Below are 66681 nucleotides of genomic sequence, written 5' to 3'. Positions count from 1 at the left end.
AAACGAAGGACACAACGATAACAACAAACGCTCGCGGAGCCAGGGATACACACACAGGAAAACTAAAAGAAACAGAATTCAGGAGAGGCAATCAAGTCAGTCCTACAGGGACTATAAAACTCAAATCCCTCGGAGGCTATAAAACTCATAATTGGTCCCACTGGGACAGTAAAACTCTGTTTACTTTCACGAGGGGGAATGTCATCCGACCAGATTGGCATGAATTAAATTATTCATCTTTTTATATATATAGTGAGTCAGAGACCAGATGGGTGGCCTTAACTGATATGAAATATCAGATGGGTGAGCGATACCGTTCAGTTGGTGTTCAACTCAGATTTATGTTTAATTACTTTTCTCAATTAAAATAATAAGATATCAATAGCCAATCCTTTGGGATTCTATAAAAGCTCATACTTTACGGTGTGACAGCACTATGAAGACCCTGTTTTGGCTAAAATTAAAAAAAAATCTGCGCCGCAAGCAAAATTTTGAAAACACAGGACAAATTAAGGCGTTTTTAGGCACTTTTTGGAAAATTTTGACCAAGAAATTTTGACCAGAATTTTTTTTGACGCGCGCTCCCCCCCCCCCTTCCCTCAAGTATATATTGGTACCAAAGGCGCTCTTAGAAAAGTTGTAGGAAAAAAATGGATAGCTTAAAATACTACACAAAGGTGGGACTATCAGGGACAATCTCAAGCAAAACTACCCCTGCCTAAAACCTACCTTGACTAACTTGCGATTAATGTTTTTTTTCTTCTAAATCTGCATATGTAAGCTATATAGCAACCAAACTATGAGAGCTAAACTGAAAAATTCACTTTTGTTCGAATAAAGGGACGGAATATTAGTGGGTTTTTTTCAGACCAATGAGTAGTAGTTATGTGGAATCATTCCCGGACTGAAATTATAGCTCTCACTTTGATACGAAATTATTTAGGATTTGTAAAAAATCAATAATTAAGTTCACCTTTGAACAAGATTGCATGAATTTTTCATTAGCTGTTTTTTTTGTTAATTTCATTGCTTGTTATATGTTGATACAGCTAGTTGTTGTTTAATGATACAATATTGTTATATTTGAATGCTTTCGCTTTCAGGCAATTTGAGCTTTTTGTGAACTGGTTTATTTTCTAATAAAAGTGACTTAAATTGGCAAGGCTACTATTTGCTTCTAGCTCAAATCGCATTTTTTTGAGTTAACCTCAAAAAGGCTGCGTGACTTCGGGTTCATAAACCGCTAAGACTTGCATAATTGATTGAAACGGATTGCTACAAAATGTTACGGCAGATTAAATTAACAAATATACACACAAAGTTTTTCCGATGCACGATTGCCAATTTTTTTTGCTAAATTCTATCAATTTAATTTTTTCAATTAGACAAGCATGATTGTTCAAAATCAAATACAAATGAGCATTTGCAATTAAAATCTACAGCGTACCCAGGATCGGATTAAGGAATTTCTCGATGGGGCGGTTTTTTTTAAATGTCACAAATTTTTAAGACATTTTTTAGTTCGAACGAATAAATCTTCCAAGCTGGCTCAAAAACCAATAAAGACCCAACTTAAAAAAATTCTCTGCAGGCAAATTTAAAAAAAATCAGCCAAGACGGCTATTTAATTTTAAACCTGAAAAACAGGCCAAAACAGGTCAACTCGGTCGAAAAAAGCAGACAAAAACGGCCGTTGCCTTTTTTGGCCACGTTCCTCCTTTAAAGTTTGTATTTATTAGAAACGAAGGAGCCTTTAAAAAACTTTAGGGTCGGTCAGCCCAAATAAATGTCGGAAAATAGTATCAAAGGGGGACCCTTTGGGCGATGAGGGCTAAATACATCCTGGAGAGTACCTGTTGTCTTGTTGTGTTTTTGATACGATAGGGTGATACGATTGTGATTATCATGAACTTGTTAAAACTTGTTCATGAGGTATCAATGAAGATCAAGAACTACAAAATCAAACAGTTTTAAGTAAATTGAGATCTCAGCAGTCAATATGATAGTAAGAAAGAAAGACGAAAACATTTATTTCTCCAAGTATTGCAACAACTTCGGCGAAAAAACAATGACAAGCAAACAGTTTAATACTGGTGATGATAGCCGAAAGGCTTAACTAATGCTCACCCTCAAACATAAAGATAGTGAACTAAATGATCAAATTTTGAAAATTTCAAAAAAAAAACATTTCTTCATTGAAAATCTTTGTATTGAACATAATTAATTCTATAGGTAAGTCACAGCTACTGATATTGTTACAGAGAACACATTTACAGAAATTAAAAGGAAAGCTTAATGTTAAGCCATCGAAAAAAAACTAAAAAAATTGACAAAAAAGAAAAAAACGCAATTTCAAAAAAAATCCAGAAAATTTGAGAAAATCATAACTTTGGCGTGAATTGATGAACTTATTTTGCAAGCTGCGCAGCAGCCAATTACGATTTAAACAAAAATGAAAATATATATAAATATAGTTTAAAGCAATTAGAGGGAGCTCATAAAAACTTATGCAGAATCGATATATAATCTCCCGAAATTGCGTTTTTCTGGTAAACTTTAGCGTTTAGACAGCTAAATTTTAACATAAAAAATATCATTACTTAGGTCGCTTGGTTCAAAGAAGTAATGATAAAAATTCAAGAATCAACTGAAAACAAAATTTGACAAGACTGCTCGTATCAGGGCGAAGCCTTGAATGTTCCGACTGCCTCTTAAGGTCTATGGAGCAGTAATAACATGAAAAAATCAAATGTGATAAATAATTTTTTTTAAATTTGAGATTTTTTTGTGAAATTTATCCCCCTCCCACACGCCATGTAAAGCAAAAAGTGATAGAAGTCGCTCCTAGTAACATATCAAATATGGCAAATAAGCTTCCTTTAACCAACTTGGAACGCTTTCTAAGATGGATTAAATCTCCGCTTGCGCGTTAATAGCGCGAAATATATCGCCCGTTAATTGTCCCACATTGGCCAAAATGGCAATCTTTAAACCCCCATAATTAAATGATCACAGATAAATTATCTTTTCAAATTCAAGCTCAGGACAACAATATATTTTGAATAATATAAGAAAAAATCCGTCAAAAAAGGCTAGTTAAAAAGTCGAAATTTGTCTGAAGAAAAAAACCCACCACGAGCACAAATATTCCGTTACTTTCGTTACGAAAGTCGGAACGAAAACTGCGTTATCTAAAGATCTAGAGAATTTGAGATGATCAAATTTTAAACAGAAAATTTCCCCCTAATTGCACCGCTATTTCAACAAAAAAAGTTACAACATTTCAGAAACAACGTGAGAGAGCACCCTACTTCCCAAAATTAAAGTATTTTCAAGTTTGTGAACAAAACGACAGATTTGATTTGAGCTCAGTTGTCCAAGATTCTTGAGCAGATGTTGTTTTGGCATAAAAAAGTAAAGAACTTAGCACCTATTTTCTGCACTAAGGCGGAAATAATTATTTTGCCATGAAATCGGTGTTTTGAAATAAGGAAGATATGACCTAAATGTATTGTAAGTAATTTCACCTCCGATAAAAGGCTTGTTCAAAAATTTATTAGCATGAATATTGTTGAGGCACCGTATGAAAAATTGAAGAAGTTCATACACAAATAGCTCGTGGAAAAATAAATTCCATGTTGATTTATCTCTTTCAAAATTTTATCAAGCTTTCGTTTAAAATGTTTCAATTTCATGGGCTTCTGAAACAAGAAGATCAAATTTCAGCTAGTACAGTGCTGATTTAAATTATCCGGACAAAACGAACAAAACTTGAATTTTCAAACGCGTTTTTCTCAAATTGGGTTAAGATTAGACAAGAAGTGAACAGTACAAAAGTTGCTTAGAATTTCATCAGAATTAATATGGTGCAGTTTTTCTCCGAAGTTCTCAACCAAAATTTTACCTCAAAAATGGGTAATTTTGGCTTTTTTCAGTTAATCAAGAATTACGCTGAAACTATTTTTTTAATTGATAAGAATATTATATCAATAGAAGCCTCTTACGCAGTTCAACAAAGTTTAGGAAGGGATAAATCTCCAAAAACCAGTATAAGAGAAAAAAATTTCACTTGATAATCAATAAATGTGATTTTTACTATATAAAACCCAGAATCTTTGCTTAAAAACAAATTTTACACAATTTGCGCAAATTTTTGAAGAATTAACCCTCCTTAAACTTTGTTGAACTGCGTAAGAGGCTTCTATTGATATAATATTCTTATCAATTAAAAAAATAGTTTCAGCGTAATTCTTGATTAATTGAAAAAAGCCAAAATGACCCATTTTTGGGGTAAATTTTGGTTGAGAATTTCGGAGAAAAAACTGCACCATATTAATGCTGATGAAATTCTAAGCAACTCTTGTTCTGTTCACTTCTTGTCTAATCTTAACCCAATTTGAGAAAAACGCGTTTGAAAATTCAAGTTTTGTTCGTTTTGTCCGGATAATTTAAATCAGCACTGTAGAATTTAGATCAATATTTCATCAATAAAAAAGAAAATTATTAAATCTCAGCGCTGTCCTTGAAATTTATTAGACTGGTTTTATCAGTATTTAACATTGGGTTATTGTAAATCAGACAATTATTTTTTTTTTTCAAAGTCTGACTGAAAGTCAGCCAGACATGAGTTATAAGCAATTACAACGATGCAGTGGTTGGATCTGGGCTTTTCTGGGGGAAGGGGGGGGGGGGGGGTTAGAGGGGTTGGAGGTTGTGTTGCCGGCTTTATTTAATAATTGTGATCAAACCGATTTCGTAATTTATATTTGAACTTTTCAATTTTGAAAAATAAACTTTGTACCAGGAAGAAACTTTGATTGTTGCAATTGCGTTTAACGTCCTAACATTCAAATTTGGCAAAAAAATAGACTAAAAATTTGGTAAAATTTAAGCATTGGCAGTTTGGTCAATTTGGACGGTGGAAAAGGCTTTTTTTCCTGAGGTGTGGTCTTGAAAAAAAATTGAAATTGATCTTCTAGATCAATAATCTTTTCAAAAAGGCTTCAACAAAAAGATACGATTTATCTAATGAATCATTCCCCTCCTCAAATTGAAAAACTTTGCAGGTCGCTCCGCCAAGTTTTTATCTAAGTCTTGCGGCCAACAATTTTGTCTTAAATTGGGTCGCCAAATTTTCATTTTTTGTCGCAAATTTTTACCATATGTCACGCCGATGGCGCGATTTCAAATTATATTTTAGCGGTGCGACCTATGAACAATTTTTGGCGCAAGAAAAGAAAACGTTTTCAGTCGTAGCGGTTTTTTTGTATTGTTTTTTCAGTTGCGCCGGTTTGGAATAGGCAATTCTCGGCCGCTCTGGAAGCGCCATTATCTTCGGTCGCGCCGGTTACGACAGTTTTTTGGTCGCGCCGGTTGTAGCGTTTGTTTTTCTGTCGCGACAGTTTTAATTTGCCAAAGTTCAGTCGAGCAGGTCTGGAATTACTATTTTTAACCCAAGGCTGTCTGAAATTGTCAAATTTGCGTTGCTCTGGTCTTATCGTAATCCGCGGACCTCGACCCAGGAAAGTAATTTCAAAGGGTGTTCCTTTTGGTGGTCAATGGTTCGACCCCCTACAAGCGATAAGAGTTCCCCTCCTATAATAGACTCGGTCCTAGATAGCAATCTTGACAGGCAGACGGTTCAAAGAAACAGAAGTTGCTTTATGAGGTAACTTTTTATCGAATCTGTTTTAACTTCACTTTTTGACCTGTCAATGTGCATCCTTTGTCCCCATTTGACGACACGCGTTAGAGTTTGCTTTTATATTCCATGAAATGGACTGATTAAACTTAGAATAATTACGCTCTTACTCTCTTGAATAATGCATTTATTCTGATGGCACAAGTATAAATTTAAATCGGTTTCTGAAACAAAGAGAGAAAAATAATTTCTGAAACCATCTTGAACCGGGACAGAATTAAAATTTAAATAAAATTTCGGCTCCAAACAATATGAAGACCAATATTTGCAGCCAGGAAATTGGAAAACAAATACACTTTGTTGATAGAACTTTTTTTGAAAACTCCGTCAGTTTACAGAAAACTCCAACCAAACAAAAAATGTTCCAAACTTCGATTGACTTACCGTCCGAGGCAATAAACGAAATGTTCCGAAAATCTACAAGAAAAGTTAGAAGTTTTAGAAAACAAGATTTCTCGTGTCGTTTAATTTAAATGTAGTCAGATATCTTTCTTGATATCTACTGCTTTATACTACAATTAATACCAACTGATTTGAAAAAAAATTCAATTTGGGCTTAGTTTGGACAAAATTGCCACGCTTTAATTTTTATTCAAACAATTTATTCCGGCCTTCATTGACTTAAAAATTTCTTTCAGAGCAGTAAAATGTTTGACTACTGCTATAATTATTGTGGGCATTTGAACTAACACCCCTTTCAAAAAATACTAATTCTGAATCAAATATTAAAAGCTATGAGCGTCATTTATCTCAGAACCCAGATGTCAACTCAAGTTATAGCATGGTTATTAAAATGCAAAAAGTTTTTTAAACGTCACTAACTCAAACGAACTGGCCTATCAAAAATGCACGCAATATAAAGAAGGACCTCAAAAAACTGCTCCTTCTAGAGTAACCACAGTCCTGTATACCATTGTGAAATTGTGCTCAGCTAACTTTTTATCCATCTGAAAAGTATCTGAATTTGAGATGCAAATGCCTTACATTTAGAAAAATGTACATTGAGTTGAACTTAAAAATCCTTTTCAGCAGCTTTTATGGGGAATCGTGAATCATCTTTTGTGTTCATGGAATTGCCAGGATTGATTCAATTTTTGTTCCCTGGTGTTTTCTAATGTAAATTAAGATTTATTAGCCGTCAAGATTATGAATTGCTGTCGTTTTCTTGATTGATAAGAGAAATAAATTGCCTGTACTTGTGTCGGTAAAGCGTTGGTTCATCAATCAAACACTAACTGTCCCTTTTTGAAACCTATCACCTACAAAACAAGACTGCTCGTATCAGGGCAAAGCAGCGAATGTTCCGACTGTCTTTCAAGGTCTATGAAGCAGTGTTCGCTTTTAAAAAATGATGATTTTTTGCAAAAATTAAAAATTTGGAGTTTTTTTTCAAAACCACCCCCTCCCCCACACGCCATATAAAGTATAAAGTTTTGCGGATTAAGTTAACATCCTCCTTCAAATACAACCACCCCCCCCCCCCCCCCGATCCCCCGAGATAGACCAAATTAAGATTTTCCATCCCAGCATTTAATTCGCATTAACTTTGGTCAGCGCTGCATGTAAAATGCTCGATTCTGATTGGTTGGAAGTTCCCAACTTAGAACCAAATTAAGTGAAATATAACTTTTCTATATAAGTCATGAAACTAAAGCAGTGTCCTGATAAAATGGTGGTAAAAAATTAGCGTATTAAAACTATCATGTATTAATCCAGCAGTTTCCAAACAAACATATGCTAGTGCAATACACTTACATCGCAGTTCAAATCTTCTGAAACCCGCGGTGCAATTTTTTTGTTTTTTTAAAAAACAATTTTGACCCGAATATAAAAATACGATCATCAAATCATATGTAATTACTGTCATCGAAGTATCGAGATAAAGCTAGAATATTCGCCTGACCCTTAAGATCAAGAAAATAGTTTTCCCAGAACTGTTTTTAAATAATTAAGTTTCAGAAAAAGCACCACAAAATTGCCGCTTACGCATTATCCACAGGAAACATACCGCACAGAAATAGTTGAAAATTGGTCTAACTGACATTTTTCAAACCCTCATTAGTAACAAAATTTGATCTTATAATTTTTGAAAAAGTGTTTTTTCTACCTTAAAACGTCAAAACTTTTCAGAATCCAAAATTTATCTAAATAGAAAGAGATTCAGGACAATAGATGTTGTACTGTGTGTGAAACACTAATTCCACTAATTGCTTTGCTTTTTATTCAAAAGCAAAACTAAAAATAGTAAAGTTGTTCCAATTCGAAACTTGGCTGATTGATCTCAAAGTTTTTTGGGGGGTTTTTCTGTTGCTGAACAGTGTATCTATCTTTTGCCTGTTTTTTGATATTTAAAATTAGAAAAAAGGGTCGCTCAAAAAAATCTCACACATCAAAGTTTTAATAACGGCAATCTATCGGCATATCTACGCTGAAGCTTACAAGAAGTCACATCAGCTTAAAAACAAAACATAACCAAATAACAGTTGCAAAAACTTTTTGAATTACGAAGAAAAAAACTATGGCCTTAACTATCGTGAATTTCAAGATGAATTTAGTTAGACATTTTTTGATGTTCAACTTGGTCAATTTACGAAAACTGTATTAATAGCAGAAATTTTTTTCCAATAGAAGTCGTTCATGTTTTTCCGTAGTTATTAGAGCATTTTTAGTCCGGAAACAAAAACGCAATAAAATCACCAAGATTTTTATTAGAGTCTTCACTCAGCTCATTACTCTTAGTATAGTCCTTTAAGACAAAAAGTGAATTTTTCCTTGAGCTCACTCGTGTTTTTACAAAATTTCAAAAATTACAAAAGTCCAATAATAACTTGCGTCAGATTATCACGAGCACAGAGAAATTATGTTCGGAGAGAAGATGCAAAGATTTCAATTCAAGTTAGATAGTAGTGTTTTAAATTTCAATTTTCCGGTGGTTCAAAATAATTCAATTTTTATTGATTATTTAAAAACAGAAACTGACCTAGAATTACCTCGAAAAGGTACTTTCAAAAGTTTTATCGACAGGCAGTTTTTTGAAGAAAAGTCGTTAGACAGAATTTTTTTTTGGCAAATAACAATTTCTGTTTCTATTTTTAAAAATAAAAATGGAAGATGCATCGATGCGAACCCTTTATTTCAATTTCTAACTCTTTTTTCAGCAGTTTATAAATTCGTCGTTAATAATTTTAAATTATGCGCAAAATGTATCACTGATTGCAAAAATGTCGTGTTCAGGCACACTTTTACTTTTGTGATTTCGTCTAACTGGGTTATGAATTGTTTGAACTTGGTTAAATTCAAAGTACATCGGATAAACAGGACTTGCCTTGTTTTCATCCTTGCTGTTATTTTTGCCGGATGATTTAGAGGGATTAGAGCTTTTGTGTCTGGACTGTTTCACAGTGTGGAAAATGTTCGCGTAGCAGAAGATGGAAATTAGCAGAGGACTCAGGAACCCCATCAAGTACATGAACATCAGTTGGGTCCGGGTAGTTAGATCCTGGGTGACGTAATCGAACGTGCAGCTAGTCTTGAAGCCTAAAGAAGTTCACAAGCATAGCTTCAAAAAAAAAGACGCCAATTTACAATAAAAAATAAATTGAATCTTTTATAGCAAGCCCATTTATGACTTATAAATTTGCGTCCGCAAGAGTTTTTGAGGTGAAGTTTTTTTTTAAATGTTGACGAATTTTTTCTAGATCCACCATATTGGACTTTGCGAGCTCTCCTAAAACGATGAAGAGATCTGTGAGAATTTCTGATGACAATTGAAGCAAACTGAGTACCTGAAAATATGAGCCACTAGATTTTCCCAAACTTTAAAAACCATTTCTCATAGCCAGTATATCGCGCACTTTGCTGGCCTTTAAGATCAAGGTTTTGCATGCTTTAGCAAACTTCCTTAACGATTAATCGGCCGAAGAACAACGATTGGGTAAGTTATTTCATGAGTTTGTAGCGAACAGAATGAAATTAATCAAAATATTATATCAAGGCATTACTAAGGGCAATATTTTCGACTCAGTCCCCCTAGTATGTTTATGTTTCGACTGTCTCGGCCCAAATTTGGTACGTTTCCACTACCATCTCTACAAAAATATAAAGAATTGATGGCCATTTTAAACTAAACCTTCAAAAAGTTTAATCCATTTTAAGACTAAATTTGCAAGTTTTCAGATATTATTATCAATGAGAGCTCGACACCGGTATAAAATTGTTTAATCTGCTATTCAGCTTTGTTCATGCTACTAAACCAATCATTTGTTTTTGACAGAGAACCGCTGAGCAAGATATAACAGCATAATAGATGTTTATTTACACTTCGTTTGACATTTACCTTAAAATTTCTTAAAATTTAAATTTCTTAAAATGAGTTTCTTAAAACTTGCCTGTTTAGTCTCCCAAGGTTGAATTTTGCAAAAATTGATTTCGAAAAGCAATTTTTCAACTATAATGCAGTTTATTCGACCAAACTTGCTTTTTCTTTTCCTTGTTTACCGTTAGTTATATTTGATTATTAGAAACCATTCTGTTTTTTCTCGAATCGGAGTTTAAAAATATCTTCCACAGTTGTGTTTTTATGAATAGGCAACAAACAAAAACCTTTGGTTACCTTTGGGATACTTTGTTGCCTGTTTTCTCTGTTTTTTTTTCCGAAGTTGCTTAGTTTGAGCTAGCTCGAATCTTAGGACCTTTGGGAGGGTTTGGGAGGTCACGGAAAAAAAGTTTTCCGTGTGATCGTTTTTTTTTTCGAGGATTTCTTACTCATTAACCATGAAAAAAAAATCCAAAAATGTTGATTTTTTATATTCTCGATTTATAAAAACAAATCATTTTGTAATGAATTTGCTTTTAGCCTGGTTAGTTGAGTGTATCCCGACTCACATTATCACATTAACAGGAAAAAATTTAGAAAATGAGTTTCCTGAAAACAATTTTTAGACGGCTGGAGCAGCACTTTACCCCACGAATCGAAGGGATGTCAAATTGACTCGGAACTTAACTTTTCAAAGTGAAGCACATCGCTTAGGTGCCTTAATCCAAAATCAGCTGACACGTCAGATCTTAATTATATGTTTATGTGCCCAGTGGATTGTTAGAATAATCTAACCGTTTATTTCAGCAAGGAAAGTTTTACACATTTAAAAAAAAATTGTCTTGAAAAAATTTGGATTGCAAAAACTGCAACACCTAGTGAAAAGATTAAACTTGAAATTTCTGTATGGCTCTCAACGTTACTGTGTTTCAGCCTTCATAATTGACGACGCCTCGTCTTACGATTCTGTCGAGTTCATTTTGCCAGATCCCAAATCACTACAGGGAGCAGAATGTCGCAATTTAAAGTAAGAACGTTTTCAGTTTTATTGCAATAACAAGTGTCGAGGTAATCGACCTAGATTTTTTTTATATCGCCAAAAGACAGGTTGATTCTTTTTATTATCTTACGTCAACTTCAAATAATTGAGAAAATCTGATTGGGTAGTTTACTCTAGGATGTCGAGAGTTTTTACTGTAGAAACAAAAACCGACAAGTAATTTTGCATTTTTGATTTTATGTCAAAGTTTGGATGAGACCCGATGTAGATATCTTCTTGTCCACGTCGGGATTAAGGATAGTTTCTGTAGAAAATTAGCTGTAAAAGAATCCCCATATTTATTCTGTTTTTTTTTTTTTAAACTCCAATTATTGGTCGTGAAAAAATACAGTTTTCCCAGGTTCAATCAAAGATATGGCTCAATTAGAGGTTCATTAACTTCAAAAGTACGATAGCAAAAACCGACCATGAATCTCACATGTAATTTGAAATCTTGAAAGTAACTTAGCGGTCAAAGTTAGTCAAGGTTACGTCAAGTTTTAGGCTCGAAAAAAACGCCTGTGAATGTTGATCCAGCCATTTTAGTATAAAAGCACTACATAAGCAATGAATATGGCGGGGTTCGGATCCATCCCGATGCGTCGATTTTAATTTCTAGTTCAGCACCGCAACCGCACGGCCATTACAATTTTATATTAGTAACATTTTTTAAAATGTTCAAGTGATACTATAATTTTCTATGCTTTAATTGCATTCGTTTAATCTCCACCCAAGGAGAAAATTATCGGATCGAGCTTAACAATCTTTGCCGTGATCGAACGAAACGACACAAGCAGGGGTTCGTAACCTATTGTGCTAACCGGCTCAACTAACCACACGAGACTATCAGTCCTGAGCTCATGCTCAGGTGGAGAGCCCCACTTATGCTTGATGTTGAATGAAGGAACTTACTCCCTCAGCCAACGTGACCATATAGCATTCGCGAGCGATTGAGTATAGGGTACGGTTGTACCCTTTCTGATGGCCAAAAAACTCGTCAGCGAACAGAGACGGAAAACTTGCGCAGTACTGCCAAAAAAAAAGTGATTGGTAGTGTCTGAGCTCATCTGAAGTATTAGGCGGCAAACTCGCGGAAGTATCCAGCTAACCAAAAAAAATTGATCTAGAACTTTGTCGGCCAGCTTACGGCAACTTGTTATCGCATTGAACACTCACCAACAGCAGCGAAGTTGTTTCACCAATTTTCACCAGGATCTGGACAAAAAAAGATCTGGACCAAAAAAAGCACCTGGACCAAAAAAAGATCGTATACCCCAGTGCGTGAAGAACAGCTCGTTGCCCATCATACAAAAGTTGTATTCAAGGAGTGAACGATTTCACCAGGCTATGAACTGGACTGCGCCTCTGAAATGGAGTTGATTGAACAGAAGATTCCTTGCAATGTCGAGGTGCTCCCAATAAAATCAGTTTTGGATCCGATCGTCGTGCGATGATTTTTTGGATCAACTTTGGATGAGACCCGATAAAAATCTGTCGCATAATTCTAAATCCTGAATAGTATTCTTTAAACTGTCAGAGCTGCGGAAAGCTAGATTTTATCAGATAAAATATTCTACCTTTTCTCTGTAATTAATTCTGGTTACATATCCTGCTTTAAAAGGACAATCATTAATGAGGTCATGGCATCAAATTTTCTGCTGAGTAATTTTACAGAATGGTGGTAAATAATACCAGCTTTCAAACAACTTATTCGGAAATATTGCGCATTTTAAACTACTTGAAAAAACCAACAGCATAAAAATGACCATGAGTCTCTCAAAAAATCTGTAATTGTTAACCACTTAGGATAGCCGATATGCTACCAACTACTCATTTAGCGGTCAAAGTTGGTCAAGGCAGCTATAATTCTTAAACCTAAAAAGGACAAAAAATTGTCTGGGGGGAGTCGATTTATCCATGTCCTAATATTTTTGATTGAAAAGAAAAGTAGCAATGCCCTCATAAAAAGCCCAAACCATCGTGAAAATAAAAATCATTCTTAGAGGGTTATTTTGCGTCCCGCTATTTCTTAAACTGAAATTGCAATGTAATCCAGAAACTAAAAAATTGGTGTTCACAGAAACTTATTGTACAGTTATGCTTTTTAATTTAAGAAATCTTAGATTTAAAATGTAGTGAATCATTTGTGTATAAGTCACTAATTTTTTGAGTCAGTTTCAAATTGTGGTTTTGCTTGAGAATTTTAGGGCTTTATTACAAGCAAGGAAACTGTTTTTTTCTCTGAAAATAATTTTTTTTCCATTGTTCTTTTCAGTTTTCGTTTTCAATATCAATTTCAACTTTCACTTTGAAAGTGTGGCTCTCAACTTTCTCGCAAAACTGGTTTTTACGATCGTGCAAATTTACTTTTAGTTTGGCCGAGATGAACAAGACAATGGAAGCCTCTCCAGGTTTCTGCGAAAAATTATGAGACAAAATTGTTTTTTTTTCGGAGTTCGTAGCAAATTATTCAACAAGTTATTATTTCAACTATCTTTCTTTATACTTTTGTTTTCCCTGAATGTTTTCCCTGATTCCACAGTTTTGTCTGGATTCTACGCAAAACACAACATACACACACATACGCAACACACACACACACATATACGCCCAACAAATGTGCATCTGATAAGGGTACAGTTTGGCATCGTAACGGACATTCAAATCTGCTTTCAACCAGAATAAGTCTAACACTTTGCAGCAGGATTGAAAAAAAAACAAAGTCTGCAAGTCATCGAACTCTCCCATGCTGCATTGTTGAAAATAAAAGATCCGAGATCAGCTGATTTTCTTCACTCCTAGCACTCATCATTTGTTACCTTTTTTTAGCATCTACTTCTGCATCAGGCGATTTGTGACTTCGAGTGTCAACAGTTCTCGTGTTGCTTCGTGGAATGACACAATAGAGTTTGCGATGCTAAGTCGCTATAATTACAGAAGCATCAATTGGTACTCATTCGATACATCTGAGAACGATGGTAACGTCTCAGTCTCTCAGAATCTCAGTCATCATCATTCCGAAAGAAAAATCTCACTTTTTAGAAGCCTATCTATCAGAAACTATTAGTCTCAATTTTTCATTTTCTGAACGATCAGGAAACAATTTTGCTTTCAAACTAAAAAATCAAACTAAAACATGATTAATGAAGTCCAAATCAATTCATTATTAAGGTAATTTACTTTGGGTGAAAAATTGAGATAATGAGTTTTTTTTCAGAATTAATCAAAAAGTAAACTTGACTAGTCTCGTTATGAAACGCAAAAAAAATTTTCCACGATGCGATAATGCCATGCAATTTTCGCAATGTCTCCTTGTTGTCTCTTGAAATACAAAACATTTTAAAGTTTAAAACAATTTTTTAATTCAACGTGGATTTGAAATTTTTAAAACGGCCTATTTGGAATAAAAATTACAGGCTTTTTTGATTTCTATGGACATGTTAGCGACGAAATAATCAAGCTATGAATGAATTGAGACACGCAATGCTATTGCAAATGAAGCGTTGAAAAGAATAAAATATAACATTTTAGTGTTATAAAAAATTCAGTTTCCACACGATATAACGATTAAAAAAGCAGTCGGAAAGTTCAGGGCAATCTCTTTTTATCCTCTACAGGTTTTGTGTTTTTGAGTTTTCGATGTTATTTTCGTTTTAAATAAAACTTCATTCCTAATTAGATTTCAAGTGTAGAAGAAATTATGAAACTTCAGAAAATATACATTAAAAAGATTCGAACGATGTATTAAGATAACGTTGAGGTTTTTCAAAAAATTGATATCGAATGGCGGTTGTCTAGTTTTTTTGGGTTCTTATAAAAATAAGTCCATATAAGTTCTGTTTAGCAAACGAAAACCAGAGACAATTGATTTTGCATTTACATTGGGTTGATATTTAGCGTCTGGAACCAAAAACAAATTACTGCAAATTTTCAGTTTGTTTATTTTCAGCATGCTGCAATTTTCAGATCCGAACCTATGAAATGTTTGGTCAGGACCATGGAATATCTCCTCAAGAATACATGAACAAAATGACAGACTTTTCTAGCGATGGAAAACTCTTAAGACACCTCAAGGTAAGTCTGCATGTTTTTTAACGCCGAATATGGTTGGTTGTCGAAAGTTAGGCACTAATATCTTATCAAATTGCCTTATACAAATCGCGACTTGTTGCCTGATTTTGACTGAAATTACGGTGTTACTCTCTATACTTTTGTCTAAAATTATAATCAAAAACTTTTGAAGAAAAAAGAATGAAGAAATGTGAATGCTGATTGTGACACAGTCAATGATGCAAAATATTCCAGTTTATGATCAATTGCTATGCACTTAAATCCGACCTGCTAGATCGAAATATGATTTCCCGAGTTGACAAAAAATGTTTATCTTACATTTCCATACTATTGGAAAAATATTATCATTTACTTCTGTAGATTCAAAAACTTGTACGAAAAAGGCATAAGAAGTTTTCTTTCCGCCTTATGGAATCGTAAGAGAAACACTTTTTCCATACTATCGTAATCTATGACAAGCATGTTTTTCATTATACGTTTCGTGTTTTACCCTGAAAACAAAATACTTAGTTTTCTCCAAAATGAGCACCAATAGGTTAAACAGCATTGAGGTTTAAAATAATTTAGTTTTTGATAGATGCCAAGTAAGTTAAGCAATTGAGTTTTACTTAAAATTACAGCAAGAATTCAAACATGTTTCAAAATGCAGGTGGTTTCATTGTACAAAATATCTCTGGATTCCACGTAGAATTACCTCTAACGTAAATTTTGTCGGCATATTGATTTTTTTGCGGATGCCGCATCGAGCGAGTATAGATAGTTGTTCCGGATTCCGCAAATGTGAGCGGAATCCGCAAATGTAAGTGGATTCCGCAAACTTATGCGGATTCCGCTTACAATTTGCTGAATCCGCTTAAAATTTGCGGAGTACGCTTACAGTTTGCAGATTCCACTTACAGTTGCGGCTTCCGCGACAGCTTAAGTTTACTAAACACATATATTATTATTTCCTCTTGGATTCCACAATCTGGTTCCGGATTCCACACATTTTGTTGCGCATTCCGCAAAGCTGCCTGTTTTTGGAGCGATTTTGAGCGTAACGTAAATTTTGTTGACACAATAGTTTACCGCGGATTCTGCAACAAGCAAGTACAGCTAGTTTTTCCGGATTCCAAAATTTGAGATTAATCGTGTTCATCCTTGCAGTGTTTGAGATAGTAAAAGCGTTCGTTCTCTCAGTATTTGAAATCGGAATGTTGTTCATTCTTTCAGACTTTGAAATTTAGCTGGTGAGTTCAAAAAATTGTATATATTAGAGAGTGAACTAGTGGACAGTCTTGCTGATGTTCCACGAAAAAAAATCTTTGATAAAGTAATTTCAATTACTTTTAAGACTTCCGCTTACAATTTGTGGATTTGGTTTGCAAAATGCGGATTCCACAACAGCTCCGTTTTACTTGACTTTTTTTGAAAAATTTGCTTGTAGGTTTCAAAATTTGTTCCGTATTCCGCAAAGACTGTTGTGGATTCAGCATTTTTGCTTTTTGGAATCCAAAACAGCAAAAGAAATCAAAGAGAAGTACCTATCTAGCTAATTTTGCGAGAAAACTTGATTTTGTGACGAAATATATTGTAGAAGCCGCTTAAAATTCACAAAATTTACAGTTGGACCATAAATTGAACGTAAAAAAGCACCTTTTTCAAGACTTCCTGTGTTTTCTAATCATGTGTATTATGTGCAACCGTATTTCGAACGAATTATTAAAAAATTGTAGTTGAGCAAATGGTGGTAAACCTAACAGAAGAGTGATCCACAAGCAGAGTGGTTCCAAGTTCTTAACAAACTATGAACAAATCTGTAACAGATTTCTAGCTACAGAGTTATTTATATGAATTTACAAACAAATCTGAATTATATGGGAGCTTACTATAAACTCTGGGCGTTCTGGCTTAATTTCGTTCTTTCATTTGATTCAGACATGTATTTTAAACATTCAAAATGTTTTGTAACTAGATAATATTTGGAAACAATTTATTGTTCTTCCGAGTTTCACAACGGAAGTAACGGAAACTTTGTGCTCGTGGTGGTTTTTTCTTCTGACAAATTTCAATTTTTTAATTTGCTATTTTCGACAAAATTTTGAAAATTCATTCAAAAAGAGTTTAAATTTGAAAAAAATATATTTTACCTGTGATCATTTTTCGTGAAGTTGTGGGATTTTAAAGATTGTCATTTTGGCCAATTTGGGACAAATAACATGAAGTATATTTCGCACAAATAACGCGTAAGCGGAGATTTAATCCGTCTTAGAAATCGTTCCAAACTGATCAAGCGAAGCTTATTTGCCAGATTTGAAACGCTACTGACAGCGAAATCTACCAATTTGTACTTGATATGGCGCATGGGGGGATTTTCACAAAAAAATTCAAACCCGAATTTTTTCCCATTTTTTTATTACATTTAATTTTTTCATACTATAACTGGTCCATAAGACCTCAAGAAACTGTCTGAACACTCAGGGCTTCGCCCTGATACGAGCAGTCTTGTTATGATTATTATTATTATAACTACAATGATTCTTGCATCTCTGACTGCATCCAAATCAATTGCATCATAAGCAATTTCAACAAAAGCTGTTCCTCGCAGCTCATTTTTTTCAAAAATTAATTTTTTCATTCAGTCAAACACATCTCTAGATACTTAGTTGACTCAAAAAATTATGGCACGCAAGAAATAAGCACAATTTTGAGCGAAATCATAAAAATAGAGAAAGATTTTGCATGATGGATCGTTGGTGGCAAGTTATTTACATATGATTGCAATCGGAGACTGCTAAAAATTTTGCGCTCATAGTAAGAGACCAATGAGTAATTGTGGAGGTTGAAAAATTTTAGTTTTGGTAAAAATTTTTGAACAACTTTTCTAAATATTAGAGTTGAATTTATTTGGAAGCTCAAGAAAATCAGAAATTTAGTACCGCTGAATATTACAATTTCTTTGGAATGCTGGGAAAGTTTTAATTAACATCTGCAAAGCTAGACGATTTTAGAAATGTTATACTGGATGAGGAAAAGCAAAATCTATCAAGAAAAAAACTCGGAATGAAAATTTTTTTTGTTTGTATATTTTTTCCTAATTTCAATTCAACGCAAAATTGTTTATAAAAAATGGGCGAACTCTGCTTTTTTATAACCATATCCAAATTAAAAGAATCAATTATCCTATCAATACTCTTTATCCATTGAAATTAAACATAACTGGTACTGAATAATTTTTTATTACAACGCATAAACTTCAAATACATCCGACTTAAAAACTATACCAAAAGAAAACCAGGAACACTAAATGATTCAAACACTGTTTTAGTAGATTCAATTTGTATCACGATAGTATTTCCGATTTGCAAAGCAAATGATAGAGTTAATTTTTCTGCTCAGGGTGGTTTCTGCCAGTTGTGCTCCGGGCAATTTTTACGCTCGGGGTGGTTTCTGTCGAAAAAACCAAGGCTCCCTCAAAAAATAACGTTTCTAATACTATGAGTGAGACGGGAAATTTTTTTTGATATAAAAAAAGCAGAATTTCTAACCAAAAATAATCTAGGTATTTTAAATTTCGAGCCGCATTGTTTGACATAGTGTTCAAGGTATCTGATAGGAGGAACGGCTAATAGAAAAACTGCAATAATTTTTAGTTTGAATGAAATTGATCTTTGTTTCATAAAACAGCTCAATTGAAGATATCCTGCGTTTCATCCTATCTTTTACATGATTTCCTACATCGATTGGAAAACTGTTGGTAGGGTTATGGGTATTTATGTTAGTCAGCGTCTTTGAAACGCATAAATTATAAACAACTTAGAAGCAAAATAGAGAAAAACATGAGAAACACAATCGGTTTTAATCAATTGTAATTCAAAGAAATAAAAGTTTTTTTCTGAAAGAATGATTCACTAGAAAGGTGTTTTTATTCACTAGAATTTTAATCATAGCAAGAGACCAATGAGTATTTGTAGAGTTTGAAAATTTTTAGTTATGGTAAAGATTTTTGAAACATTTTCTAAATATTAGAGTTGAATTTAGTTGGAAGCTCAATTAAATCAGAAATTTAGAACCGCTGAATATTACAAATTTTTTGGAATGCTGGGAAAATTTTAAAATTGGGTAAATTGCTGCAGAACGATTCTTTTTATATAAACAGGCCAAGGATGGAAAAATATAATTAAATTGAAAGCTGAAAAGCGAATACTCACTTCTAATGGGACAGTACAACAGTGCCGAAGTACAGGTGCCGAAAAAAAATTAGTTCAACAGTGCCAAAAATTGAAACTTTGATCAAATCAACAGTGCCGAAAATTTGAACAAATTTCAACAAATTAAAAACGGCAATCAAAAATTAAAGGGCGATCGTTTACAATCTAAAGCAACACTGTACAATTTTGGGTGCCGGACATCAAGCCGACGGGACTTCAAGTCGAATCGTAGAATTAGGGACACTAAAGCCAAATAGTTCATTATAAAGTCGTGAAATATGATTAATTTTAAAACTTTTTTGAAGAATTTCTGAATTTAATGATCATTCTTTACTACTTATTGGCGTTTTCATAAAATTAAGCCTCCAAATGATGTTTTGGAAAGTTAAAAAATAAAACATGGTTGAAGGCAATTTTCATGTTTATAATTTATGCATTTCAAAAACCGGCTGATGTTATTAACGGATGACAATCAGAAGGGTTGCATTGTCATTAATAACGCTTATTATGGTCAAAACATGCCTATATTTTTGAAAAGAAACGTTTTACAGATGATAAAATAGTATTTTGAGGTGCTGGTAAAGTTTTAATTTCGGCTTGAAGTCCCTTCGGCTTGAAGTCCTGTCGGCCTGTTGTCCCAGACCCACGATTTTGAGCGAGTAGACAATTTAGCGCCAAAATAGTTCTTTATAGAGTAATTTTCTTTGTTAATTAGCGTCACTAATTTCCCGCTATTTAGAAAACGCGTTTAAATTATTCTGAGATTTCCCCGCCTTTTTCGGCATTGTTGCACTTCGTCACTGTTGAACGCCCCCTTCTGATTTGTTGATATCATTCAAATGGCCATTCTAGTTATAATCTATCTTTTGTTTTATACCTTATTATCTTAAATTTGGTTTGGGCCGTAAAACTACTAAAACTTGAAACCTTTGTTGATTTTAGGTCCGTTACGACGACTATCTTTGCGCGAACGTCATCCAAGGAGTAAGTTATGGCACCATACGACACAGCATTACAGTTTTTGGAGGTCACCCAGATGCTAGTCTCATTTTTCCATTACCTTATATAGGACATTATGTGATAACATTCGAAAGAAGCCTATTGAAAGATACGTTGACCTTTGATTGGTTCAAGCTGAATGTTCTCTGCCCTGGACGAACATGGATTTGTGTCAAGTATCCAGTGATAGGGCAGCGAATCTGATAATCTCTTATCTGTTGAAATTTTGAGTTTTTTTTCACTTAAAAGACACAAAAACTCAAACTTTTTAAGCATTAATCAAGGACAAATACAAACTAAGAACAAGAATTGTCAATTGATGTGCAATTAACCCAGTATGCGCGGGAAAAAAATCACATAATTTTTTTTTTCAGTTTTTTAATTGGCGTTTTTTTCGCGTGTGATGTGATGAAGTAATCCAAAGAAAAACAAAATTTTATAATCGTCATTATAAAAAAAGAAAATTGGGCTTTGAAAAACGACTAGAACAACAATGAAAAAATCAAAAAATCATTTTTTTGTAGATTTTTTTTTGAAATTTCAATTTTCTAGGAAAAAAAATATTAAGATTATTCTACAAAAAATCTGCTCGTTTGCTTTGTTCGCATGAAATTAGACTAGATATTGTTTTTTGAAACAGTTTGAAAAACGGAGAAATTTTTTTGAAAAAATTTAATCTCGGTTGAATTACGCTTAAAAGAGCTTTTATATGACATACTACTCGATCCATTCCAATTAGAAATTGTAGTATTTGATTTTGCGTTGTAAACAAAACGCAAAAAGAAAACAGAAAACACACCCAAATTCAAATTTCCTCCCAATTTTTATTGGTCGGAACAACAAAACTTCAAAGTGTTTAATTTATCAAAATTAATAAATAATTAAAATCTTTTTTTTTGAAAGCAGCGCATCAAATTGGCATTTTGATTTTTATAGCCAAACAATTTTAACGATCAAAATAGCGTTTTCCAAAAAAAATTTTTACACCGACAGAAGAAAACATCTAATCCTCAAAATAAAAAAACTAACGATAATTTAGATAAAAAGAGGCATGTTTAGGCTTGTTTCCAAAAGTTTAAAATTAATTAATGCGACTTTTTAAAAAAATGTCGTTGAAAGTAAAATTAGTGCGTTTGTTGAAAAAGTTGATAAAAGTTTATGCTTGTTCTTTGAGCACATTTTTTGTTCCGACTTTCGATACGAAAGTAACGGAATATTTGTGCTCGGGTGAGTTTTTTTTTCTTCAGACAAATTTCGACTTTTTAACTAGCCATTTGTTTTATATCATTCAAAAGGTATTGTTAACCTGAGCTCAAATTTGAAAAGATATTTTACCTGTAACCATTTTTCGTTAAGTTACGGGGAATTAAAGATTGCCATTTTGGCCAATTTGAGACAATTAACGCGCGATATACTTCGCGCTATTAACGCGTAAGCGGAGAGTTAATCCCTCTTAGAAATCGTTCCAAATTGGTTGCTTAGCTTAGCTTAGCTTATTTGCCATAATTGATTTGTTACAAGGAGCGAATTCTATCCTTTTGGTACTTTATATGGCGTGCGGGGGGATGATTTTTACAAAAAAAAATTCAAATTTTAGAAATTATTTTTTTTCATTTTGTTTTATTTCATTTAATTTTTTTAATGCTATTACTGCTCCATAAACCTTAAAAGGCAGTCGGAACATTCAGGGTTTTCCCTGATACGATCAGTCTTGTTTAAGTTTATTCCTTATTCCTGAGAAACCAGATAACTCTAAGTTTCAACAAATTGTTTTACTCTGCCTGAAAAATATTAAATACTAATGCTCAAAATTGTTCTTAATGATTTATCTCAAATGAGCTGACTCTAGACAGTGATAATAACAAAATTCATATATGCCAGAAAAGACTGGACAGAAAATCTCATCGACATTATAGGGCAGTCGTAACAACCGAAGTTTTGTTCTGATACGATGAATCTTGTTTTTGAGAAGTCTTGCAATTTATTTCCAGATTTTCGCAATTGTTATTTTAGACTTTGTCCGCGTTTATAAAAATCTGCCAAGCTTCGCCCTCGTACAAACAAGCAGTCTTTTTTGTTCTTTCTATATTCTGACAATCTGAAGCCGAAAAGTAAAAGAAGAGTTTTTTGTAGTTTTTTGAGTACATCAATATAAGTAAGCCGGGTGATTGTTTGACTGAACAAATTCCCGTTGTTCAAATCCCAAATTTTCTGGAAAATAACAAAGTCTATCCTCTTGTTACGGCAAAATTTAGAAAATTTTGACGCGCATAAGTTTTTGAAGTAACTTTCGGGTATAAATTTGACTCGTCTTCACTTTCTTCTATATTTGATTTTCACATTTGTTTAACATTGTCATTATGAAATAAGGTTTTACTTTTTTAGATGAAAAAGTGTCAAAATCTTTCCCTCAGCTATTTCAAATCAAGAGCGAGAACTTAGAGTATTTTTTTCACATGAATGCCGAGTGAAACAATTGAAGTTTTAAATAAATTTTTGGATGTTTAGTTTATACAATTACTGCTGTGAAAAAAGCAAAGTTTCAGGATCGATGCATTTTTTCACTTCGTATTTCTAACTACTAAGATTTATTACCTGCAGAAACTTTAAGATGTACATAAGTGCATTTTTTTCTATATATGAGACAGAAATTGATCTGCGGTTAATTGATCGTTCATAACCCTACCAAAGGTATTTTTATATTTTTAATCACGATCCGACAATCAAAACATGGATTTTTTTCATCATCATCGCTCACTTCCCGATTAATTATAGTCAAATCAATTACTAATGTGTTAAATATGCGCTTTTTACTTGTCCTTGGTTTTAGTTCTGCCTATCCATCATTTTTCAATCATTCCGACTGCTTTAATTTTCTGCTTAACACTATTTGATGGGGCAATACAACAGTGCCGAAGTACAACTGCGCCGAAAAAAAATTAGTTCACCAGTGCCGAAAATGAAAACTTGTTCAACAGTGCCAAAAATGTGATTAAGTTTCAACATATTAAGTGCGGCAATCAAAAACTAAACGGCAAACCTTTATAATTTTAAGTGACGCTTAAAGATTTTGAGCAAGAAAATTTGCAATTTAGACGTCTTGGCCCCAAAATAATTGTTTATTTTGCAGTTGCAGACATTTTGGCGTTGCAGACATTTTTACAAAATGCATTAAAATTATTCTGAAAACTTCCCGCTTTTTTCGGCACTGTTGTACTTCGGCACTGTTGAACGCCCCCTATTTGATTTCTGTTCATCGCATTTTTTAATTGAGAGCAGTTACACACGTCATTAGTACTGTTCAAAAACGAAACATTCATTTGAAGCTTTAAATAAAGCGTAATTTTTTAGTTTAAGGGATTAAATCAACTAATTATCACTCTTTGCGCAGGTTGAAAATAGGAAAAAAATGTTGAAGAATTAAATGAGCTTTTTTTTACCTTGAACAGCTATTTTAATATTAATTATTCAAACGAAAACTGCATGCAGAACAAATTAACTATCTTGACCAAACTTTTTCTTAACTTTTATAACAAAGTTTTGTGCATTAATTATGCAGAAGACTAGCAAGACTGCTCATATCAGGGCTAAGCACTGAATGTTCCGACTGCCTTTTAACGTTTCTGAAGCAATAATAATGTGAAAAAATTAAATCTAAATAAAATAAAATGAATTTTTTATTACAATTTGAAATATAAAGGCCATAAAAAGTACAAAGTGATAAATTTCGCTCCTAGTAACAAATCAATTATGGCAAATTAGTTTTTTTTAAAAAATTTGGAATGATTTCTGAGACAGATTAAACCTTTGCTTACGCGTTAATAGCGCGAATCGCGCGTTAAATGTCTCAAATTGGCCAAAACAGCTATCTTTAAATCCCTATAACTTTACAAAAAATGATCACAAGTGAAGTATCGTTTCAAATTTAGGCTCAGGACAACAGCAATAATGAATGATACAAAAAATTTTGTCATGTTAAATGGCTAGTTAAACAGTCGAAACTTGCGTGAAGAAAAAAAACCCACCCCGAGCTTAAATATTCCGCTACTTCCTTTACGAAAGTCGGAACAAAAAGAATAACTGAAGGATTTGAAAAGTGGAAGCAGTGAATGAATTTTCAGTTATATTTAACACATTTAGCACAATCTGGATATGGATAATATCGGCCATCAATGCCTCTTTTAAACATTTTGCATATGCCTGCTATACAAGATGGCTTGTTCCATTATAAGGACAAACTGTGTAATTTGTAAAATGTAAACGGTTTCAGCAACAGGCCAAAAACAGATTTGCTACGGAATCCACAACAAATTTTTTTACAGTTCTGGGATCCATAGAAATATCTTAATCACTGTTTTGCTCAAAGTTGTTCAAAGACAGCCGAATTGGCAGAACTCGCTATAAAATTCGTGAAATTTAGAACAGTTAGTGAAAAGTTTAGAAAAATGCCTCTTTCAAAATTGAGCGCAAAATTTTATTGTGTAGCAACTTAGTTTGGATGCGATAAATGTTATTTGGAAGTAAAAATTCAATATCTTTAGTTTGGTAGATAAATTAAAACAGCACAATTAGCGTCAATGATCACAAATTTGAATAAGATTTGTTGTTCTATTTTTGAAGAAAATAACGGAATATTTGAGCTCAGAGTTGTTTTTTTTTTCCTTCAGAAAAACTATAGATTTTTCAACTGGTAATTATTGTGGGATTTAAAAAAACCTCAAAAAAAAAATTTGGGTTCTGCACTCATTTTAAACTTTTTTTTTACCAGTGATTAACTTTTATTATTGGAGTTTCCTAATTTAGTCAATTTGTGTCAACAAGCGCTCAATTTTTCTGTGCAATGTGCGCGTCAGCCGAGTTTAACATGCTACTTGTTCTATTTTATAGTTTGGTATTTGCAAAATCTTTTACTTTGTACCCAACATAGCGTGTGGGATGATGATTTTAAAAAAAATCGAATAGCAAGGTTTTAAATTATCCGCTTCTTTTTATTGATAGAAATTTGATGGTGTAATCACTTAGGTAAAATTGGAGGAATTGATTAGTATTAGTTGTCTATAACACTAAAGTAAATTTTTTTCCTTTGAAGAGAGATTTCGCTTTTTCTAAAGCAGTTGAAAAGCCACTTATAGAATATGGTATCTTTGTTTAAAATAATACCAGTAATACTCATCAAATAAACTGGGAGCTATTTATAAGACTGGTAGCTATTTCTTTCAGTTGGTAGCACTATACCTTTGGTACAATTTGAAAGGTTCGCAAATTCCGACACTTTATGAATTTTTGTTTTGTTCTACTAACTGAAGCTAATCTCAAAATTGATTAAGTTTCTCATACTTAGAAGATAATTAGGATGTTCTGGTCTCTTGCTTGAAAATTATTAACTGTTCATCAGCATTCATTTTATGAGTTTTTTGCATTAGCTCCTCGGTAGATATTTCAACTAAACCATAACAAAAAAGAAGCGGGAAGGAATTATGTCTTATCTTGAAAGATTTGGCTTGGATACCTCTTTTTTATTCAAATTTTTATCTAATTTGATCACTTTTATTTGAAAACCAGTCAGCAAAAAAAATTATTTAACACATAAAATTAGGAAAATTGAAAAAGTTTTTTTTTTGAAATTCAATCTTTATGGTCGGAATTTTGTGTATACTCGATCCTCGCTCAGCAACCGGATCTCTTTTTTTCAGGATCTTTTTTTCAGGATTGGCAGAGAAATTTAAAATGAGCTGTAGAAAAACGTCCCCTGGTGAAAATTATTTAAGCTGTTACCACCAGTAGCTATGCGGTACAGTGTTGGTCGAGCAAAATTTGGGTCTACCATTTTTGACTTGTTAAATAAAATATTACGCCAAACCACTTGATCGATCACTGACAAAATTATATCAAAAAGAACTGAACTTTTTACGTAGCCCAACAAAATTTAGGAATGGTACATTCTCCAAAACGGCTCACTTTGATGTATTTTTGTCAGCAATGGAAACAAAAGTTTGACATCAAATTTGATTGACAGTAATGCTTGTTTTTGGGGTGAAATTTCGACCCAAATTCGCAAAGCAAATTGCACCATACATTTTGATTTTACTAAAATTCTCAGCAAATTTGGTTTTTGAAGAAAAAAAACGCGTTTTACATTTCTAGTTTAATATTTTTTGTAAATAATTTAAATCAGCACTGTACCAAATAATTTAAATCAGTATTGTACCATTTAGTATTCCAAAGCGCTTGATATCTTACTTGAAATAAAAGAAGTCATAAACAATGAACCCGTTCAGTTTACTGAAAAGATCAATAAAATCAAAGTCGAACTCTTTTCTAAAGGCGTTTGCTCACGCCTTGTGTTTAGATGTATTCGATTTTTGATAAAAACGCTTTTTTACACCCTTCGACAAAAATACGCGCAAACTCAGGTTTTTACTCTCAAATGTTTAAATTTAAGGATTATTTTGGACAGCAACTACTTTGAACTGAAGCTAAGTTTTTAGAATGACCGAGAGCAAATGTTCTCAGCTACCCTCTATGAAACGACCAATATCTAGTTTCAACGACTTAACAAGTAAATGTTGTTCATACTAAAAAACAGGCGCTTTGAAAAGTAAACGCTTAAGATTGCGCCTAATTTTGTTCACTGGAGTTTGTTTTTTGGGCACCATTTTCAAAATTTAATGATACATATTTTGATCTTTTAAGTAAGACTTTCAGTATACCTGGTAAAAAAAATTTTTTAAATTTATAACTCATTGAAATAAGCTTTTTTGGCAAATTTTCTTTGCTTACCGTTGAGCACGAAGTTTCCGTACCCGAGGTTGGGTATGATTGCGAAAATGGAGGCGTATCCCCAAACCAGTGCAATAATCTTGAGGGAGCGGGTCTTGCTGGCGATCGATTTAGCCTCAGCCGAGAACGATATCATAACGTATCTGTCGTACGCTATTGCTGTCATCGAGAGAATTGAACCGATTCCTCCGAACGTCGCAAAAGTTCCCGACACACGACAACCTGAACAAATTTTAAATGTGTAAACAAAGCACAAAAACAAATACATGAAAAAATTTTCATGAATTCCCATCTTCCTGGATAGGTTGAATAATAATCGCAGGGATGGGAGAGGGGGTTGAACACTTATTTCATAAAAAAAATTAGATTTCGAGAAGACCATGCAGGGGCGGATCTAGGATTTTCTCGAGGGGGGGGGGGGGGGGCGGATTTTCAAAAAAAAAAAATAGAACTTTTGTCGACATTCTTTTTTTTAGGTCGACCAAACTGATTTTCTGAGCTCTTCCAAACTTCTATAAAGACCCTGATTTGACCAAATTTCCTGCGCCGCAGACAAAATTTTTTAGGCAATTTTTCAAAATTTTTGACCAAAAAGTCGCGTTTTTTTGGTGCGCACTCCCCCTCAAACTTAGCATATATTGGCGCTGAAGGCGCCTTTAGAAAATTTTTAGGGTCCGTCACCAAATATGGATATCTCAAAATATAACAAAGGGGGACTCTTTGGGTCGGCAGGGAGTCAAATCCCAAAAGAAAAAATCCGCTGGTGAGGCCATGAGTATAGCAGAAATTGTTGAAAATTTTTGCAAATAGTTTCTAAAATTACAACAATAATGGATTATACTCACACTTTAGACAACATTTTTCCATTATAACCAATTTTTATCCATGAAACTCCGGTGCGCGACACAAGGCAAGTTTCATTATCAACAATTAAACCTTTCTTGTTGGATTTCAACAACAAATATTTTGTCAGAACTTTGCGCCACTACACTTGTCTTTGGATTCAACAGAAATCACTAACAAATATTAAAGTTGTCTCTGTGGAATCCAAAAACGTAGGATCATTATTATGTTGAGCTCACTTATAAAATCGGGTTGGGTGTTGTACTGCAGTAATACTCTTTAAAGATATATATTTCTGGCCAGCCGACCATCAGTTGCTCGAAAGGTGACATAGGCCCCAATATGCACTACTTTGAAGGGGAGCGCTTGACTTAAACTCACAACTTTTGGTCTGAATCTTACTCAACCCTGTCGAAAAAAACAGCCTGTGCACGCCACTCCACTGACCCAAAAAGTTTTGAAGTTTTTGCTTTTTAGTCTAATTTCGAATAGTTAAAGCCAGCTCGTAACATTTTGAAAACAAGACTTGGTTATGTAATTTTTCAGAAATCTAAATTTAATCGAAAAAACTAATTTTTTTCAGCTTCATTTAGCGTTTTTTGTCCATAAACAGGTTTTCATCAAAACCCAAAACCAATCTACTAAAAGTTAGGAAAAATTTTGAAAGTTATAATGTTTCTTCTAATCACACGATACACAAACAAACAGAAGTTAAAAAAATGTATTTTTTTTGACAAAGAGATCGGCTTTTTGGGTTAGTTGCACAACAACCAGCTATCCTTTTTTCCTTTTGTTTTTTTTCGAAAAATTTACATATACTTAATCATTGAATTATTTCTCTATAAGGGTGGCAATCAATACTATGTACCCTAGGTGGAGGGGGCGCGGATAGTTACCCGCACTGACAGAAATGGTTTCCGGTCGATTTAAATCGATTTTAAATCGATTTTAAATCGATTTAAATCGATTAACCATGACCATTTTACGAACTCAAATGGATTTTAAATCGATTTAAATCAATTTTTTTGAAAACTTTAAATCGATTTAAGTGTCTAAAAAATCGATTTAAATCGATTTCGATGGATTTTTCGACTCACTAAAATCCATCGGAATCTCACTTAAATCCATCAGAATCTCACTTAAATCCATTTTAAATCGATTTAAATCGATCTTTTCGAAAATTTTAAATCGATTTAAGTGTCTAAAAAATCGATTCAAATCGATTTCGATGGATTTCACGACACACTAAAATCGATTTTTTTTGCTAACAAGGCAAAAAAAATATGCAAATGCAATTTAGAAAACTAATTAAAATTCTTGAATTTTTAAATAAAAACACACGTACCAGATATTTCAAAAATATGCAAAAAAAATCATAGAAAACCATCATTGTAAATCAGATGTTGTGCATTAACATATGTAACAAATCAAGAAAATTGTCAAAATAAACCAGATTTTGAGCTCAAAATTATGCAATTAAATCATAGAAAATCATCATTGAAATCAGGTTTTGTTCGTTAACATATGTAACAAATCAAGAAAATTGTCAAAATAAACCAGATTTTGAGCTCAAAATTTTGCAATGAAATCATAGAAAATCATCATTGTAAATCAGATGTTGTGCATTAACATATGTAACAAATCAAGAAAATTGTCAAAATAAACCAGATTTTGAGCTCAAAATTATGCAATAAAATCATAGAAAATCATCATTATAAATCAGATGTTGTGCATTAACATATGTAACAAATCAAGAAAATTGTGGCAGATTTAACCCGAGATTCTCTCCGTGGCGTAGCGAGAGTCTCTGTATCCTCCGGGGGGGAGGGGGGAGGGGGGAGGGGGAGGCATTTTACAAGAATTTTAGTCAATTTTACAAACATTATTTTAGCATTGCAAGCATTTTAGTCAATTTTGGTATTTGTAACGACACGTGACAAAAATTTTCAATCTTTTTTCTGTCATTCGAAAATTTGAAGAAAAAAAGAAGTGGAAAAAAATCGATTTAAATCGATTTAAAATCGATTTGGATCGATTTCATTTTAGGTCAGATTTAAGATCCATTCAAATCGATTTAAAATCGACTGGAATCGATTTTTTTAGCGTTGAAATTAAATCGATTTAAACCGATTTAAAATCGATCCAAATCGATCTGAAATTTTTGTTTTGACTAACTTACTTTTTTACAACTTAAATCGATTTCAATCTAATCTGCATACTTTTTTCATACTAAAATCGATCGAAATCCATTTTTGTCAGTGCGGGTAAAGAGATCCAAAATTTGAAACAAAAAAGAGCTGATATTTCTACATGATAACTAACAAGGCTGCTCGTATATCAGGGCAAAACCCTGAATGTTCCAACTGCCCCTTGATTCATATCAAATAGATTTTTGGTTTAAAAATATTGAAAAATATAGTCATTTTGAACAATATCAGATCAAGTGTGAAATTTTGAGTCGTACGAAATTAATACGACCGATTAGCTTAGCTAGCGTCAATTCAATTTGGAACAATTTTGTTGTGCGGGATAATTCGCCACGCATGAATAATTCGCGCTAGGCTTTCAGGATTATATATATTTTCAAAGAGCGCATAAATTAGTCCCGAGCATGGCCAAATTGGCAATTTTTAAACTCCCAAAACTTTGCAAAAAATGATCGGAGATAGAATATCTTTTTAGATTTTAATTTAGGGAGTCAATTTCTTCAAAGGGGCATAAAATTTTTTTGTTAAAAACTATTATTTCGATCGCCGCAAATTGACTGAAGACCGAAAACGACCGCAAAAAATCACACCAAGTATAAAAATTCCACTTTCTTCGCAAGTCGAAACAATCATAAAAGGCGTACAAAACTCGCATTAAAATTTTGGCGTCGGCTTCGTAACTTCATTATGTTTTGATGTTTTTGGTGACACGTTGATTTCAAATAGCCGCTTTGGTTGAGTTTTCCTTTGAACTTTATGATTGCGTCTCCCAGTTGGTTTGATCAATTTAAATTTCATCAAGGAAACCTTCCTTTGATGAGAATTATGAGCGCACCTTCCACATCATTCGAATTATGTCATTCCTTTTAGGAAGGTACTTGAACTTGGTCTAGCTGTTAAATTTTTTATGTTTCTACTGGGAAACAACTTATATGATAATTCATACTTAAGAAAACTAATTTTTCAGCTGGATTTGACTTAAAATGGTATAAAATATCAAATTGCGTAGTCAAATTAAAAGGATTGATTTAAAAAAAAACTTGGCTATCTACTTATGTATTTGTGACAAAAATTGGCGAAACAAACAAATAAATTCTTCCTTAAACGTTAAAATGCAAGCTAGTGTTCCAAAAAATTTGTTCTTTCTATTCAGGTGCGGATCTAGGATTATAACGAGAGAGGGGGGGGGGGGGGTGCGGATTTTCAAAAAAGTTTTCGATAATTTCGTCGAGCTTTTTTTTAGGTCGACCAAATTTATTTTCCAAGCTCTCTCAAAGCACTAAAAAGTGCCTGCTTTGGCCATAATTTCTGCACCGCAGGCAAAATTTTGAATAAGAGGCCAAAAAGTCGTTTTTAGGCACTTTTTTGGAAAATTTTAACCAAAAAATCGGATTTTTTCGGCGCGCTCTCCCCCTTAAAATTAGTATATTTGGCGCCAAAGGCGCCTTTAGAAAAATTTTAGGATCCGCTTGCCAAAACAAATCAAAAATCTCAAAATAAAAAAAAAGGGGGACCCTTTGGGTCGGCAGGGGGTCGAATCCCTGAGGAGGAGCGATCCGCCTCCTTCGCCCCCCTCTAAATTCGCCCCTGCGTCTAACGATTCTGATTGATTGAAAAACATCTATATTTTGGTCCCTTCCATTCTGAGAATATCCCCCCCCCATTTATGATTAAAAAAGCTTTGGGTGTTACTATACTTTTGAGGGGAAAGCACATGCCGAAAAAAGCACTTTTTGTCATTGTTCCAAAAAAACTTCCATCAGAAAATCATTAAATTTTTATAACAGAGGTCGACAAATTCCTGCCGTTGTTACCAACATCAGAGGAAATTGAAAAACAAAAAGGCGAACAATAAGAAAAAATTATATATTTTGTGTAAATACTTTAATTTTTCAAATGATTATATGGCAACTTATAAGATTACAGTTGAATTTTGTACTATGATAAATTGTTAATTTAAGTTCAATTTTCTGTGAATCAAAAAATTTTGTCAGAATAGCGTTTTAGAAATTTTGGTTTGAAAAAATTTTGGCCGAACAAAGAAAAAGGTGGACGGAGTTTTTTTTTACATATTTTTTTTCAAAGTCCCTCCCACTTCCTTGAGAGCTTCTCAGATCCCCGCATGCTCGGGGGCCAGGGAGATTGGTACGGTGATTTCAAAGTTCAATAGGAGTTTAGTTTCTAGCAAAAATAATGGGCAGCTAATTTTCCGATGATTGTGATGCTGTACTGGATACTTCATGATTATTCTGAAGTCTAATCAGAATTACTTCAACCAATTAAATTTATTATGAGACAAAAATAAACGACGAGCATAAATTTTAATTACCGTTTACCACCTCTCTGATCTTTAGTCCTGGGGATTATATCCGGTGGGAATAGAATTTGGGGGTTTGATCCTGGGGGATTCAGTCCTAGACCCCAATTAATGGGGTCTAGGACTAAATCCCCCAGGATAAACTCCCACAGGTTAAAAAATCACGGCAAATAAGCCCCCAGGACTAAATCCCCCCCTAGGACCAAATCGCCCAAAGGCAAAATTCCGCAGTTTTTAGTTTAAAATCCCCCACATTCGAATTGAATAAAACAGCAACACTAAAACTTGAATTAAATGATGAAAGATAATTAACAGAAAAGAAGTAGATAGATTAAAGCCTAAAATTTAAAAAAAAATAGCAGTTATGGCCTTAAGATAATCCAACTCTTTGTAGTTAGCGGCAGAGCATACAATTCTTTTTATCCTCCCAAAGTTTTCCTCTTTCCTTGCATGAACTTTTTTGCCGAGCTGCGTTTGAGCGAAACTAAACATTTTTGGCGACTGCAGTATTTAACAGGCAGTTAACAATCGATTCCTATTGGGATCGACGGCTGGCTACGGTTTTCATGTCGGATTCTTCTGATCCTTCGTTTGAGGTGAGGCACCACCAGCATCTTCGAGGAGCATTCTTGTGTGGCTTTCGCCAGGGCAATAGACAGCACCTTTTGTGTCGAAGAGTCGGTGCAGGCCGCTGCGTCCGCTTTGATCTGTTCGGTTATGGTATACGTTTTCATTAAAGCATAGTCCGGGCCGTGTTTGTGCTCATGCGGCGACGAAATAAGGAGTTCGCCCTTTGAAGTCCATATGCTTGCCTTACAATGTTGCTTTGATCGCCGCAACTCGCACTACCACTGAATAGAATTGACCAACTCTCTTTTCTTATAGTAAGCGTAGTTATTGTGAAGCGCTTTCTGGCCTCTTTGCTGCTTATCACAAATTCGATTTGGTTATTTTGCATTGTAATTGTTTTGAATGAGTCGGTAGTTGATAAAATGCACGTGTTTTACAAACTGATCAAAATCTTTCGTCAAGAGGCAAATGTTTATTTGCTAATGGGGGGATTAAATTGCGACTACGCAAACTGGTATCACACCTGTAACACTAATCGTTTTAGTAGTAAGTTCAAAATTATGTTAAAAAGTTCCGACCGCTCTCCAATCAACGCTCCGTGGTCCTAGAATTCTGAAACTTTGGCACAAAAAAGAGAATGGTTTTATAGCCATCGAGGACTTCCTTTCACACCATCCCTCACCCCCACCATAGTAGAAGTAAGGATTTTTGACTCCTCGGGTTAAAGTTAACAGACCTTTAAATTGATTGCACAAAGTGTCATATTTGGGATTCGAACTCGCGCTGAAAAAATCAACATTATTTGTATTTCACTTGTCGTTCTGACAGTGCCACGTGGCTTATTAGCTTTAGCAATCAAAGTCATTTTTTTGGGAAGTCAACTGAAAATTGGGATCTTAAAATTGCTGAAAACTCACGTCAAAATGGCGATGCATGTTTAAATGGAAGTCAATTCAAAATGGAATCAATAGAAACATTAAACTATATGAATAAAATAAGGGGGATTTTGTCATAGGGGGATTTGGTTCTATGGGAAATTTAGTCCTGGGGGTTTATATCCGATGGGATTTTATCCTGGATGATTATATTCTGGGGGATTTAGTCCGCGAGCGCATTAATTAAGTTGGAAAAATTATTGAAGAATCAGAAGAAAATTAATTAATAGGTAACTCTTAAAAATGATTCAACCCCGCAATTTAATTTTGCAACTACATTCAACTAAGCCAGCATGCACAATCACTTAAAGTTTTTTTTTGCAAAAAACCGAGCTGGCTAAGAGCCATGCAACATGTGGTGGTCAAAAACTACTCTTGCAGAAAAACATTTGGCTCCAGTTCGGTTGACTTACTTTGCCAACAGACATACAAGATGTATGTCCAAAATTTATGCATGATTTCAAACCGCAAAATCGATAGCGTACGATTAAGCGACGTTATGAATCTCAAAAAGAAAAAAAAGAGGGCACCAGCGGATTTGAGGAAGGGGGTGCTGGCGGCGGCGCGGTGGTGGACGCTACCTTTCAGGGATTCGACCCACTGCCGACCCCTGCCGACCCTTTTTTCTACTTTAAGATCTCATTTTTTGGCATACGGACCCTTATTTTGTTCTAAAGGCGCCTTTGGCGCCAATGTATACAGCATTTGAGGGAAGCGCTCGGCAAAAAAAACGCATTTTTTTGGCCAGTATTTTCCAAAAAGTGCCCAAAACGCCTTTTTTGGCCTGTTTTTATTGCGAGAAAGTTTTATCTGTTTAATTTCGGAACTTCTAATCCCCAATCAGAAATTCTACATATGTTCTTGATTTAAAGCTATAAATTTCTGGATTATGATATCTTTTTATAGATGTGTTTAATCTTAAATTACACTGAGAGAATGAGAAAGGAAAGAGAGATCGAAAAAAATTGCCGTTATATCTTTTTTTTAGCTCCAACACTCATTCGGCATGAAACTAATAAAAAATTTGCTCATAAAAAATACAAAAAAAGACCCTTTCATCGGTTGTTGATCATGAATCACTCTCATCTTTTAGCGAAAAAGCAAATCTACTTAAAAATCCCCTTACATTATGCGCAAAAGAGTTTCCACCCCCTCTAAATAAAAGCAGTAAAGTAGCACTAGAGCTTTTTATTGGCAATTTTATTTTTGGTGCTTTCTAATTGGCGAGTTATTGGGTGAAAAAAAAATTAATTATAAAAAAGCTTTTTATTTGAGTTGATTTTCCATCATTTTTTTAATGATGAGTATCATTAAAAACTTTGACTCATTAAAAATTTAATTAAAAATAGCAAAGTTTGAAAAATAATTTATATAATTTTTATTCAATTGTTGTTCCGACTTTCAATTTGTGCTCAGTGTGTTTTTTTCTCCAGAGAACTGTCGACATTTCAACCAGGAAATATTGACGTAACTGTTTTTATATATCAGCCGAAATTTATTGTTGCCCTGAGAGCAAATTTTAAAAATATATATTTTAGCTGTGATCATTTTTGGTAAAATTATGAGGGTTCAAAGATTGCAAATATGGCTATTTGGACAATTCAGGCGCGATATATTTTGCCCTATTAACGCATAATTCTGAGATTTATTCCCTCTTACAAATCGTTCCAAATTGATTGGAGCAGGCTATTTGTCATATTTTATACATTACTCGAAGCGAAATCTATCACTTCGTACTTTTTATGGCGCGTGGAGGATGAATTTAAAAAATACCTCAAAATTATTCCAAATAATTCGAAAAATTCATCATGATTTTTTCAGCGATCACTGCTTCCTAGAACTTAAAAGGCAATCGGAATTTTCAAGGCTTTGTCCTGATAAGAGCAGTCTTCTTTTTTCGGATCTACTCAACATTTCCACATTTCTGAATAATGACATTCAAAAAGAAACGACGTGCACAGAAAGTATTGTATACAAAGAGCAAGTAGAAGTATTCATAGATTTATATAAATCTTTTTCGAGATTTTTCAACCACAATACGCAACAAATTCAGCAAATTTTGGTTTTAGACTTCTGAAACAACCTAGGTTAACCGCAAACACTGTCTTTCGTATACCATAACTCTCGTATCGAATGTAAGCATAGCGCAGTGAAGCCGAGCAAGTGATCGCTACTTACCGATGCCGTTTGTATTCAATAAAATTTGTAATGCTTGTTTAAAAAAACAACTATCATGAAAATGTACGGGATCGGGTTTTTTGAGTTGCTTTGGAAAATTATTTCACTTTTTTCAAAAAACTGGGTCTTGCTCAAAACTACCGAACTGATTTTCAAAAAGCGGTACCAATCGAAAGTCCTCCCACAACCCTGTGTGCCGGCATAATTCCCTAGATCTTTCTACCTTAGCCTTCTTCCTACAGCCTTAAAAAGAGCGTGTGAGAAAAATTTTTATCCCATAGTTTTGGATTTTTCTATATTTCTCATAAACTACCCTACCACACCTGAGAATTGGGGTTCAATAAATAGAACATGTTGTGAGAAGCTGCTTTGAATAAGGGTGTACGCCCAAATTGTTTGACACAAAAATTTAGGACCCTCGAAAAAGTCAAACTTTCGATTTTTCGACCGTTTTCTGAAACTTTTTGACTTTTCTCGAAAACTTCTTCCCACATCTGAGACTTTGAGTTCAATAGATAGAAAAGTATGAGGATAGCTCCCCTGGATAAGCGGTTACGCGCAAAATTTTGAATCACAAGAAGTAATCACCCTCAAAAAAGTCAAATTTTTGATTTTTTGACCATTTTCTGAAATTTTTTGACTTTTCTCAAAAACTACTACCCAAATCTGAAGTTTTGTTTCCAATGGGTAAAACGGATTGTGGTAAATTCCCATTGTAAACTGTTACGCCCAGATTTTTGACCGTTTTTTGAAACTTTTTAGTTTTTCTCAAAAACCACTCTGCTGAATTTGACATTTGGGTTCCAATGACCCTATAAAATTGTGCGAACTCCCCTGCACAATGGGTTACGCTCAATTTTTTTCACGAAAACTTATGACTCTCGGAAAATTCGAAAATTTGATTTTTTGAGCATTTATTGAAACTTTTTGGTTTTCTTGAGAAAAACACATCAAAATCTGAGATTTTGGCTTCAACGGATAAAAATAAGTTGTAAAAAGTTCCCCTGCATCAGGCGGTTACGTCTAGTTTTCTACCCAAAAAAAAGGTTATGGCCCTCAGAAAAGTCAAACTTTTGTCTTTTCTCGAAAACTACCATCCCAAATGGGTGAAACGGATTGTGGGAAGCTTCCTTGCGTAAACTGTTTCGCCCTAATTTTTTAGCACTATAACTTAACCATTGGAAAAATCAAATTTTGGACTTTTGACCGTTTTATGTCTTATTCTGCTTTTTCTCAAAAAAACTATCAAACCCATTGTGACATTTTGATTTTAATGGGCAGAGCAACTTGTAGAAAGTTACCCTGCATGGCACTCAGAAAATTCATATTTTCGTTTTCTTACTGTTTTTTCAAACTTTTTGACTTTTCTCGAAAACAACCCTCCCAAATTTGACATTTTGGTTTCAAGGGAAAAAACAATGTGTGAAAAACTCACCTTCATAAGCGCTTACGCCAAAATTTTTATGAATCTTGGAACAAAAACAAAAAGTTATGAATCTTGCAAAAGTCTCAAAACTTTTCTCGCAAATTACCCTCCCAAATAAGAGAGATTTTGAATTCAATTGGTAGAACGGTATGTGGGAAGCTCCTCTACTTAAGCAGCTTCGCACAAATTTTTTTGACTAAACACTTTTCAGCCTCGGAAAAACAAACTATTAGATTTTTACGGTTTTTTGCAATGTTTTGGCTGGTCTTGAAAACTAACATTCCAAATCTGAGATTTTGGTTCACCGAAAAAAAGGTTGAGTAAAGTGCCCCTGAGAAAGTGCCATGTCCAAACATTTTATTTTAAAAATATGGCCCTCTGAATAGTCAGTGTTTTTTGGAACTTTCTGATTCATCTCGAAAACAACTCAATCATTTATCAAGGGTTTAATCCAGGCAACATGTTGTGGGAAGCCTCCGTGCATAAGATGCTACGCCCTAAACCTTGTTCAAAAAAAATTATGCCACTGCGAAAAATCGAAAAATCACAAAAGTTTTACGCATATTTTAATAGAGCAAAAACTATATTTCGGAATGACCCAATTTTTAAAATTTTGATTTTACCTTTTGCATCCCGCATCAGTGCAACAATTTCAAAAACTATCAAACAAGTACCTCCAGCTTTAGTTGGACCTCTAGTTAACACTAAAATTCAAAAAAAAATTGTAAAAAAATTTAAAAGAAAAAAAATTAAATTTTGCAGAAATTTTAGGAATCTTTAATCTTTGTGCACAAAATGGCGCTAAAAAACTCTAAAAACTACTTTTATTTGAGTGAAAATAAGTTTTCACTGCTTAAAGTAAGCTTAAATTAGCTTAAATATTAGTTCGAAATTAGATCAAAAATCAAAAATTTCAATCCGCTCTCTCTCGACTGTAAAAAGTTTTTCGAATTGTTTAAACTTTGTTCGAATCACAATTGAAATGGCTTTAATATGATAGATCATTCGACCCATTCTGATAGTTATTTGTGGTACCTGATTTTGCGTGGAAAACAAAAAGAAAAAACTAAAATACACCCAAATACAAAGCTCCTCCTCATTTTTCAAATGGTCGGAACAAAAAGATTCTTTTGACAAAATTTTTACGAGCAAACTTGAAAACAGCAAACCACCTCAAAGCTCTTCTATTAACGAAAGTGTTTTTTTTGCTTTTTTCAGTAAAATAAACAACCTTGAGAAAACTTGATCAAGGGGTAAATTCTTAAAATCTTCTCGAAAAGTAAACAAAAACAAAAATTCATTCTTGAAGCGGAAAAAAGATTCAAACCTTTCCACCATTTACGCGTTTGTTTTGTTCGAGCAGAATTTACTTTCCTTGTAGCAAATTATTTTTTGAAAAGAATATGAAAACAATTTTCAGGTCAAACCGCAAAATTAAACATTCTTCAAGATTTTTTCCTGAAATAAAAAAAACAAGATCAAGAGCTATACGACTTGAATAGATGTTTTCACATCGTTTATTGACAACTAATTATTTGCTTGCATTTTTATGTTGAAGAAAACAAAAAAACATAACGAACTAGCATCAGGTCAGTAGTTGAAAATTTTGTATGGCCAAGTTCTAACAAAACCACACAATTATAAAAAAATATATATAGTCAACGGGGACTTGCATAGCGTCAATGAACTCAAAGAGACTGAAAAATAAACACTATAAGCTGTTCATGTTGGTTATTCGGCTTTGCCGAACAGAATATTGGCATGTTTCAAGCTGCTGAATCCAATTTTTGTTCCAATTATGGGGTTTCGGTTTTCTTACTCGGAATAAGCTCGGTATTTCTTCGAACTATCCCTGCTTACAGAAACCCAAACCCCTGGCAGCCGCAACTGCACTGCCGCCCCCCTATGCTCGCTCACCTGCGGTGCCGAACTTCCATCCCCCAACCAAGCTAGAGAAGAGAAATATGGGCTGACAAGACAACATCATGATAGTGTCGACCACGGCCAAGTTCAACAGCAACAGGTTCTGTGGCGTCTGAAGTTTCTCACTTCTAAAAAGAAACAAATTCTATCAGAACTGACAGATAAGAAACGACTGGCAAAAATGAACTTTAAGAAACGACTGACAAAAATGCTTTATAAGAAATGACTAATAAAAATTACTGATAAAAAAGACGCATAAAAACAGTGGCGGATTTAAGGGGGAGGGGGGCTGGTGGACGCCCCCCTCAGGAATTTGAACTCTTATCGACCCAAACCCTTTGGTACTTTTTAAGAAATCAATTTTTTCTAAAGACACCTTTTTTTAGTGTTTTAGGAGAGCTCGGAAAATTAATTTAGTCGACCTAAAAAAAAGGTCGACAAAATTTTCGAAATTTTTTTGAAAATACGCCCCCCCCCCTCGAGAAAATCCTAGATCCGCCCCTGCATAAAAATGATTGATAAGAAATGACCCATATAATGACTGATAAAAATTGACTCATAAAATGACTGACAAGTAATGACGCATTAAAATGACTGAAAAGAAATGCATCGGTACTACGTTAAAAAATGGTTCAGCGTTCAGTTTTTAGAGCCTTTTTAAGTATCATTGGTATCGACTGAAGGGACTTTGAATGTTGTTATCCATTCCAACCAATGCAAGAGATATCTGTTACGATGACATTTATACGCATATTTTTAGCAATTGATTTAGTCTTTTATAGGAGGGAGAAAAAAAAGAGGGAGAAATGGTTGAAGAGCTCCATTTTCCGAAAAAATCAAAACTTTTCGAATAAAACTGCTTCAAAAAAGTAAAAATATTGATGGCGTGTAATGCAAATAACCATGTTACAAGAACTATATTTATACGGTACAACAAATACTGAATAGTTTTATGCTTTAAGTAATAAGTTTTGAGATTTTCAAGGTTTTGAATTTTGTTTATTGCTTTTACTTTCTAATTTCCAATTGATTATTTATGAAAAAAGTCAATGTAGAGTAAGTAGCCTTGGATCACGAGTTTTGATCCTTAACCACCCACAGGATTCCTCCCTTGCAACTATTCTATGACACTGTTTTTGAATGAAAATTGACCTTAAAATTGTCCTGGTGATGCCTAAAAGTGTTGTTTTTGGCCTGTTGTTCATAAGTTTACCAAAAAAAGTGAATAACGTAGATTCGGGTGCAAAAGTAGCTATGTTTCGATCGACTAGACCAACAGTGGCTATTTTTCGTTCGACTCGACCGAAGAAAAAATGTGTTATGGACTGTGTTCGTTCCAAGCGTTCTATTTTTTGACAGAATAGACCCAAACTAGTTTTGGTTTGACCGAATCGACCAACATTACGAGGCCAACTGTGCACTGGATAGGGGCACAAGTTTGTGTCTGTATGTTCCTGCATTCCAGAGGCAAGTCTTTAAACATGTTAAAATTTTGTCGGAACGATCAAAGAGAAGGAAAGAACAAAAGAAGAACAAAGGGAGCGTCCTTGTTGCGGAATCCGCTTACAATGCACAAAATGCACAGTTTGGCCACGTAATGCAAAAAAAATGTGATCGACTTGATTGACCCAAGCGTGCTACGTTTCGATCGACTCGACCTACGAAAAAATGTGCCTGTACGTGTTCGTCTCAAGCGTGTTTTTTTCTCAACGGACTTGACAGAATCCAAAAGCGTGTTTGACGGTGTTTGATATAAAATGCTTATGTTTCCGCAGTTACAAGATATGTTCTCGAGTTACTCTCGAAGCCCTCGGCCGCAATAAAATAAAGCTTCGTTTAGCTAGAATTTTTGCTATTTGCATCTGTGTTACTCATTTGTGGGTCTAGGACAACACGCCGACGGGACTTCAAGCCGAAGGGACTTCAGGCCGAAAATTAAACTTTACAAGCACCTCAAATCAATATTTTTTCATCTTTAAAACATTGCTTTTCAAAATCATACGCCAGTTTAGTCCATAATAAGCGTTATTTATGACAATGAATCACTTAGGATTGACATCCGTTAATAATATCAACCGGTTTTTGAAATGCATAAATTATAAACAAGAAATTTGCCTTCAACCGGGTTTTATTTTTCAACTTTCCTAAACATCATTTGAAGGTTTAAGTTTTATAAAAACGCTAATAAATACCGACTAAAAATCATGAAAATGATAAAATCTTCAGAGAAGTGTTCAAATTAATCTTATTTCATGACTTAATGAGAAAATTTTAGGCTTGAAGTCCCTAATTTTACGATTCAGCTTGAAGTCCCGTCGGCTTGATGTCCGGCACCCCTCATTTGTAAGCAAAAAATCTGATGCAAATTTGAATTCCAGATTTCTTTCAGCTATTTTACATAGTGTTTGATTCTTTTTTGAGCTTGTGTTCGAGAAGAGGTTTCGATATAGTTTTCGACTATGTTTCGATCTCGTGTTCGAATATGTTTTGAAATTGTGATCGACTATGTTTTGATAAAACTTTCGTTTATGCTTCTATTTTGAGCTCTACAATGGGTGCCGGACATCAAGCCGAAGGGACTTCAAGCCGAATCGTAAAATTAGGGACTTCAAGCTGAAAATTTTCTCATTAAGTCATGAAATAAGATTAATTTGAACACTTTTCTGAAGATTTTATCATTTTCATGATCTTTAGTCGGTATTTATTAGCGTTTTCATAAAATTTAAAACTCCACATGATGTTTAGGAAAGTTAAAAAATAAAACACGGTTGAAGGCAAATTTTTTGTTTATAATTTATGCATTTCAAAAACCGGTTGATATTATTGACGGATGTCAATCCTAAACGATTCATTGTCATAAATAACGCTTATTATGGACTAAACTAGCGTATGATTTCGAAGAGCAACCTTTTACAGATGAAAAAATATTGATTTGAGGTGCTTGTAAAGTTTAATTTTCGGGCTGAAGTCCATTCGGCTTGAAGTCCCGTCGGCTTGTTGTCCTATACCCCTCTGCAATGTTTCGATTTTGATTTCAATTAAGTTTCGACCACACTTTAAGTTCGACTATATTTCGACTACACTTTGTGTTTGGCATATTGATCGACTAGGATTCGAAATGTGTTCCACTATGTTTGGATCTCTTTTCGACTATGTTTTAATTTTGTGTTTAACTAGAAAGTCTGTTTTCGGCCACGGATTTTGAGTCAAGCAACATCCGCGTGTTCCACCAATTTCGGTCCAACATATGTTGACCCGGCTAATGGTCTTTATTGTGGTCTTTAATACTTTTACTGTGTTTTGGTCAATAAAATGGTCTTTATTAGGTAATGGAGGAGCTCGTAAAGCTTATTTTGTTGGCCTAAAAAGGGACAAAAGGTCAACAATTATTTTTGTGTCAGGAATACACAAGTGAATAAGTGAATGTTAAAATCTAGAAAACAAAATTTGCTTTCATATTCGAAATAAAAACGAGAGTAATGGCACAATTTGCATTCAACTCGACGAGGACGAAGTTCGCTTAGCATAACTTAGGAGAAATATTATCTGTTTGTTGCAAATTTTGCACTACTACCTATGACGATTCTGAGAAAAAAAGCTATGATTATTACGGAGCGAAGAGGATCTAGTGTTAATGTAAATGTATATGCAAACTGTAAATGACTTTTCTTTGGTTGTTTTAAGCTATATGAATGATTTGCTGAAGAAAACTCAAAAGTCTTCAATTATCCGTTTCTTATTTTGAAACAAAGATTACCGTTTGCTGTGCAATCCGACCATGCTGATTTAGGGAAAGAATCTCAAAAACGACAAACTTCAGAAACCGAAAAAAAAAACGTTCCATTTTTAATTTTAATTTTTTATTCTTGTTTAAATTTCTTGTTATGCCAGTTAAATATTCCTGTTATGCCAAATAACGTAAAATTGAACATGAATTTAGTGGCCAGCTTTTTATCCAGTTGTCTAATTTAGCCTGAATGTGCGAAAATATACAGACCATCTTTTCTTGACACAGGCAATTTTTATTTAAAAAAATGTTTGACTCGCGACCAGTAGGCCTTTGATATGCAACCACACTTGAATCTCTAGGAGTTTTCCTTGGGTTATCAAAAATGAGAAAAATCATACCTCAAAAACCATACTAGGTGAGTTATATTTTATGATAGTCGTCTATTTTTTGTCAGATCAATATATGTGGCGGAAATAGTTCTGATAACGCTTCAGATTAATCATGAAGTCTCCAGTCCAACATCACAATCATCGGAAAATTAACTGCCCATAAACTAATCTCTTATTGAATTTTGAAGTTGCCGAACCAATCTCCCTCGCCCTTTCGCAGGCGAGGATCTGAGAAGCTCTCAAGGAAGGGTTGAAGAAATGTGTAAAAAAAATGTGTAAAAAAACACCGTCGACCTTTTTTTCGGCCAAAATAATTTCAAATCAAAATTTCTAAAATCCTATTCTGACAATCATAGTAAAACCTTTCCTCGGCCCAAATAAATAGCTCAACTGTAAATTTCGAAGTTGCCATATAATAAATTGCCATATGATAATTAAATTAATTACGCAAAATATAATTTATTTTTCATATGGCTCGTCTTTTTGTTTTTCGATTGAAAAATTGATGAAAATTGCCTATTTGTCTTCTATAGCTAAAATCACTTTACCGAGACACAATTGCTCGCAAAAATTGCCATCAGCTGCTAATCCCACGGAGAAACCTGAAACGGATTTGTACCTTTGATGTTGGTAACAACGGCAGGAACTTTGTCGACCTCTGTTACAAAATTTTAACAATTTTCGGATGGAAGGTTTTTTTTTGAACATTGAGCATGCAATTTCCCCTCAAAATTAGTAAGTATTAACACTCAAAGCGTTTTTATAAAACCAGGTGGGGGTATTCTCACTATGAAGGGACCAAAATATATAAGTTTTTCAACCAATCAGAATCGTTAGACGTTATTTTTCGCTGAATTTTTTCTTTGTGCAGAACTTTCAACAACTTCTGCTATACTCACGACCTACTCGAAATCTAAATTTTATCATTTTTCTATTCAAAGCGTGTACATCTACCCCTCCTCACAATCCCCTGCGATCACCATTCACACTAAAAACCCCCCGTAAATGTGTGTGTGTAAACCTGTGTGTGCTTGTTGGTGGGGTGGGGGTGGTGGGGGAGGGTGTAAACGGGGCGGGAGGTGTGTGAACCAAGTGGGGGGGGGGGGGGGGGGGTTGCCATTTTTATGCTGGGACTGCAAAAGACGTAAGTGGGACGAGGAGGTAAAAAAAGAATTCAGCAAAAAGTGATAAAAGAAAAATTTTATGAGAATCTCACTTTATCTGATGAAACAGGTTTTTTACAATTACTTTTTGACACTTTTAAACACAGTGTAGTATAATCAAAATTTTAAAGCTGATTTTAGTTTAATACACGTTTTCAACCCACTATACTTGATTATACTTGATTGAAATGGATTTTTTTGATTTGGCAAAATCTAAACTTTAATACTATTTAATCGATGGTAATCGTTTATTTTTGAATTTAATAGAGATTGAATATGAAAATCTAACCAAATTGTCCGTAAAATTTCTCCGCAGGGAAGACTCTTCGCTTCAAAGATGAACAATTTTTTCATTGAAAAACTTATCAACTATTGGTGATTATTTTGTATCTCACTTAAAAAAAACTCACAAAAAATTGAAAAATCATATACTTAAAAAATGAATTCATTAATTGTTAAAGGCCAGTCAAAACTTTCAGAGCTTTATCCGATACAAGTAATCTTGCTTTATTTAATATCACTGAAAAATGTTTTTTTTTCTAAATTTATATATTTGTCCAGTACCCACTGTGTTTAGAAAAATTAATTTAAATCAGTTTATTTGCTCATTAAATTGTCTGAATTTTTTTAAATTTTAAACATCAATAATTTTATGATAAACTCGTTGAATTGTAATTGTTCCGACTTTCGTAACGAAAGTAACGGAACATTTGTGCTCGGGGTGGATGGTTTTTTTTATTCAGACAAATTTCGAGTGCTTTAACTAGCCATGTTTGACGATTTTTTTTTATATCATGCAAAAAGTATTGTTGTCTTGAGCTCAAATTTGAAAAAAAAATTACCTGTGATAACTTTTGTAAAGTTAAGGGGGTTTAAAATGTGCCATTTTGGCCATTTTGGGACAATTAACGCTCGAAATATTTCGCGCAATTAACGCGTAACTTAAGATTCATTTCCGTCTCAGGAAATTGTTGCAAATTAATTGAAGGAAGCTTGTTTGTCAAAAATGATTTGTTACTAGGAGCGAAATCTATCACTTTGTACTTTATATGGCGTATGGGGAGATGATTTTCACAAAACTCCCAGTTTTTTTGTTTCGTAAATATTCTTTTTTTTTTATTACATTTTATTTTTACATGTTATTACTGCTCCTAAGACCTTAAAAGGCAGTCTAATTTTCAGGGCTTCGGCTTGATACGAGCAGTCTGGTTTCAAATTTTGAAATCAAAAAATGGATATATTTGATGCTTTGTTAAGCCGTAGGGCCACATATCAAAAATAAAGTTACGATTCCCACAAGCCCAAGAAGATTAGCGGTCCTAAAAGCCAACGAAAATACTTTTTAAATTTTATCTGGTAGACGACAGCTTAAGGTCACCGGTGAGCACTTGTAGCGCGCGCCGCTTCTTCATGGTGATAAATAACTCTACATTTTATATAGAGTATTACTATCTTTTGGCAAGCTCTTAACCTTTTGGCGCAACTGCTGCGGTCAAGATATGGCTATAGATGGTATTTACGGCTTCAAGATATGTCGATTCCTTGAAACGGAGGCTGTTGAACATCCGCCACTCAAAAGCAGCATTAAACAGTTCCACGAAAAGCTATTATTCCGAGGAATTATGACTAAAAAAATCTTAGCCGATAAAAAACGCTCCTAGTTTTTATTTCTGTTATAAGAAAAGAGAGGAAAAGAGCCTAAAATCAAGTAATTTTTCAAAGATTGAAAAGACTAAATTTACCCAAGCTGCGGCAGAAATTATGAATAGGCGCGACCAGGGAAAACAAAGGGAAAGGAGATTGCAACAAAAGCAAACATGCTGTTTCTTTTCAACAGCGGAAATCCGCACTTTTTGTTCCTTTTGACAGCGCTTTGACCCTGCAGCGCAAATTACCAAGTTAGCTTCTTTGATAGATATCGATTGTTTGATTTCAAACGCGTCAAATCGATTATGTGCTTTTCCAAAAGAAAAGATATACTTTCAAACGGTGTCAGGTTTCCTCAATCAATTTTTCAGGGTTGGTTGAATATGTTATTATTGTCCCGACCTTCGATACGAAAGTAACGGAATATTTGTGTTCGGGTGGGTTTTTTTTTCTTCAGACTTTTTAATTAGCCATTTTCGACGGCATTTTTTTTTATCATTCAAAAGCTATTGTTGTGTTGAGCTTAATTTTGAAAAGATATTTCACATGTGATAATTTTTCGTAAAGTTATGATGGTTTAAAGATTGCCATTTTGGCCATTTTGACCAATTTGGGACAATTAACGCGCGATATAATTCGCGCTATTAATGCGTGAGCGGAGATTTAATCCGTCTTAGAAATCGCCCCAAGTTGGTGGTTGAAAGAATCGTATTTGCCATATCTGATTTGTTAAAATGAGCGAAATCTATCCTTTTGTACTTTATATGGCGTGTGGGGGGATGATTTTCATATAAAATTTCAATTTTAGAAATTTTTTTATTTTATGTTAATAATTGTTTTTTGTTATTACTACTCCATAAACATCTTAGGCAGTCGGAACATTCAGGGCTTCCCCCTGATACGAGCAGTCGTGTTATATTTAAAAAATACCTCAAATATCAAAAAACATACTGTTATTAACTTGTTACAAGTTTTAGCCCTAGGCATAGTTTTGGGTTGTGAATTTCCGAAAATAGTTGAATAAGTAATATACAATTTAACATATTCAACTGTTTTCGTTATTCACTCGCTCTAGTAGAACGAAAGATTTTTTACCGTTCCCTCCCCTATCAAAGAAGAAAATGGGTTTCTTACATGAACCATTGATTTTACATGGTTATGTAACGGGGTGGATTTAGTGGGAGAGCAGCGGTATGCCTCCCCCCCCCCCCCCCCCAGGGATCGGACCGCCTGCCGTCTTTTTTTTTACCTCCCGTCTACTTTTTTTGGCTGATCAACCTTTAAAATTTTCTGAAAGCACTAAAGGGGCCAATATACACTAAATTTGAAGGGGAGAGAGCGCACACAACCGCGAGTTTTTGGTCAAAACCTTCCAAAAAAGGCTAAAAACGCTTTTTTAGGGATTTTTTCATAAAGTTGTCTCCGGCGCAGCAATTTTGTTAAAATAAGGTCTTTACAGTAATTTGGATGAACTCGGAAAACCAATTTGGACGACTTAGAAATGAGGTCGACAAAAGTTTCGAAATGTTTTTGAAAATTCACACTCGAAAAAATCATAGATCCGCCTCTGCTAAGTAGGAAGACAAAATTATTTGCAGCCATGAAATTACCCTGAAATATCAAAAAAATACACTGTTATTAACTGTCACAAGTTTTAGCCCTAGGCATTTTTCTAGTCTGCAAAGAACTTCTTAGGACAAAGCAAAACCAATTAAAACTTCACTTTGAAGAAGAAAAGCATCCATCTGCCGAAAGCTATACTAACCAAAATTTTCTGGGCAATAATTGACATTATTAAAATGTAATGATTCGCGATCTTATCAATCTTCGAACGTGCGTGCAAGGTATCATTCTTCGCGCGTGCAAATTATATGAACCTTCGCACGCGCTAAAAAAAACAATCTTTGCACGAGTAAACTATATTGGGCCAAACTTTTGAAACGAAACTTGGTCGTAATTGAAATTTTAAACACAGGAGACTTTAAAAAGAAACCGCTGAAGTATGACTTTTTCTTACACCCCCTTCCCACAATCACACACACACACACACTTTTCAAATTTTCTATGCTTATAGTAGTTTTGAAAGTTATTAGGGCTAAGCGTGTGACGTAACTACGTAAGGTATGACGAAAACACCAAATGTGTTTGCCACATCCTAATTAGTCCGCATGTCAATTTTCATAATGATCGGAAAATTTAATTAGTAACTTTACTAGTAAAAAATTGCAGGTGGGGGGGGGAAGAAAAAGAGCCGACGAATCAATATGGGCACAGCCGTTAGTAAGTTAGTCACCATGTCCATCTGCTTTAAATTATGACAAGATTAAAGATTTGAAAACTCAAATTGAAAGGATGTGAGGGGTGGGAAAAGAGCCAAAAAATGTGCCAAAAATTATAACGTAAAAATTTGAAGCCATACTGCAGACAAACTGTAGACAAAGAATTACTATCGTCTTTGACAGTTTTTCTGCTTTAGTCTGGGGAATAAAGTTGCAACTTTTTGACGTCAACGAATAAATAAACGAACTTTTTCTCTATTTTTTGTCGTTTCTTTGCAAATATTCAAGATGTAGTGATGAACATTTGAAACATGCCAGTTGAAAATAGTTAAAAAGAGCCAGCCATCTGGGCATTGAGGAAACCCTTGAAGTCGCAAAATCAGCCAATTTATCATAGTTATTTTCAGAGGTGTACTAGCTGTAGGAACATACTCCCAACAAACTTAAAGAATTCGATTTAATGGGCTCAAGTTCGTTCTTCGGTAAGTTAATAAGCTTGACTTATTCTTTTTCTTGCGGAAAACTCTCAGGCAAAAGAAATGAAAAAGTTAATTAAGCAAGGGTCAAAAAGGGTCCTATCTGTTTTGGCAAGACGGCCTTAAGAAGTCTTGTGTGCTCATGACAGAGTTGGATAAATTAGAGAGAAATCACAGCTGATCAAGATAATCTTATGCATGCGTCGGAGCTGTCCTTTTTTAGAATAATTGCTCTAACATTTTTCTTGTTTGACTTTTCTAGCCATCAACACGAAAAAAAACTCCGTAGTATTCTGCCGTTTTGCTGTCTTAATTCGTATGTCGATATGAAAGATTGCTTAAATTTTACGTTGGGACCATGTGGAGGCCTTCTCGTGGCGGTCCTGCATATGATCAGCAAAAATGTTGATCTAGCTAACTGCACATTAAAAATACATATATACTGGATGACTTTGCAATCTGCAAGCGAAAAATCCGACAGCAATTCCATTACTTAAGCTTTGCTCGACCCATGTTGCGACTTTGCGCGACCCATGTTGCGACTTTGCGCGACCCATGTTGCGACTTTGCGCGACCCATGTTGCGATTTGCGCGACCCAAATATCTGTTGCGACTCTGTGCGACCCAAGTTGCGACTCAAGATTCGACCGTGTACGACTCATGATACGAACCTGTTCGTCTCTATCGACCCTGTTTGACTCATGATTCGACCCTGTTCGACTCATGATTCGACCCTGTTCGACTCATGATTCGACCCTGTTCGACTCATGATTCGACTCATGATTCGACCCTGTTCGACTCATGATTCGACCCTGTTCGACTCATGATTCGACCCCGTTCGACTCTATCGACCCTGTTCGACTCATAATTCGACCCTGTTTGACTCTATCGACCCTGTTCGACTCATGATTCGACCCTGTTCGACCCATGATTCGACTTTGTTCGACTATAGAGTTCGTTCGACCGTCTTAACTTGCGACGAAAATCGGACTCCGCTCGACTGTGTCGGTCGAATCAAGAGTCGAACACCTCAGCCCGGGTTTGTCAAAAGGTGCGAAATAAATCAAGCTTTAAATTAGAAATCATTGTGATGATATTCAGTAGAATATGATTCCATGGTATACTGAAACACACGGCAGTATACTAAAATATTCTAGCTAATTTACGCCTAAGACACAAGATTTCTCACTTTCCAAATGTTTTCTTCATAGCTTTTGTCAAAACAAAGGTTCCTGTGCAAGTAGCTCAGAAGGTTTCAGCCACAATTATTTTTGCTGAAAAAGCTATCCGTTTCAATAAAAACAGTGCATATATATTTTGTTTTCTTTCTATTCACAGTTTTCTGTTCATTTGAGAATTCAAATTTTCGTTTGCCTGGCAGCGGCTTTAGCTGTTCATTAGCCTCAGACTTTTCATTTGGCCAATCACTATATCAAAAAATGTATGTCAAACCCACCAGCGTTTCACACATTCAAAGACCAGGAGTCTTTCATGTCTGGTGTAAAAGCGGCCATTGCTTGTTTGAACGCCACTAAAAAAGGTTGCCCTCATATAGGGCGAGTCTATGTCTATTCAGGCAGCGGATTTCCCCTGTCAACCGGTAACAACTCAAACAAACATTTTATGGTGACTGCATTCTCTTCAACAGATGATTTACAAACCGCTGGAGCTGAGAAATTGTTTATTGGACAAGCTGGTGGTTCATAATGAAATACATAGTTCGACTCTGTGTTTGGAAGTAGTACGGGTTTTGAAATGTTATGTGTTTTTCAGGTAAAACAAAAGGAAGATTGACATTATGAGTTAGGACCGAGTTGGTTAACTCATAGAGTAATTTCGGATAGGGTACACCGTCTGCTCGTCACGCTATCTTATTTTCGGCCGGATAGATTCGTGCAACTTCTTAGTCTAATACCGATCCTAATCTTACTCTTATACTATCTAGTCTCAGGTTGTTTAACTAGTCTCTGCTAGGCTCAATAGATCTAGGGTATACTGGTTTATTGCGGCTGCTGAAGTGCTCGGGAGAGTCCAACTAATTTCTAAGTTAAATTCAAATCTCTCTGGTGCTGAAATTACAAGTAACTTCAGCACTTACAAATAAGTGGGTTGTTAGTTAGATGGATCATGATTGGTTAATATTAAATACTTTACATTGGTAAAATATCTAAATTATCCAATCATAAAATGTAGTTTAGATCAGGTTCCACCCATCCGGGTTTTACAGAGTTTTTTAGAATAGTTCTTCTGCAATTCGAAGGATGGATGATGGAAGTTGGTGTTTGGCGAACATCTTATTTCTTCTGTTTCCTTTTTGTTAAAGAAGTTCCAGGAAGCTGGAGTTAGAGACATAAGACGTTGTGTCTTCTAGTGACAACGACTAAGTCTTCGCAACAAACTCAAATCTGATTTCAGAATGGTTGGCTATGTCAGGTTTTTCTGTTCTGCGTGGAGAACTTCTTTTGTGTCTGATCTAGTTTGGGAATGGCGTGGAGATTGTGCGTGGAGGGGATGCCTGGTTACTCGGATCTGTACGTATACTTGAACATCGAGGTGGTCATTGGTCTAGTTCAATGAAGTCCTTTTCTGCGAAGTCAAGTCGTACTCTAAATCCTTTGAGTTGTGATTGTGAGTGGCATATCGATTGTGGTTGGTCATTCTCTCTCGAGTGTAGTGGGGTCGTTTTGTCTTTAGATGTTCGTCCTTGGTGTTGTATTCTGATCTATGTATTGCATAATGTAATTTACATTTTATAAAACATTTATTAGTTTAATATTTTTTAATTATGATTTTAGTTAGTTGTTTCCACAAAAGCTTTTTGTTTTAGTTCGGTTATTTTGAAGAGTTACTCACACTTGAGTAGCTCTTATTAAAAATAGAGGTGTGGTCACAAAGCGTGGATGTAGCGCGGTGGGTTAGGCCGGCTATAGAGCATGCTCAGGACGTCCTTCCTGGTGGGTTAGGCCAGGAGTGGGAGTATGATTTCATGCGGTTTTTGTGAGGGGTCCTGTTATGTGACAACGTTTTATGTTGGGTTTGTTGTGGTTTTTCTTATGTCTTGTTGGTTATGTCCTTTTTCCAAAAAGCAAATTGTTCGTGGTATGGGTTTGTCTTTCGACTTTTTTGTGTTTTATTATTTCTTTCTTAGACTTTATAATAGTCTTCAAAAGAATGAATTATCCAGTTTTAAACTGGGTTAATCCGGTTTGGGTACCGTTGGTTTCCTTTTCTTAGTCATGCTGTTATTCTATGATTTGTGGTATTTAGTAAGCTGCGTTGGTTAGTTTTGTTTAATATATGATTCCTTTCCAACCGGGTTAAAGGAAAGTTTGAAACATGTTATTATATTTATAGAGTTGTTGAGCGTGAAAACTTGAAACTGAAATTCATTATTTTTAAACAATTCTTCGTGGGCGAGCTGTGCGAGTGTGGATAGAATTTCTGTGCGAATGAATGAAAATATCAAAAGGTTAGTACTGCAATTGCATTTTATTAATTTACTGCATAGAATTTGGAAATTTACTGCTAGTTATGGGGGAATTTTAAGTTACAAATTTTCAACATAATTAGATTTACTGCTTGTGGGGAAAATTTTAGAAATGAATTTACTGCATTGTTATTAATTTTATAAATTTATAAGTGTAAGAGATTAATAGAATTGTTGAAATCTGTTTGATGAAATTTGCGATCTTTATTTGTTTTTTGTGGTTTTTGTAGGTGATCGTCGGATGAAAGCTAAAAATCTAAAGAAAACATGGATAAAGAATGGTGAGTTTTTAATATTTTAATTAGTTAGTAATATTCATTTAATTCATATTTACCTGTTAGTCGTCGGGGAAAAAACCGTGGGGGAAGATGTCGTGAATTAGTTCTGAAGTTGTTAGTAGTTTAGCTAAGATGCGGATGATATTTTTAGTCTGAAGCAGTGGCCAAAGCAATTGAAGTGCCTTAATAGTGGTTAGTTCTTCAGTGCCAACTGCAAACTCATAAGGTGTGTTTTGGATTAGATTATATAATTTGTGATTGAATTTAGTGTTGTGGATGAATTCTAAAATTGGGATTTCTATAGGTTGTACAAACTCGTGCGGGATAAGGAAGGGTCGGGATTCTTCGGCGTTGAAGGTCTTGGTGATGGGACAGAAGATGTACATTTGGGTTATGGGGTCATAATTACGAAGAATACCATGAAGGTTAGTATCTTTAATGCAATATGTGAAATTTAGGAAAAATGGTGAAGTGTATTTGGAATTAATGAATTGAAAACGATGGTGTGGTTGTCTAGAGGGTGTGTGTAGGTCAAAGTGATTTTGGATGAAGCGATAATAACTATATGTGTGGGTTTGTTTAGTGCGCAACATAATATCGTGTGAGCAGTGTAAATCTCTTTCGTGTGGTGCAAGGAAATGAAAGGTTAGTGAAAATATTTGGAAGCGTTCTTTAAAACTTTCGTATGCTTGTGTGTCTGTTAGTGCTTCTGAAATAATGTGATCAAACTTTCGGTCGAAGATGTTTAGTGTGAATATATATGGTGTCTTGATGAAAAATTTCTCGGTAATTTGTGGATTAGCGAAGCGATCGTCGTCTAAGAATTGATCTTGGTTAGCTCTGATGATGTTGTGATCATAGTATTCGAGTGTATATTCGTTAGCTCTAGGTGCAGTGTGTGTTTTTAGTGATTTTTTATATCCAATGTAAGTAAATTGTCTAGCGGTTAGTGGTGTAGTGAGTCGATATAGCATGTCCGTATTTCGCTCTATATCGATGTGAGTGTTAGATAAAGGTAAGCAAAGAGGGTTAGTAAAATGATAATATGAGGTCCAAGAGAGGGTGGGCATTAAAACGTATTCATCTACAAAGTTGCGTGTTTCGTTAGTGTCGTGGGGGGTATTTAAGGTGTATTGTGGGAATGAGGGTAAGGTGATGGCTAAAATTTCTTTTGTGTTAGTATGCTTGGGGTGGTTGATGTATTCACGGGCTGTTCCTGGTTTTGCTGGGAAAGGATGGTTGGGGAACTTTCTTTTAAAAGTGCGGTAAGCTCTATTAGTGTTGAGTGAAGATTCAGTTGATGTGGATGATGGTGCTAATGATTCAGTATAATTTGAAGAGGGTGTAGGGGTAGGGGGGTTGGATGAATTTATTGTGGAGGAGATTTGGTTTATGGTTGGGGTATTAAGGTGGTAGGGTTGTTGTTGAAGGGTTATAAAATTATCTAGCTCTGGGGAGATTCGGGGGGTGTCTGGAGAATGAGATGATTGGTCAGAATGGTATGAGGAGTAGGTTGGGGTAACTTGGGAAGCATGAGAGGGTGTTGGAGTGATTGGGTCAGGGTTATTGGATAATATGGGTTGAAAAGGGGGTTGAGAAAAATTAGAAGAGTTATGAAAATTATTTGATGGGGATGGTTCTGAGTCGGCAAATTCATCGGGGGTTTCAATATTCGGGTTATTGAGTTGTGAGATGGAATATAAAACTGAGATGTGTGAATTAGTGTCGGAATTCATGCCTGATGTTACATTACTAGGTGAAAAATCGGGTGGCGGAAAAGCAAAAAGTGGTATTATTGGGATTGGAGAGGTAAGATTGGTTGGGTGGGAATTTGATCGGTGTAGTGATCCAAGTTGGCGGCTCATCGTGGGCTAAAAAAATGATTATTTTGAGATTGAAAAGCGGTGATATGGGGTTGTTCAATAATTTGTTCATAAGTATTATCATCTTGTGACTGGTGTGTCATTATATGTTGGATGGGACTTTGTGATGTGGTGAGTCGAAAATTTGGATTATGTGTGATGGCTAAATTTCGAAAATTTCGTGGGACTAGGGATAGTGGATGGTTATTTGGTAGGGCTGGTAATTGTGGTGCCGTTGGCGTTATGTCTACATTGTTATGTTCTTCGTCGTATGTATTTTGTCGTGTTGCTATTTTTGTGTTATATTCTTTTATTTGTGCGTCTAAAAGAATTTTGTTTATAGATGTAGAAAAGATTCCAAAAAATCCTGCAAAGAGTATGCGTGCTACGCTTGCTTGTCTGTTTACTTGTGTGTGTATAGCACATGTGTTGTAGATTCCTTTTAAAAGTGAGAAAAGAAATCCAATAAAGTTAAACATTGCGTATAAAATAGTCAATTTTTCTAAGATGTAGTAGGGCCATCCTAGAAAATCGAGGATCTCATTTTTGAGTGTAACAAAGCTAAAAATGTTAATTGGTGATATATCTTGGGGACGGTATTTTTCACCGTTTAGATATATATAATCTTTAATGTCTTTAAAATATCCGCTATAGTCTTGCGTGTAGATATCGGCAAATCCTGCGGTTTCTGCAAGTTTGCGTAAATTTTGGTCTATTGATTGTCTTTGTATAGTGTCCATTTGTGTTAATAATTCTTGGAATTGTTGTGTTCTAATGTGATGTTGAATATCTGATTTTGAATAGATTCCTATTGATTGTAAGTCTATATTTGGGTTTCGAGCAATAGCGCGAATGCTTTCTGGTGAAAATTTTTTGAGTGATTGCATTAATGTGGGATATGGAGTGAGAAGATAATATTTATTTTCATCAGGGTTTAGTTGTACTACATTGTGGCTGTTTTCTGATCCACATGGGACTGCGGTATCCCAGAAATAGGTTCTTCGTGAAAGTGTATCCACGAAATGTACTTTATTCTTATAAAAGATAGGGATTCTTTTATAACATCGTTTATCTTCAAAAACGTATAGTGGTGATACTTTTTTAGTACAAGTATAAAACCATAAGATGTTTCCTTCATAGTCTAAAAAATTTGATCTATTTCCAGATAATAAGTATCCTGCATAGGGTATTTTTAATACTGCTAGTGCAAGTGATTGTAATATTTGTGTTCGTTCTAATTCGCATAGTTGGTGTAGTGTTTCTAATTCGGAGAGTGACATTGTATAATTCGGCTAATACTTGAAAAATTCGGCTAATTGTATAATCTAGTTTCATATCTAAATGAATATCATAGTGGATATTACCGAAATATGTAGTATTCATTAGTGATAATTCTTGTAAGCGTGTGCTTCTGGTGTCATGGGGTTTTAGATGTCCACCAGGTTGTCCGTTGCTTTTTTCAAAATTAACTGGTATATAGGATGTTCCTTCGTTTAGAGGATGACCTGTGGCATATGGGTCGATTTTTACTTTTCCAGTGGTCATGTCGAATCCTTTTTCGTATTCAACTAATATCTCGGAGTATTGTGTTTTGTGAAGTGGGTTTCTGTATTTACATGCAAGTTCTGTTTCTTGATATATTTGAAAACGTGTCAATTTATTTTCTATATTGTCTATGTTTCTAAAATTAGAACTTAGTTTTCGTGATGGATGGACTTGTTCATATGGAATTGATTGTATAAAATATTTTTCGTGAAATTTTATCATACGAGCGTGTATTTTTGCTACTTGAAATGTTGTACATGTATCTTCGGGGAACCAAACAATTGTTGCTTGTGTTCTCGTTGTAGGGTCGCAATAACCTTGATCATTTTTACAAGGTAATCGGATTCCTTGATAGATCATTGTATTATCTGATAAATCTCGTGTTAGTTGTATTTTTTCGAGTTGTATTTTCCAATCAAAAAACATTATTTCTTGGTATCCTTTATTTTTTGTGTCTGCTTTGCAGTTTGATGGGTCATTTATACCAATGTGTGGTATCCAATGTTTATCGTGTAGGTCATAGGTTAATCGTCCGTGTGCGCCGTTATACGGGTATTTTTCGTCTAGTTTTATATGTCCTTGGTGTCTTTCAAGTTGTGATTGATGTACAGAGTCTGGAAAAACTTGAAAATTAACTAACTTTCTTTGGGAGTTTTTATTTCGTGTGATGTTTAGTCTAAGTAATTCATTTTTACAATCGTCGGGATTGAGATGTAAAAGACGTTCTATATTACTTTGATAGAATGATTCATGGTCAAGTCGGTTTTTGTTTCCGTTCGAGACTTGTGAACAATGTACTTTCTTTTCGGAAAATGTTGCTGTGAATTTATAACCTGTAACTGTTGTTGCTCGGGCTTTTGAATAGAGTGTTGCTATTACATTTGTGGTTTCTATAGCTTGTGGTTCTGTTTCACATTGTGATACTTGATTTATTGCATATTTATGTAGTGTTTTTTGTTCATTTTCTTCACAATCGTAATGTGTTACTAATAAATCTTGTGGTCCTGTACGAGGGAAAGGGTTTATGTTTTGATTTGAGATTACTAGAAAAAGGAGTTGGAGAAAAATTAATAATTTTAGAATATACATGTGTATGATAATCCTGAGTATGGATTATAAAATGTAATGTAGCCAATTGTGTTTTTGGTATATCTGTCGTATTTGTATATTACTTCAGTAGTTATAAACGGTGGTGGTAGTGATTGAGCTGTTATGTTAGGTGGGTTTAATGGGTAGGGATGTTGGGTAATATTATTTAACTTAACTGTGATTTCAAACTTTAATTGTAAACTGTTTTGTTGGAGTATTTGAATATTGTGATCACGGATATCGTTGTGAATATCTTGGCGATATTGTAATCTATTAAGTGCCCAGTTATGAAGGCGGTTACTTTCTTGATGTTGTCCAAATAATGGTGGAGGTGCTGTAAATGTATTCCAATCTAGTCTTAAAGGAATATTTATTGATGATTGTTCTCGATATCTGGCGTCGAGATTATTTGGAAAATTTAAGTTAAAAGGTGGTGGTGAAATCTGGCTTATTGATGGTGTTGATGGTAGTGATAATGTTTCTGGTAGTGATGAGGATGTTGTTGTATCCGTAGAAATATCTATTGGATTATTGACTAAATTTAATTCACCTTGTGTAAATGAATGTGTTGTCCAATATGGTAGTCGTGATGCCTGGTTTGGGGGGTTAAAGGGATTTTCACGTATTTGTTCAGATGTTGGTGTTGAACCTAAGTAATCTGATGGTAGGCTTGAGGTGCTACGTTGTGAAAGAAGCGTAGGGGTTTCTGGTAATATACCAATGGGATTTTCTGGAGTGTTTTGTGATGGGGATTGAGGTATATCAAAATGAACTCGGGGAGTTTGAAAATTTCTGTTTCGTCGAGGATGTATAATTTGTCTATTTATTTCGACTGTATTTTGGTTTTGACTAGGATTTCTTATTCTACTTAGTTCTTGTGGTAGTGTTGGGTATAGGTTATATGTTGGTTCGCTTAGAGGTGCTTGTCGTTGAACTGGTTCTAGTGGTTCTGATAAACGAGCATGTCGTTCTTCAAAAGTGTATGGATTGTCTTGAAAAGAAATTCGTGTAGATGTTTGAGGATTTTGAGTAGTTGAAGGTGGTGTTTGGTTATTTTGGGATGATGTCGGTGAAGACTGATTCTGTGACTGTTGGGTAGCAATTTTTGATGGATTTTTGAATTGTTACTTTAGTGGGAAGGTTTATGTTTATTATAGTATTCTTCCAAAAAAAGAATTAGAAGGATTGTTGCTAGGGCAAATGTGAAGATTGCTTTCTTTATACATTTACATATTGTCAAAATGAGGGATGATAAAAATGTTATGAAAATTACAAACAATAAAAAAATATCGGTTCTACTGAAAATTGTTCGTATCATTTAGACAAGTTGTATAAATCGTACCTGTGGATATAATCAAGGGTTTTGGAAAGTTGGAGGAATAGTTCGAGTAGAGTGTAGAAAATTAAAAAAATGTTACAAAAAATGATTAGGATTATTAGAAAAGATTCAAGTATATCAAAAAGAAATATTATAAAGGTTTCAAGTATTGTAAAAAAATGTTTAAGATTTATGAGTATTTGAGTAACTGATTGAGAGAAGAGCATTTAAGAAATGATCTCTTGGTCGAATATTTTTTGCTGTTTGAGGCGATTTTCTAGTGTGGTCGGATTATTTATTAGTTTTTTGACAAGTGGGTTGAGTTTTGTAAAAAATTGTTGGGGGCAATTTTCATGGTGACTGGGAGGTCGTCTTTTTCTTTATTTTTGTTTGTCAAATGATCCGGGGTATGGTGAGATTTTTATACTTTAGGCTAATTAAAATGTTCATTTTGTTACTTTAGGCTAAGTTAACAAATATGCTTTGGGGGTATTCGTGGTCTGAGTTGGGGAAATATTGTTGATCTTTGGGTTATTAGATAAGGGAGGGGTACGGTATTATGGTGATATTTATTTTAGTTGTCAAGTTGGAGTGGTTTGCTTATTTTTGACCTGGAGGTCGTAAAGTTATAGTTATAGATGTGCCTGGAGTTCTATATGATTCGTCTAATTGGTCTTAGTTTGAGTTAGAGAAAGTGACGGATTGGATGAATCCTATTGGTCTATTTTGAACTAGAATTATTACGTACTTGTCAGCATGTTATTTTGAAAAATGTAAATGAAAAATGTTTCGGAGGTTTCAAGATTGTGAAGCAAATGTTAAAATTACTTTTGAAATTCCACTTTCTTTAAAATTTTAGATTGGGGGATGAATATTTTATAGTTTTTACGTGGTTGATTTCGGAGTCTTTTTGTTTTTCTATTTTCTGATTTGTCGATTTGTTCTTGGGGTATTATTTGTTCGGTCATTTTTCTATTTTTTCTTTGTTTTGGAGATTCTTTATGGTTTTGTGTATTGTTTTTGGTGGCGGTTGGTTTTGTGTTTTGATTTTCGGTGGGGTTATCATTTTGTTCTGTGTTTTTCAGATGTGGTTCATTTTGAATGATTTTTAATCCTGTGAAAGAATATAATTGAGTTAATTCGCGGAGTGCGTATTCTTTTGGGTAATAAGGTAATAGGTTGTTTCGATGTTGAACGATTTCTTTTTTGTTTGAGTCGGTAATTTTATATGTGACATCAGTGGGTTTTGCAATTATTTGGTATGGTCCTTTTCGAAGGGGTTGTAATTTTTTAGAAATTCCTTTTTGAGTATTAAAATTAGGTATTAAAACAAATGTTCCAATTTTTAATTCGGAGGCTGGTGTAAAACGTGAATTGATTTGTTCATTAATGTTTTGTCTTTGTAATAACTTTTTTGTTATTTTTTGATAAATTTCATTGTGTTTTTTATCTCTATTTAGAATCCATTCGGTGTGTGTACCGGAGGCTAGTTTAAGAATTTGTGGGTGATGAAAATGATCTTCATCGTGTGTATGTAAAGGTAGGTTATAACAAATTGAGTCTTTATTTGGTTGACAATAACCTTGTGCGTTTTTATGAGAATTTGCTGTAAACATTATTGGTTTGCGTGGCTTTTGGTTAAAAACCATTTCGTATGGTGACATTCCTAAAGTTGTCGTAATTTGTGAATTATATGCTAAGGGAAATAATTTTACATCTGCTGACCATTCGGTATATTTTGTATCATTTCCGTTGATGATACATCTAAGATATTCTTGTAATGAACGGTTCATACCTTCGACTAAGCCGTTTGTCCAAGGTGCATGAGATGTACGTGGTTTGTGTTTAATGTTATATAAATGACATAGTGTGATAATTTCATTATTTATGAATTCTGTACCGTTGTCTGTAACTAAAATTTCTGGTAGTCCGAATTTTGCTATCCAGTGTTCATAGAGTGTTGTGTAAGCGTAATAAGCGTTACAATGTGGTACTGGGTTAAGTGCTACATAATGTGTAAATGCGTCAACAATTACCATAATGTACGAGTTTCCTTCTGATGAGGGTGAAATTGGTCCTTTAGTATCAAATGAGATACGATGATTAAAGTACAAACTTTGTCCTTTAAAATCTTGTTTTTGTGCTATTTGTTTTTGATTTGGGTAAGGTTTATTTAGTTGACATACTATACAGTCATTGCATAGTACTTTTATCCAAATTGGTGCATTTGGGAAGTAAAAATTTTGTATAAAATTTGAATATGTTTTTTCTGATCCAGAGTGTCCTTTAATATTTTGTGTATGTGAAATATTAAAAGCTATAAGAATCATACTTAAAGGGAGACATGGAACTGTAGATTCATTCAGGTTATACTCTAAAAGGTCTGTATTTTCGTTAATTGTTGTGTTGTTAAATTTGCGAAAGTATCGGAGGAGTGTTTTGTTTCCTAGAATGGTTGAATCTGCCTTGACAGGTTTAGTTTTATATTTGTGCCATGATTTTAGTTGTCTAATTATCGGGTCAAGGTTTTGATATTGTTTCAGTGTTGAAATTGTAATTATTTCTGTTGGGGGGAGAAAAATGTTTTCGATTTCTAATTTAGATAAGGGTATTGTATCAAGTGGGTCATGAAGGTCAAAAACTTGATTTATTGTGTATTTTGAATCATTTGTTTGTGGTCCTGATAAATTTATTTTATCAGTTAAATCTTCTTTTTCAATTAGTGGAAAATGGTCTTTCTTAGGCGGGTGTTGTTTTGTTCGTTTTTGTTGGGTGTTATTTTTTATCCATTGAGAATATGGGATTGGTTTGAAAGTTGATGTTCCAAGTAGATCAACTTCATAATGATTATTTTGACAATCTAAATAAAGTGGGAAATGTTGTAAACTATTTATTTGTGATTGTTCAATATCAGTTTTTACTGCATATTTGCATTCCAATCGGGGTGATGTTTCGTTTTCTGCAAGGTAGAATCTTATGTTTTTGGGTATTTCAACTGTTGTTTTTCGTGTAAGTAATTCAGGTGGTGTATTTCGACTTAAGGTGTCTGGTAATGCAAGATTTTTTCCTGCAGTCCAAACTATATGTAAGTTTGGAAATTTCATTAGAATTAGTTGAAATCTGTAAACTCGGTGGTTTGGGTTAGATTTTTGTGTAAAGAGAAAGATGATTGGTTTATGGTCTGTGAATAGAACTGTTGGATGTTTTGATCCAAGTATCAGAAATTCATATTCTGTCAGTGTATATATTATGGCTGTACATTCTCTCATTAGAGTTGAGAGTCGTAGCTCTGCTTGAGTGAATAATCGAGAATTTGCTGATATGAGGTTCATTTTATTTGTACCATTATGTGATTGTAATAGTGCTGCACCGATGCCAAAGTTCGAAGCATCGCACATTGCATAAAATGGTTGATTTGAATCTGGAATTGTGTTTGAAATTTGTTCAGTTAAAAGTTTCTTTACTTCTTCAAATCGTGTTTGATGTTCTGTGTTCCATTCAAAATTATTTTGTTGTCTAAGGATGTTATAAAATGGTCGTAGATATAATTGCATTTTATAAACATATTTACTTAAAAAGTTTAACATTCCAAGAAATTCTTGGATTTTCTTTTTATTTGTTGGTGGTTGAAGTTTTTGAATAGCGTCAATGCGTGATTTCAATGGAGTGATTGTTTTTCTTTCTATATTATGTCCTAAGAATTTAACTCTTGTCAAAAAGAAGTGTGATTTATCGGGGGCGGCCTTCAGATTTTCGTTCTGAAGTATTTGGTGATATTTTTCTAAAACATTGAACATCTCGTCTTTTGTTTGTGATTGCATAAAAACATCGTCTAAATAGGTGATTGCGTTTTTCTTGAGTATTAGTGGTCTAAAAATTTTGCTCATAAAAGCTGAAAATGCTGCTGGTCCTATGGATATTCCATAGAATAAGCGGTTGAATTCATATTGTTGGTTTCCGATAACAAATTGTGTTAAACGTCGTGATTGTTCATCTAGTGGCATTTGATTGTATGCACTATTCATATCGGCGGTTGTAAAGTATTTGCCGTTTATTTTTGTTAAAATAACTTGTATTGGTTCAATGGGCCAATTACATTTTGATTCATCTATAAGTGAATTGAGGTATCTAGCATCGAGAACGATTTTTAATGATTCTCCTTTAGCTAGAATGATAACGGGGTTGATAAATGTGTTGCCTTTTGGTTGTTCTTCTTTGTTTACTGGTGATATAATGTTGTATTGTTCTAAAATGTCGAGTAATCTGTTCACTTTATCATGTAAGTGAATTGGTACTTTACTTGCTCTCTGTTTTTTGAAAACTGCGTCTGGTTTTAACGGGAGATGTAGTGATGAACTGATTTTTCCAACATCGAATTTTGATGTTGCATAGACTGATGAATATTCAATTAGCTGTTTGGCTAACTTTTCGAATTCGTCTTGTGTTATTTGTGAATGTTGGAAATTAAACATTGTTAAAAATTTCTGTTGGTCCTCTGTGTAGTTACTTATGTTGAATGTAGGTTTGAAATATGGAGTTTTTGTGAAATAATCCGTATTTCTGTTTTCGTTACTTATTATATTATTTATAGATAATTCTTCATTAAGAATTGTAGATTGGCAAATATCTAGTAATTGGAGTATATTATTTACGCGATAGGCTTTTTCGTGTATTGGTGATATTGTAGCGTTGGTTTCACAATATCCTAAAAGTCCTAAAGGTAATGTTACTTGGTAAGGTGTGTTGTTATAGACATGTAAGGAAATGATATCGGAATTCGAATTTTTCAAATATTTTATGGATGAAATTGTGATTTTGAAAAATTTGTGAATAGGTTTGAATTCAAATTCTGACATATAAAATTTTTGTTTGTTTTGTTCTTTATCATATTGGTGAACTTGTTTGATTGAAAAATTATAGATATTTCCTGATAGTGGTTTTAGGTGTTTTCTTTGTTGGTTAAATATCGGGTAGAATTTTGAAAAGAATGGTGGTTGTTTATTTAATCTTTGAAAAAATGTTAAGGATGTTTCTTTTGTTTTTGTATATTTATCTTTGATTAATATTTTACTATTTAGTATGTTAATTGTTGGTATATACTTCGAAATAAATGGTATTCCGATGATATTATATTTAATGTCAGTGATATGGAATATTTGTTTAAATGGCTTATTTAAAATTTTGCTTTGTTCCATTGTTCTGGTGGGGAGGAGAAATAATTGGATTTTTCCGTAGTTTATCAATGTTGATCCTTGTGCTGTTGCTAATTTACTGGAGGTTTCAAGAAGTGTTAGCTTTGGGTGTAAAGTTTTTATTTCATTCCATGTGGGGATGTTTATTATGTTTGATTCTGCTCCTGAATCAATTAAAAAATCTATTTCAAGGTCTGGTGGTTGAAATTCTTTATTTCTTGGGCTTTCTAAGAGAAATGGTATTGTCCAAATTTTTTCTTTGGGTTGTTCTTTTTGTATATTTTGATAAATGTGGTTTGTATTCAAGCATTTTGTTTTGGTATTTTTATTGGTTTGATTTGTAGTGTTAATCTCATTTGTTTCTTGCGTCGTTGGTGTGGAATTTATGGGTGTAGTGTAATAATTTTGAAGAAATTCTGATTGATTTTCATATATGTGTGATGAAAAGGGTTGTTCATATATGACAGATTCATAGTCATTTTCGACTTTTATCATATTGATAGAAAGAGTGTTTTCAGTATCACTTTCTGAATCTGATGATGTACAGTTTATTTGATTGAGTTGTAACGTATCAGTTACTGTGTCATCACTACCTGGAGGGTCTGATGTTGTTTCTGGATTAGATTGTACTTGATTGATTTGTCTTTGATGTTTAGGTGTACTACTTCTGTGGCGATTATTAGAATTATTATAGTTATTATTATTCCGGTTTCCGGTGTGGTGATTGGGAATAATTTCTATAACGATTATTATAACTTGAGTGTCGATTTTGTGAATTATTTCGCGATCTATTTTGATAATTGTTGTTTGGTCTGTTATAGTTCGATCTATTATATGAGTTATTCCTTGATTGATTGTTCGGGTAATTCTGGTTTCGGTTGTTTGAATAACTTCTATTTCGATTATAGGAGTAGTTTCTATTCCTATTGTATGATGAATTTCGTGATTGGTTGTTTGGATAGTAGTTATTTCTTGATTGGGAATTAGATCTAGAAACAAATCGTTGTGTATTTGAATTTGATCTGGAGTAGTTATTTCGACTATTTGGTCTATTGTAGTGATTTTGTGATGAATTATTCGTGTTTCTTCGTTCTGGTGATCTTCCTCTCTAACTTGAGTTATATGGTGATTGATTTCTTGTATAATTTGTATTGTTCGGGAGTGGTTTTCCTGAACTGTTGTTGCTGTAGACTGTTTTGTTCGGTAGATTTTGATCTTTTTTCATGTATTGATAGAATGATTTATTTGGTTCTTTATATTTTTGAGGTTTATTTTGATTGTCTTGCTGTTTTTGTCTACATTCGGAAATACTATGTCCGTATCGTCGGCAATAATTACACCATTTTTTGAAAGATGGTTTGCCTTTAAAGTTTGGGTTCTTTTCGTAAATATTGAGTATTTCAGTGATTTTTTCAACGAGGTCTGTCTCTGATTCCTGTATATTATTAATATTAGTGGGAGTCGTTTCAATTCTGTTAACGTATTGTAATTTCAGATTTTCCGTTTCTTCTAGTTTCATCGTGATTTCTGCTTGTTCTAATTTGTCTACTAGTTTTCGAAAATCTAAATCGGGTTCGCGAATTGAAGAAGGATGGGATGCTCTCTTTTTTATTGCTATTTTCCTTAATTGTGGTGTTAAGGTCATCATTAAGATTTCTGTCATCTTTGTGTTTTTATAGTCATGTGTATTTAATGAATATGCTTTTCGAACTAGTGTTTCGATTCGTACTGCTATTTGCTTGATGGTTTCGTTTGGTAATCTGCGAATTTCATTACATAAAACTCTTTGTTGTTGTTTGTTTCTTTCGGAGTCAAACATTTTTGAAAATTCCTGTGTAAACCTTTTCCAGTTTGATTTTATTTCTAGAGGTAGTACTGAAAACCATTTTTGGGCTGCGCCATCTAAGGTTGTTTGTATTAACGCTGTGCGTCGATGTATCCAATTTTGATGTAGTGGCGTATTAATTGGTTCAGGTCCAATATTTAAAATCAGGTTTGCTGTTACTGCATTTAAATAATCTTCTACAGAATATTCAGGGTCTGTTCCTGTGAAAACCATTAAAGGTTTGTTTGATGTTATTGATGATCCACCCATAAGGTATGGATTCATTGTCATTTGTAATGATTCTGCTGCATTTGGCATTTGAGAAAAATTTGAAAGTTGGTTTCTTGTTATTTCATGTTGTTGGAGATAATATGGGAGTGGTATTTCATTTTGCATTTGTGATGCTTGATACGAGTGTGTAGTCATTGGATTTTGTTGTTGAATTGGTTGAAAGGATTGTGTATTAATTAGATTTTGTTGTTGAATTGGTTGTTGATGTTGTGCATCTATTGGTTGTGGAGAAAAATTTCTATGATTTGTACGTGTTTTCTGTATTCCTTGTCTACGATATTCTTGAGTATTTGGTGCAAATATATCTGGTTGTAAGAAATCATCATCTGAGGATAAATAATCCATTTGATAAGATGTCTGTTTTTTTTTTTATTTTGTTGAAAAAATGGGTAATTTTCACTGTGATCCTGTGGAGGATTTGTTTGGAAATTTATTGAATTAGGTTGGGTCATTGGGTTATCCCAATTTCGAGATCTTGTATATTGGTTAAAATTTCTTTGTGGTTGATTATATGTTTTTGATGGATGTGTATAATTATAATTATGGTCTGTAAAGTTGTTTCTAGTGAATGTTTTGTGTGTTTTTGATGGTAGTGTCATGGGTCTGTATGTTTGGT

The 66681-nt window shown here is 34.1% G+C and overlaps 1 protein-coding gene across 1 annotated transcript; it reads right to left on the bottom strand.

Moving 5' to 3' along the window:
* Positions 1-8146: 8146 nt before the first annotated feature.
* On the bottom strand, positions 8147-40236 carry LOC134854862 (rhodopsin-like). Its single transcript, XM_063871220.1, has 5 exons — positions 40229-40236; positions 39489-39622; positions 27096-27317; positions 9027-9238; positions 8147-8155 (listed from the first exon to the last, which is right to left on the bottom strand). Exons 1-5 carry the CDS (start codon positions 40234-40236, stop codon positions 8147-8149), a joined length of 585 nt encoding a protein of 194 aa, XP_063727290.1.
* Positions 40237-66681: the final 26445 nt, after the last annotated feature.

This window comes from Symsagittifera roscoffensis, chromosome 9 (genome assembly GCF_963678635.1).
Source record: "Symsagittifera roscoffensis chromosome 9, txSymRosc1.1, whole genome shotgun sequence".
In the NCBI taxonomy this organism is placed as follows: Eukaryota; Metazoa; Xenacoelomorpha; order Acoela; family Convolutidae; genus Symsagittifera; species Symsagittifera roscoffensis.
This window is presented reverse-complemented; position numbering and strand designations above follow the sequence as displayed.

Excerpts from the sequence above, each read along its gene's own strand:
- LOC134854862 (XM_063871220.1), bottom strand. Across the intron at positions 27,318-39,488 it reads ATGGAAGTTCGGCACCGCAG|GTTGTCGTGTGTCGGGAACT; the intron begins GTGAGCGAGCAT and ends AAATTTGTTCAG. Across the intron at positions 9,239-27,095 it reads CGGAAACTTCGTGCTCAACG|GCTTCAAGACTAGCTGCACG; the intron begins GTAAGCAAAGAA and ends GAACTTCTTTAG.